The sequence below is a fragment of the Benincasa hispida genome, chromosome 3 (genome assembly GCF_027475165.1).
Source record: "Benincasa hispida cultivar pf3 chromosome 3, pf3_genome.v1.1, whole genome shotgun sequence".
Taxonomy (NCBI): Eukaryota; Viridiplantae; Streptophyta; class Magnoliopsida; order Cucurbitales; family Cucurbitaceae; genus Benincasa; species Benincasa hispida.
Window position 1 is genome coordinate 68,756,638 of NC_143480.1, and position 72,089 is coordinate 68,828,726.

The 72,089-nt window shown below is 34.7% G+C and overlaps 1 long non-coding RNA gene, 2 other non-coding genes and 3 pseudogenes across 3 annotated transcripts; 1 reads left to right on the plus strand and 5 right to left on the minus strand.

Moving 5' to 3' along the window:
• Window positions 1–11,964: 11,964 nt before the first annotated feature.
• On the minus strand, window positions 11,965–15,417 carry LOC150037494 (uncharacterized; annotated as a pseudogene).
• Window positions 15,418–15,513: 96 nt separating this feature from the next.
• LOC150037495 (uncharacterized) lies at window positions 15,514–18,727 on the plus strand (annotated as a pseudogene).
• A 4,756-nt stretch (window positions 18,728–23,483) lies between these two features.
• On the minus strand, window positions 23,484–34,195 carry LOC150037496 (uncharacterized; annotated as a pseudogene).
• Window positions 23,717–23,925, minus strand: LOC150037497 (small nucleolar RNA U3). Its single transcript, XR_016528862.1, has one exon. It is a non-coding gene; the product is annotated as a small nucleolar RNA U3 (small nucleolar RNA).
• Window positions 34,196–37,869: 3,674 nt separating the features above from the next.
• On the minus strand, window positions 37,870–39,325 carry LOC150037498 (uncharacterized). The gene is made up of 2 exons (XR_016528638.1): window positions 39,043–39,325; window positions 37,870–38,317 (listed from the first exon to the last, which is right to left on the minus strand). It is a non-coding gene; the product is annotated as an uncharacterized LOC150037498 (long non-coding RNA).
• On the minus strand, window positions 39,028–39,236 carry LOC120069907 (small nucleolar RNA U3). The gene has a single exon (XR_005479720.2). It is a non-coding gene; the product is annotated as a small nucleolar RNA U3 (small nucleolar RNA).
• Window positions 39,326–72,089: the final 32,764 nt, after the last annotated feature.

Genomic DNA, 72,089 nt, shown 5'->3' on the forward strand with positions numbered 1-72,089 from the left:
AGTGTCAAACATTTTATACCATTGTCTTGGAGATTGTTTAAGTCCATAAAGTGACTTTTTCAATCTACAAACCAAATTTTCTTTTCCTTTTTCAATGAAACAAAGTGGTTAAGACATATAGATTTCTTTTTCTAATTCTCCATGCAAAAATGCAGTTATCACATCTATTTGCTCCAACTCAAGATTGAAATGAGCAACTAAAGACAACAAAACACGAATTGAAGAATGTCTTACAACAAGAGATAAACCTCATTATAATCAACTCTATATTCTCGAGTAAAATCACTTGCAACCAACCTAGCTTTAAATCTAAGTTTACTTTCACCACTAATATTAGGTTTTACTTTATACAGTCATTTGCATCAACAAGTTTATGATCTGATGGTTTTTTTTTGTTAGTACCCAAGTCTCATTTTTCATCAATAAGGCTATTTCTTCATTTATAGAAACTAACCATTTATCACTGTCTTTAGACTGCATGGCTTCATCAAAATTAGAAGGTTCATGATTTAACGAGATTTCATCACAATTTAAGGCTTGAGCCAGTTCATTCTCATGTTCTATTGCACAACTTACTTCATCATATCTCACTAGTGTTCTAACAACCCTTCTCTATCTATCTCTGGCTAACTGGTAGTCAGACAAACTAGATTCCGATTAATCGCTTTCAGTACTCATAGACTCAGGTTGTTCAAAAGATAGTTCATCAGGCAATTGATCATCAATCCTTGTAACGTCATGATTGGAAATAGATTGCTCTCCTAAAGATCCAACAGTGTGTGTGTTTTCCAACTCAATCTCAAAATAGTTTCGACAGATTTCTTAAAAATTCACACTACCTGACAACTCCCAAGGCATATCCAATTCATCAAATTTTACATCTCTGCTTATAATACATCGTCCCTCACCTAATTCTAGAAGCCATAATCTCTAACCTTTTATATCAAATGGATAACCAAGGAAGATACATTTCCTTGCATGTGGCTCTAGCTTGTCTTATTTAATATGTGCATATGCTGCATAACCAAACACCTTCAAATGACTGAGATTTGGAGGCTTTCCTGATCAAACTTCTTGTGGAGTTCTCATATTCAAAGCAATTGAAGGACTCCTATTTATGAGATATGTTGTTGTCGAAACAGCTTCGTCTCAAAACATTTTAGGAAGCTTTGCATTTACAAACATACATCTCAACCTCTCAAGTAGAGTCCTATTGAAATGTTCTGCAAGACCGTTCTATTGTGATGTGTAAGGAACTGTGTGATGACGCTTAATGCCATACTATTTACATAAATTTATGAAACTGACATTCACATACTCCAGACCGTTATCTGTTCTCAAAACCTTAATTTTGTTCTCAAAACCTTAATTCTTCTTCTAATTTGATTTTCAATTAGGATTTTCCAATATCTAAAGGTTTCAAACGCATCACTCTTGTTCTTCAAAGTAAACACCTACAACTTCCTTGAGAAATCATCCACAATACTCATAAAGTATTTTTGCTCCTCTAATGGTAGTAACCTTTGCAGGTTCCCACAAGTCCGAATGAACATGATCTAGTATCCCTTCAGATAACTCTGTGCAAAGGTAATTCTGAAGGCTTGAATTTACCAAACAAACCTTTTTTGTGTAATTCACTCAAACCTCTTCGAGAGACATGGGCCAATCTCTTGTGCCAAATGACAGTTTCTTTATCACCTTGTCCTAAAACAACATTTTCACAATGAGCTTCAACTGAGGTTCCATTCAAAATATACAAGCCGTTTCTAAGTGTAACCTTCATTTCTAAAAGCGAACCTTTATAAATCTTAAGTATACCCCCCTTCAACTTGCCATTAATTCCTTCTTTATCAAGTTGTCCAAGAGAAATCAAATTTCTCTTTAAATCAGGAACATATCGAACATCAGACAGGAACTTCTCCATTCCATCAAAGAGTTTTAACCTGATGGATCTTGAAAATATTGATTATTGCCCCAACAAAACTTTCCCAACTTCAAGTTTCTCAAACATCCATAATCAAGTATCCACTCATCCCTAACTACATTCTCAGACCCAGTTAATACTCCTGCTAAATCATACCACTCATGCACATTTCTTCATTTTTCTCATCTTCCTTTTTTTTCTTTAATTTGAAGCAATTTTTCATCAAATGCCCTTCATTATGGCAATAGTAACATTTTTTTCTTCTCTTTACCCTTAGATTTAAATCTATGTTTAGTGCTTTTCACTTGTGATTTTCCATTAGACTCAGATCTTCCTCTAATCGCTAAAGCTTCAACATCTTTTTTTTTTTTTTTTTCATTTTTTATTTCAAAGTCTTTAAATCTCAAAGCATTTAAGACAATTTCTAAAGTCAATAAATCTCTGCTATACTTTATTGTAGCCTTAATTTATTTGTAGCTTTAAGGTAATGAATTTAGGAGAATAACAGCCTGATCTTCGTTATCTAGTTTTAGTCCTGTATTTGATAGATCCACACAAAGATTTACTTAAATAAAGTGATTCCAACTTAGTTAATAATTCTTTTGGATATTCAATATCATTAACTATTATCAGTTAAGTAAAGGATCATCGTGCTATAAGCTGTTTCTTCTATCTCAACTTGTTTTTATTTGGTTAGATCTGCAAGCCATGTTTCTGGTTTATCAAAAACTTTACTCAGTACTAAAAGAGCTTTTAAGCTTCTTTTTCCGAAGGCTAAAATCAGCCAATCAAAAATATTTTAGTCCATAGATAAAAAAAACTGAAAAACAGAGTCGAAGAATTGAAAAACAGAGCCGCTGAACACAAACTGAAACTCACAAATTCTGAGATGAAAACATTAGCAATAATTTATCAACCACAACTCTGATACCATTTGAAGTGAAAAATCTCACAAAACACACAGTTTATAGGTAAAACAGTAAACCAAGAACCAGTGTTATACACATATGTATATCATTTCATAAAATAAATCCGAGTAGAAGAGAATAGAGAGAAGAATACAAAAATTCATAGTGGTTCGATCGATAAGGTACATCAACTGTGCAAGATGAACAATCTTGTATTAGCTTCAATGTCTACATCTCCCACGAATTGATGTAATGGAGGCAGAAGAAAGAGGAGAGATATCTGATGTAGCCAACATAATCGTAACTCAATTGATATAGTGTTTGTACTATCGACCCCTGATTCTCCCACCCTACACTTTAATTACAATAAAAGAGAGATCTGATGTACAAATTTCAATAAATGGGCTTACAATACGGAGAGTTAAAGTTGTACAAATTTTTGGGTTTTTATCAATAATAGGATCAACACAAATTTTAGCTATGAAACCAATTCACAACTTCAACATTTAAATAATAAGATATGCTTTGAGTCAAATCATTGGTCAACAATATGTATTTATGGCATAAAATTGGAAAAATAAAATTGTGGAGCGAAATATAATTGAAAATGTTTATAATCTAATTTTATTAGAAGCATAAACTTGAATTAATTTAATTAAATCCAAACAATTTTTGGAAGAAATTATTAATCAACCCATCTCAATTTACACAACTTAAGGAGTATTAAAAAAAAAAAAAAACCACCTCCACTTAAATCCTAACCATAAAGATTGCTGTGGTTTATATGCAAAAATCAAGGGCTACAATCATGGTGGGTCATGTAGAGCCAGAGGGCAGGTGCCCCTCAATTTATCGTCTTTTATATATTTAATATAAATTATAAAGTAATATATATTAGTATATAAATAAGAGTCGTGTGACAAAAATGGTGTTGGCTTATGGGCATGTAATGTTGTTTGGTTAGCCATAGGAGTTCTTGGTGCTTGTAACATTTTATTTCATATTTTTATACGAATTCTGACCTGAATTTTTCATCTCTACATACTTTTGAATTATAGCAAAACACATGATATCACATGAGTCTTTTCGACATTTGTATTAATGAGACTGTAATTAATTGTTCAACTATATATCCCAATAAACTTTCAACGCCAACTAACATCATTATTTTCAAATTTAATAGTTAGTTTGAATATTTCAATCTTCTATAACCTTTTCAAATTTTGGCTTGAAATTTAAAAGATCATATTATTTTTTTAAAATTATTTTTATGATTATCTTATTTTGGATTTTTAAATCTTATACTATATTAGTTTTCGTAACTAACTTTTTATATTTATAGTAGATTTTCTATTAATCATAATTAAATCATATATTTTTTAAATTATTTTTATGATTATCTTTATTATAAATCTATTTTAAACATGGAATAAAAAAAAATCTCATTTTTATTAATTATTTTTTTAATCATATTATTGTTTGTTTTAAAAATTCCATTGGAAAGAATAGCAAAACAAAAATTTCATCAAATTTATAGCAAATATAGTCTCACATGTGTTCCCATTTTTCTTTAACCCTAAAATGCCTCCATTTGGATTTTCAGTTACACTGCAACTAATTCTGCCATTTGCAGAATTTTTAGCATAAATCTTGATTTTCTCCTACATTATCACTCTACATTTTTCGAAATTTAAAAATTAAATATAATTTTTTTCAATTATCATATTTGATTTTATCTTCAATTTCAAATTTTATTTTATCTAATTTTTCAATTTTTATCTTTTTCTTATTGATTTTATTTTTTGTTCTCAATCGACGATAAGTCTACTTTGGAGGCTCGACTTAATCGATCAAATCCACAGGTACAGGAAGAAAGGCTCGACTTAATCAACCACAACCAATATAGTTCAAGTCACAGAGTCTCTTCTTTCCAAAGTGATTTCTATCGAGCCATTGTGAAAAGGTAGGCCGAGCATATAGACAGTGTTGGTATTAACCTGTTTGCCTTGAGGATCTTATACCACCTTGGAAGGATGTATCATCGTCAAACATTGTTTCTTTCCTTTTTATTCATGAGATCTCCACAATTGATATAAACACCACATCATGATTGGTTAGTAATTTCAATTGATGGTTTTTAATTGGATTTCCATACTCTGGTTTTTAATTGGATTTCCATACTCCAATCTAAATCGGTCTCTTTCTTCATGAATGCAATTATTTAGATGAAGTTTTTATCAATCCAACCCTCACTTTCTAAACTAATATTTTGGTCTAGAACCAAGAAAAAATATTATTATAGAATTTTGGGTAAGTTCAAAAGCGATGTAGATGGTTTGCTTGAGTGATTTTCAATTGCAGTGTATTTGTTTTTAAGTTGATTGTATTTGTTGGATGTAGTTTGTAAACTAATTACACTGTATTTGTAGGTCACATAAATATCTCATTATAAGTATCGTAAAAAACTTTCAAAAGATCTTTGATGACTACAAAACTCTCATCATAATTACAGTGTAATTAATTTTACTTTAACCCTAAAATACCCCTCTAGATTTTCAGTTACGCTGCAATGGCAGAATTTTTAGCATAAACCCTGATTTTCTCATAAATTATCTCCCTACACTTTCGAATTTTAAAAATCGAATATAATTTTTTTTCCTCAAATATCATGTTTGATCTTATCTTCAATTTCAAAATTTATTTTATCTAATTTTTCAATTTTCATCTATTTCTTAATGATTTTTTTTTCGTCCTCAATAGACGACAAGTTTACTTTGGAGGGTTGACTTAGTCAAACAAATCCATTGGTGCATAGATGAAAAGCTCGACTTAATTGACCATCGACCAAGAGTTAAAGTCGCAAAATTTTTTATTTCCAAAGTGATTCATATCGAGCCATTATGAAAAGGTATGACAAGCATGAGCCATTATGAAAAGGTATGACAAGCATGAGCCATTATGAAAAGGTATGACAAGCATATGGAAGGTGTTGGCATTAACTTGTTTGTTTCGAAGGATTCTATTCATGACCGCACCATTGTTGGCGAAGGAGTCAATTTTGGAGATGAAAATGGCTACAACTTGGTTGGAAAAGTGGTCGGCAGAGTCTGGCCAATCGATTGTCTGTAGATGTTTGTTTGAATTACAATATAATTATGAATATTTCTTAATAAGTCATTTGCAATCTCATTTGTATAGCTGAGGGTAATTTAGACTTTTATAAATTTATTTATATTTTATTTTTAAATTTTTTTGCTATTTTTATGAATGAAATTATGATTTGCTATTTTTACAAATGAAAAGTTAAAATCTATTATTCTTCTCGTTAGCCCAAAGTTAATAAAGGAACGTAGGTCAAAGAATATGACATTTAGAATAGGGTTGATTAGATAAATAGCAAAATTTAAGTTTTCATTTGGATAAATAGCAAAAACTTTTTAAAATTGTAAAAATAGCAAATGGAATATAAAATTAAAAAATAATGATTAACAATTGTCAAAACTACTCCAATGGAATTCTAAAGGGTTGAGGGTTTCAACCGTTTGAAAACAACAAATACACTCTACTCACAACTATCACACACTACATAATGCATTATGACAAAGTGTTTAATCCACCATCACATCTCACACGGCAATCAATGAATTTAATCCAAAACCCTAACAAAAAATTTGTTCCCTAAAAATCGTTCCAACGCAAGAAGTAGGTGTGAGGGTTCTTGACAACTTCAAAAATCGTTCGACGAAAGAAAGACCTTCACTTCAAAAATCGTTCAAGAGAAGAAATACCTTCTCGACAGCTTCAAGTGCTTGACCTTCGACATTGAAGCTCCTTCTCGACAGCTTCAAGCGACAGCTTCAAGGGACTTTTGTGCGGTATCAAATATTTCTCCACAGGTATTGAATCTTAACACTTGCTTCAAGTCCTTTTAAGCCCCTCCTTTAGTGATTCCCACACTTTCGACATTGAAACCCCTTCTTTACTGATTCGATTGAGGGAGGAAGGTCAAGCCTGGAATCTGCTTAAATTTTCTAATTTCATACAGCATTGCGATTCCCAAACTTTCTTCTAATCCATGTATTGCAATCTGGTCTAACTCTTGTTTGCACGTTGAAGAGATGAAAAAAAATTTGAACGTAACTGTTTATATATAATATATAAATATTCCATTATTTTTTCAAAAATAAACAAAGATTTAATATTGGTTTTTTAGATATCAGAACTTGGTTTTATTGTTAAATATTTAGATTCAAATCTTTTGGGATATAAAATAGTGTCGTTTTTTTAGGACTTGTAAACAGAAACGATTAATGAAAATGATATAAAATCTCGTCCTTTGGTTATTTGTATAAAACTGATAAGCCTACGATTAATCAAACATTTCAAGTCATGAAAAAAGAGAAAGTCGAAGGAATAAGCAGAGCCAGCGAAAGATTAAGAGCAACTGGAATAATTAGTGGAAAAAACAAACAACCAAAGGGCCAATAGTTTTCAACAGTGACGACGAGGTATGTTCTTATTTTTATTTTCAAGTAGTTGTGAATATCAAATTTTGATCATGTATGTAAAACAGGGAAAAAGGGAGATAATGACAAGGGATCAGACATAAAACGTGCAACTCCAATAACTAGCAACAAACGAAAATGGAATGCTTCTACACTAGAGGTCAAAGTTCAAGCAAACAAACCAAGGATAAAGAGCAATGTCAGGATTATTTGATTTAACAAGAAATGTTAAGGGTTGAAGATCTTATAGATCTAAATTGCAATGTAGGCTATGAAAAAAAAAACGATAGAACCAAGCAAGAAAGGGAGAAAGGACGTAATAGAAGAAGAAGAGCAACATGAACTATATGAGGGAAAGGTATGATAATGTAGATTTTATGAAATCATCTATTAATTGCAGTGTATTTGTTAAAGTATTTACATAATATAATTAATAAATAATGAAACGGGATGAACAATATAGTAATGAGTTTGAAGAGGAAGAAGAGAACCTTGAAGGGACATATGAAAACATGCAAGATGAAAGCAAAGACAATAAAGAAGAGAAGCCACAAAGTTATGGGGAAACAACACTATTAGAAAAAAGATCATCTAGTGGACAGTCAGACAAGAGGATGGAAACAAAGAAATGAAAAAAGGTAATCATCTATGGAATGGATATATGTGAGGTATTTTTACTTAAGTATTTATTGATAGTTGTAAATATTAGGTAATAACTAGGTCAAATAAAGGCAAAGGTTGTAAATATTAGGTAATAACTAGGTCAGATAAAGGAAAAGGCAAAGTAACAACATGTCAAAAGGGAAAAACAATCGAAATGATAGATACACGTGAGATATTTTTACTTAAATATTCTGTAATTGTATTTACTATTAGCTTATGATTAAGCTTGTGTTTATGGTTTATTTCAAATGTGTTAGGATTGTTTGTATTTGATGGATAGTGCAAAGAGAAATGAACCACTGAAAATAAACTTGCAAACAAAGACTTTGTAATTGATAAACTCAAGGAGAATTTAAATAAGGAGTTACAACAGAGATTTAGAGAAACTATTTTTGGACATTTCCTTGATTTTTCCATTACAAATCAATCTTCCCAGCTGTTGTTACACCTAGTACAAAGATAGTGTAAACCAAAGTCATCATCCCAGTTTAATTTCTTCATAGGGGGTCGAGTACTGAAATTTGGTTTGAGAGAATTTGCATTGATAATTGGTATAAATTGTGGTGAATTGCCAATAATTGATAAAAGTGGGATAAAATGAGGAGGTAATATAAGAAAAATATACTTCGAGGATATGAAAGTTGTGACTAGGTATTTCCTTAACATAGCTTTTAAAGTTAGCAAGGCAGGATGTGAAAATGACAGGATAAAAATGGCGATGTTGTTTTTCTTGGAAAGTTTTCTTCTCACAAAATAAGATTCAGTGAATGTGAATATAGACCACATCCTAATGGTCGATGACGATGACCTCTTTGATAACTACCCATGGGGAAAGGTTACTTTTAATTTACTTGTTGATGTTATGCATAGAGCAATACACAGCAAAGGTAAATCAAGAAGATCAATGGGGGAATTTATATTCCCAATCGTAGCATGGGCATACGAGGTCATACCCACCTTGAGCTCGTCACAAAATTTATTTTCCAGGAAGATTTCTAATAATGTTCAAAGGATAGTAAATTGGGTTGCAGACAGCCAACCCAAATGGAAGGATCTCAAGAGAAGAGTATTTGATTCAAAAGAGGTATAAATATCTATACAAACAAAATAGACATACAGTCTTAAATTCTAAACTATAAACTAACATATTATTTCCTTGTTTACTGGACAACTTGAAATTTGTCCATTACTTGCAACCCCACGAGAAATGACTATGCTATATTTTGCTCCATTCATTGAGGAGGAAAAAAGGGTGCTGCAAGAGGTTGAAGAAGAAATGAGAAGATATAGGCCAAGAGAGAGAGTGGTTGAACTATCCTTGAATAGAAGACTTGGTTTATCATCTGACAAATTTGAAATGAAACAAAGATTTGAAGGAATAGAGACAATACAACAATTAATGAACACAAGAACAGATGAAAACTTTGATGCCATGAAGATTAGTCAGCAAATCTTGACGAAGAAGATAGATGACTTGGTGGAATCGTTAAACAAAATGATTGACTACATGAAGACTACACAGACTGTTCAATCACACGCATCAACAAGCAATCTATTTATGGTATGTAAACTAACTTCACTGTATTTATTGTATTTCATAGTACAAACCTACTATGAATTATATGGAAGTCGCTTGCATCCAAATTTGAAAAGGAACTAGATGGTATTGAGAAAGAACAAGAAGAAAAAGAAGAAGATAAGGGGTTGGTTGATGCTTTTGATACTCCTACAATAATTCGAAGAAAAGATGACGATGAGGACGAAGAAGGCCAAGGAAACAAGGATCATAAATTGAAAATACTATCAGCAGTACACAAAGAAGCATGCCATGGAGATTAAAACAAGGAGTCTGAAGAAAAAATAAGTAAAGAACCAAAGGTCAAGGTGAGTTGATATAAGCATGTTACAGATTATATCTTTTACAATACATGGAAATTGACTAGCAAAATTGATTGAGATAGGACAATCAAGATATTGATCAAGAAATCAACGAAGTGATTTGATCAATTGATGAACAAAATATTTATAAGAAGTTGGAGATGTCAAACAAGTGAAAGACAATAATATTGGTATGTTTCTTTAAAACTGTACAAAATTTAATTATTATTTTTTAACTCCATATTAAATAAATTATTTGGATTTTTTAATGTGTTAATAGAATCACACTCCTAAAACTTCAACAACTAAGATTCTTGAAAAGGTATGGCCATTGTGGTGCATAGGTCAACACCTATAACCAAAAAAGCAAGAGGTATAATACTACAACTAATGTGGATCTTGAACATATAATGTGTATTTATACATATCTATAACAAATGTTGTTTCTTGAATAACTAATAAAAGGTCAAAAGGAAGTTGGATATGATTGATAAGCTATACAACATTGATGAAAATAACCCTATTACAAGGAGTCCTAACAACAACTAATTGGTCACTAAATGTTGTTAGTTAAACGTAACTAAGCAAGAGTTGATCATGATGACTAACCAAAAGGAGGAAAGAAGATCAAGGCAAGGAGAACTAAAAAGAAAACTGCCAAAAGTTAATGATGTGAATCCACCAATGATAGACATATGGATAGATGCAACAAGATGGATAATACGAAAACTTCAAATCACGGATGAAAATACCCCCCAGATGGCCCATCATTTGACTTGCACTTAAGCCAAGCCTGAACTTGTGATGAATGAACCAAGTGATTTTGACTTTTTATGTCATTCTTGTTTTAGATTTTGAAAGTAGAATACATTTAGATTTTGTGTAGCTATTTGGGCAAATTTTATAATCTTGTTTTGGTATATGTTTTAAACTTTAGAACTTTTTAGTAGAATTGGTTCCTACATTCAATGAAGGGAATGACTTGGATATGTTGATATACTTTCTATTTTGGTATACAATATAACTATTTTGGATTTTGAAAATATAATAGATTTGGATTTGGAGCAGTTATTGTGTACGAGTTTTTCTGGCCAATCCGGTACTGAATAACCTCGATAAAATGGGCTTGTTAAAGTCTTAATCGTCCAAAGGACATATACATAAATTATTTGTAATTTTAGGTGAATTGAACTTTTCACATTGCACATACATAAAGTTTAATAACAACAAACACACTGTAATTATAAAGCATGCAACTCAATTTCCAATCCTCAATAACATAAATGAACAACGAATGTATCAAGTGATTTGGACTTGTTATATCTATAATGTTTTGGTATACAATTTAAATATTTTGGATTGATTTCACAAACACACTGTAATTCTAAAATGTTTAGCTTAATTTCCTATTATGAATAATACAAAGGGACAATTGCAAATATAGACATTAGACCCAAAGTATTAGCAAATATAACATAATGTAAAAAAAAATTGCAAATATGACCAAATTTAAATAGTCTATCAGTGATAGACCATATTATTGGTAGAAGTCTATTAGTGATAGACTATACCACTGGAAAGAGTCTATCAACGATAGAAGTCTATCGTTGATAGATTTGTCTATATTTGCAATTTTTTTTAAATGATATTATACACTTGGTTATTATTTCTAAAAATGCTACCAATTGCAATTACCCTAATACAAATGACTGAACAACCATAATTAATTAGTAATATTTAACTTTCAATTCCATGTACAATCATTGTTATATCATTACTATTTTGGTATACAATGTGAATATTTTGGATTTATTTCACAAACATACTATAATTCTAAAACGTTCAGCTTAATTATGCCCATTCTGGATAATACAAATGACTGAACTACCAACATAAATTAGGTTTAAGTTTTAAAAATGACTGAACTACCAACATAAAAGTAAGATAACAAATTGCAATATCAATATAAATAACAATTCCTTTCATAAATTCCATTAAGTTTGAATATTAAAGAGCTGTGTGAAAAGGGAAACAAACTGAAAAGTAAAGAAAAATAATACTACAAAATATAACACTATAAGTGCATTCAATGACGTATAGGATCCTTGCAAGACATACAGTTATGACCCCTCTTACCCAACGGACTACAACAGACTGTAGCTTTGTTTTCTAAACAAGACATGATTCTTTTTTTCTTAGGTCCCCTGTTGGGTTTTATATCCTAAAACTCGTGGTTTGTAAACAATAAACTTATTCTCTAAATCAATAAATTTGTTATTGAAATTTGATTCAATAAAGTTATATTTAATATATAAATTGCTTATTTCGTTTTAGAAATAAATCCAATAAACTAAAAGATCCTTGACTATTACATGAGTACTTGAACTTTATGTGGAGACATAAAAGTAAATCAAGTTTGAGTAAATAGTCAAAATGATCCATAGTATATGAAAAAGGTTGGGTGCCTTATTCTGGTAACACTATCAGATGCGGTTTATTCTGAAGTTGTTACAAAGAGTTGTAAAGTGCTACAGATGAAGTGATCCTAATTCATATATATGATGACATGAGGAGTGGGGGTGTCCTGTGCAATGAGTTTGCACAAGATTGGACCACGACATAAGTCACTCTTACTTTATAACTTGTTTACTGTTTAAGACTAACTATTTCACAGCGACGACCTAGGTAACTTGACCTTAATCTTGAGCTAACTATGAACTCTTGTTTATTCGAGATTATCCTTAGATTTTCATAGGTGGAGGTTAGCTCAACATGCCAACTTAATAAGGCTCCCATTGCAGGGGTAAGACCGGGTAGATAGCTGGGGACATATGGTGCAGGATGAAATTCATTACTACCCGCTTTCAGGGATAGTAGAGAGGTTATTCCCTTAAGTGCTGACTTAGGGTCTTGAACAAGGGGCCCTACCCTCTCATTGACCCGAGAGGGACTCGATTTGATGATCGAATCACAAACCAACTGTTCATTAGAGGATCAATGGGACTTAAGAAACAAGAGGTAATTTCGGGGGCAAAACAACCTTTTGACCCAGCCGTTATTACGAACAACCTGTGAAGGAATGACTTACTAATTATGGTTATTAAGTGGACAACAGTGAGAAGAGTTCAACTATGGGCTATAGTGGAGTGTCCCATTAGTTAACAAATGGGGGTTAATTCGGTGTAAAGAGTTTAGCCGATTAATCTCGGATCGTTGGAGCCCATGATCTGTAGGTCCACTAGGTCCCCCTACTAGCTCATAAATAGATTAGCCTTAGAGTAGCGTGATAAGTTGATTTGAAACGTTCAAATTAGAATTAAGAGAATTAGTAATTATATGTGATATAATTATATGTTTAATTTTGAAATTAAACGAAATTGGAGAATCAATTAATATTTAAATATGATTTAAATATTAAATTCATGAATAAGGATTCATGAGAGTGAAAAGGTGTTAAATTAATTTAATATTGGATATTAAATTAATTAGAATTAATTAAATTGTTTAGTTAATTATTAATTATTAATTTTATTAGAAAAATTAATAAAATTTCAATCTTAATTATTAGAATTAAAACTGAAAAGAATTTTGATTTTGAAAAGAAAAATTGAAATAAAAGGAATTGGAAATTTGGAAAATCCAAAAAGAGTTGGATTTTTCCACTCACTTCTTCAAGCACCTTACTCATACCTCAATACTTTCCACTCAAATTTCTTAAGCATGAGCTGTGATTCATGTAGGAAATTTAGTTGCATGAAAATCATGTAATATAATGCTAGAATTTTGAATGGAATGGGCATACAATTGTTGCTGAATTATGAGAAATTAAAGGTTGAAGAAAACTATTCTTCATAGTGAAACCAGAAAACCTTTCTCCTCCATTTTCCCTAATTCAAGCTTGTTTTGAGTCCCACAACTCAATCTAAGGCACTAAGAGAATAGTGGGGAAGACCTTGTGGTGGTTCACATCCAATAGAAGGGAGGATTGAAGTTGAAGTTCGTGATTTAAAGGTACTTAAAAGGTTAGTGTTGAAACTCTGTTTTTAGTTTATGAGCATGTGAGTTTAAAGCCAAATTAACGAATTAGAATGCTTAATGATCCTGTTTTGCTTCTGCTGCTTACTTCCTTAATCTAACAATCCCAACCAGACGTTTGACATTAGGAGGGAGAATTGGATCATTGCCAACTGCATGAATTGAAGTGAGTTGTTGAACATTAAAAATAGGTCGCGTTTTCTTTCTATATAACAAATGTAGATTGGAAACACGATAGAAATCATGTGTGTATGACTGCAGTTGAAGGTTCCTACGAGACAATGCAATGCATGCATGAGAGCACGAGATCATGTCTAGGTCCCAACGCCGACACGAGCAAGTACGATTCAGAATGTTAACAACAAATTAGTTTGAGCGATCATGCACTTCAAATTCATACTAGTCAATGGGGTATAACTACAAAAAAAAAAAGATTAATAAACTTATAATGTTTACTATTAACAATAGGTTTAATTGAATATAAATATTGTGTAAATAAAAGAACACTTGCATCCATTGACCTATTGTCACTTAAAGCTGATCGAATAGTGTTCTCTGCATACGATGACAATGCAGAATGCTGGAAACTTCAATGACTACAACGTTTATAAAACAATTTTTGAACCAAACTATGGATGGATTCAAGGAGACCAATAGGTAATTCGTGTGCTTCTTTTAAAGCTGAATTCATGCATTCAGATATATTGATTGTCATCAAGGAATATCTTTTCCTCCAACAAAATTCCCTATCCCATTTAGATTTTCCAACATCCTCTAATTCAAGCCTAATGGATGAAGCAACCTCATCCAACTTCCTTATGTAATACTCAAATTCACCAATTGTATATGCTCTTGCACATGTATGGAAATTGTCTTCAATTAAACGTGATTTATGGTTCTTATACAAATGAAATGCACACAACCGTTGTTCAGCAAATCATAAATAGAACTAACACCCTTGACTATACTTTTATGACCATCCGACACAATAACATGGTCGTAAGAATCCCCAAAAACAGCTTTAAGATTATGAAAAAACCAAGACCATGATGTATCATTCTCATAATCGACAATGGAAAATGCAAGACGTACAATCTACGAATTGCCATCAAATGTGTTAGCAAACAATAATATCCCAAAATTTTTTTCTTTAGACTAGAACCATCAACTAACATAATAGGAAAACAAAAATTTCATGCATCTATGGGAGCAGTAAGGGCCATAAAGTAATACTTAAACTTACTTTCATTATCAGATTCTTGTGCTGTATATGTTCCTGTAAGGAATAAACTAGGGTGCATATACAAAACAAAATAGGTTGTATATAATTGCTTAAACTAAATATAGACAAGAAAAATACCATGATTGTTTTCAACCAATGTAGCTAAAATGGTGACAAAATGGCATGTGAGGACTCAGGAGTCCCTCTGAGGGAATTAAGGGCAATCTCATGACCTCTCCAAGCTTTATCATAACGTATATTTACATCATGTTGTATTCTCATATAGCTTACAACATCACAAGGTCGGCATGGGACTTTGTCATTCATTTTAAAAAATGACTTTATACACTCAGCAGCAATCTAAGATGTTGTTTGTCGATGACCATCTTTAACAATGTCAATAGAACATTGATGGATATCGATGTATTTCCGAACCATCCACACACCACCCCCTCTATATACAGATTCACATAGATACCACCCACAAGACATATCCTTGCAACAAATTTCAAATGAAGTTTTTTTTACCTAGTAATAGTAAGTTCAAAACTGTTTTTAAGAGCAAACAAATAAATTGCTTTCTTCAATACAAACTTGCTGCTAAAAAGTAAACCTACTCTAACGGAAATACCAGATTGAAAGGAATCGAAGTCTTGAAAATCAATGATTTCAATGTTTCCCTCGGGAGGTTGGGAAGAATTATCAATGTTTGCTAATTCATTATTCAAATACAATGTATTTCAAGTGTTTGGGGCAACAGATGAGACATGGTCAACCACCACACATAAATAAATTTTGGGGGAGTCTGATAACACTAACATCAACCACAAAATATCTTTATCTTCGACAATACTAACAAAATTCGAATTGGCAAAACCAATCTGGTACATTGTCAAACAAGATATAGTTAACTCACTCGAGGAAAAAAGTTTACCATGGATATATTCCACAAATTGTTGGAACGATGAATTTGATGGAATATGTGCCTTAAAATTTTGAAAATTATGGTAGTGAGAATTCTCATCCCATCAACCATCAAAGAGGAGTCTAATCCTTTGTAATGCCATAGCAAAAACAGTAGCTTATTAAAGAAATCACAAGAAAACCTAAATCGATGAACACTTAGTGTGAGTAATAAAAGTTATAGCAATATACGGAGCAACAATCTAACTGATTCTTGTGCAACCAATGCATGACCTTTTTTTATGAAGTGATATTTCTTTTTCCCAAATCGTTAAAATAATAACAAAAATAGTATATACAACTAATTTATTAAGAATGTGAGAAACATACAACTAATTTATTAAGAATGTATATATAAAAATATGAGAAACAATATAAAGATCTGAATAAAATTGAATACGTATAAACCATTCAAAGATTTGAATAAAATATATGGATAAAATAAATTATAATAATATATGGATATTTCAAATATAAATTTAGTAGAAAAATCTGGATATTTAATTAAGGTGAGATAAATTCGAAAAGTGGTTAAACAGAATCTAAAATAATAATAAAATATAGAGATATGTTAATTACATGAGCAAAATTAGGAGGGCAGTTGTCCTTGACATATACCTCAACCCTGTTTTCTATTTAGTATTTAAAGTTTCATCAACAACATCACTTACGAACAAGGCAAGGACAAATCAGGGATTTAGAAATTTGTGGCCATTTGCATGTCACGTGAGTTGCCATAATTCTTATTTTTGGGCAGCTTTGTCATTTTTCAGAATGAAACCTTAAATTCTGCCATACGATCCAATTAAAATATAATAACTTACCATTTTTTAATAAATAATCAAACAAGATTATTTTTTATAAGTAACATGATTGGACAGTTTATACACTTTTTACATTCTTTTCAAAATTCACTTTTCAATCTCAAGAACATTCAATTAAAAAGATGTCGTTCATTTTCTGCACATAATTTTATATTCACATTACACCTTATATGTGAAACCCAGATTTTTATTTTTCCTACTTAAGCAGGAAATAAAAGGGATTAACTAAGTGAAAGTTAAATCCTATGTTGAAGTGAAGGAAATTTCTAAGTGTTTAAATAAGATTTTAGGAGAAGCCTTAACTAGTAGAAAATTGGCTAAATATAACCCATGAGTTGGAAGCTAGAAAATTGACTAAGTGTTGTTCCATGCATTAGCCTTGCTCATTTAGAGGTTATTTAGGCATTGAAGAAAGCCAAAGTGTGGCCAAGAGAAACACATACAGCAGCCAATGTCTTGAGAGGTTAGAAAAACGCATGTGGCAGCCTTAAGTTGCGCGGACAAGGGCGTTAGACGTAAGAGTTGCGCGTGCTAGTTGATCGTGTAGTAAAAGGAGTAGTGCTACGCGAGGGTATGCGGCAATGCTACACGATGGTATACGGCAACACCATGTGATGGTGCTATGCGGCGGCCTTGCTAAAGGATGAGCTAGGTGATGAAACAAGCTATGGTGGACACATGGTGAATTGTCTTTGCGTTGCTAAAGCTTGTGGTAATAAGGTTTATGAGGTTGGTTGCGTTGGTCTTAAAGTAGAGACTAAGGATGTTGACAAGCAACAAGGACATATATGCATTGGTCATAAGGGATGCGCTAGCAAGATCCTAGGCGATGGTAAGCTATACCATGAGGTGTTGAGTTGAGAACTAGGATGACCCAAAGGTTGTTATGCATTGGTGATGTGCTATGTGCCGAGGACATTCGAGGCATGTGGACAAGGGTTGAGCAAATAGTATGCGGTGGAAGAGGGTTGGTCATAATCCTAGTTGAGCGCATAGGGCAAAGGTAAGCCATGTGGTAGAAGGCATGTGGCCAAGGAGGAGCATTGTGAGCATCCAGCATATACGACAAAGTTGCGTCAATAGGATGCACAAGGTAAGGTTGCGTTAATTGGAAATGGCACAATTGAGGTTAGTAGGTCGCATACGGGGAAAGGTGCTAGGCGGCAATGGCTTGAAGGGTGTTATGTTGAGATTTAAAGACACCGTAAGGGCACAAGGTAAGGTTGGATGAACACATATGAAATTAGATGGACGCATATGAGAGATGAACACATATGAAGTTAGATGGACGCATTCAAGGTCGTCATCCGGACATGTAGCTTGTTGGGATGAAACCTTAGGCCTTAAGCAAACGAGGTGGATGCACAAGAAGACATGCAAATGTGAGGTCTATGTGTTGGCTAAAGGAAGAGGAAGACACCTTGGATTGTGATGGTGTAAGGTTGCATTAATAGTGTAAGGAAAGGACACTTGGACATGCGACCAAGTAGGAGGTGTCGGCCTTAGGAGATTTTGGATGCCTATAAATAGGGCCAAGGACTTCAGACCATAACTCAAATTCTCTTCAAAGGACACTAAGAAGAGTGAATGAAGGCTGATTCGGAGAAGACTATGCATTGATGGAAGAACGCATGCGTTTGTTGCAGAAACCATGCGTCGGTCATGAAGTTCCAAGAGGAGGAGATGTTGTCGGACAGGAAGGTCTGGAAGTAGCATCAACTTGGGATGAAGAGTTCTCCCAGAATACTTGTGCGTTTGGAGTGATTCCAAATCCAGAGAAGAAACTCCAAGGAATTGGGTTATAGAATGAGGACAAGACAGAAGGGTCGAGTTGTCGGGTAAGCCTGGGTCAGCCTTGATGTTTTGATGATTCTGGCCAAACCACGAAGAGTTATGAGCTAAGATTTTTAGTTAAGCTTTTTGAGACATTTTAGAGCATATTTGTAGAAGGAAGTAGCTCGAGATAAAGTCTAGAACTATGAGTAATCTGAGCTTTAAATTGAATCTGGAATTTAGGGTTCAAAAGACGAGCCCGGGAGGATCAAGGAACTTCTGAGAGAAAGATTCCTATCCTTACCAAGGTAAGTGGTACTTTCCTTTAAGTCTTAAAGTATATATTTTAGAGTAAATTGTGTATGCTTATGTTATGAATGAGTACCTAGCATGAGAATGAGATTATGTGATCGGGATGGTCAGGGGGTCAATAGACCTAGTTCCTGAGCCTGAAAGCAAAATCTCATGGGATGGTCAGGGGACCGAGAGGTCTAGTTCCTGAGCCTGTGGGTGGATCCTCGTATGGGCTGGTTAGAAGGCCGACGGGCCTAGCTTCTGAGCCCATGAGCAGGGAGCTATGTGCACATAGGAGACAAAGGAAATGAAAAGAGTAAGCATTGTATTTAATAACAGTTAACTATCTACCGTATGTGTAGGTAGAGATTAGACTCATTCTAAATAGTTATCAGTTTAGCTATCTATTGTGCGTGTAGATAGAGTTGAGAACAGACTCATTCAAAGTTGAGGTTTGAATGTAATCTTGTAGTTGTGATATGCTTGTTATTTATGAGTTGAGATAGACTTTAGAAGTTACTTACCACTCATTGAGCTTTGTGAAGCTCATTCTTTTCTTTCATGTTTTTCTTCCCAGGTAGCGAAAAGTGAGGAGTTCTAGGGTGCTGCTAAGGTCAAGGTCTGCCACATGCCACAATTGCACTTCCAGAGGGTTTTAAGAGTGGTTGTTGTAAAATTTGTAGTTAAGTCTTGGAGTTGTATAAACTTTACATTGTTGTATAAAATGGCCTACTTAATCAGTTGTTATTTATCTCCTCGACTTAAAGTTTACTGAGTGTAGTAAAGAGTTCAGATGGGCAGTAGATATCACAAAATGGTGGTATCTGCGGTCCCTCACGCCTCTCCTCGGGTTCAGGAGTGCGAGCTCGGGGCGGGGTGTGACATTATATATTTTTGTTTGTTTCCATATTATTTTTATATTCATATCTACTCATATAGGTTTTAAAAATTAATTTCAAAGTTCAAGCAAGAGGATTATTTGTTGTCACTCATATAGATACACAAACTTGACAAGTAAGTTTTAAAATCTTCTTAGATTTTAAGTTTTTAAGCCTTTAAATCTATATAATGGAATGTAATATTCTTATTATTAATACTTTTATAGAGTTAATTCAAAATTAATATGGAGAGATATTAAAAAAGAAAAGCAACAATAGAGATTGTAGAGGTACCATCTTCAAAGAATGGGAAATATTTTTTATTCTAATCGATAAAATCAATCTAGAAAAACTACTTGCATATCCTGGTCTAAGAACCAAAATTTATTATTATAATTATAATATTTGAGATCAAGTTCGTATAACATATTTACTAAAAGATCATTGTAAACCTCGAAATCATACTTTTCCACTTAAAAATTTTGGTAAAAAGTCAACACGATGTAATATAGCTTGGTTAAGTGAATATTCTAATTAGTTAGAATATAACAGTTTAGAGGATGTTTATGTTGCTATCTATTCAAACCAGAAATAAGTAAAGAGTTAGGATCGATTTCAAAACATGAAAACTCATAGAGGATAATTGTAATTTAATAAATTAATTAATATATGAAATATGAATACTTTTTTTTTTTTTTTTTACATTCATTTATAGATTTTGTTGTTAGAGAATGTTGACATCTTAATTATATGAAAATGCCAAAAACATGTCGATGTTGATAAATTTTCAAATAAGTTTAAATTCACAATCATTAATATTAGACTCATGTTATTAATATCAATATTACTGGTATAGGTATTTATAATTGGATATGGGTTGGATTGAATTAGGTCAAAAGAGAATTCTTTTAAGTTAAGTTTCAAATTTAATCCCTATAATTTGGAAAATGTTAGAATTTAGTCTACATTATTTAAAAGTAAAAATTTGGTATTTATAGTTTAATAAAACTTCATAAATAGTTTCTATGGTTTAATAAAATCATCATAATAGTCGCTAGAGTTTTAATTTTAAATATAATATAAATTATAAAGACTAAATTCTAAATTTTTTTCGTCAAATCGAGCATAGCTCAATTGGCATGTGAGTGTATCAAGTCCCCCACCCCAGTTGAACTCGAAAAAAAAAAAAAAAAAACTTCCAATTCAATAATATAGACCAAATTTGCAATTTAGGAAATCTAATTGAATTATTTGAGTCATAAATTAATTTAACTCTAAGGGGGCGTTTAGGGTGCTGAGTGGGTTGTAATAGTCAGTGTTTATTATAGTCTATGGGTAATAATAGTATGTGAGTTATAATAGTTTGAGGATTATAATGGTCTATGTTTGGGGTGCAGATTATTTTAGTCTGTGTTATAATATTCTGTATTTGGAGTGCAGGTTATTATAGTTTATGGTATAATAGTTTGTGTTTGGTGTGCAGGTTATTATAGTCTGTGTTTGTTGTACAGGTTATTATAGTCTGGGTTATAATAATCTGTGTTTGGGGTGCAAATACTCTAATTATTAGTACAATGATTAACTAATATATAATTGATGAAATATTTGAGTTTGGTCGCTGAAGATACTCTAATTATTAGTTTAAAATTAGTACAGAAAAGGTTATTTAAGCATCTTTGTACTAATTTCTAAACATGGATTGTGGATCAAATCCTAATTTATATGTTTATGAATAATTACACCCTAACAAGGTTTTATATGGTTGGCAAATCAAATTCTATTTTATGTTTTCAAATTCATTAAATTCAACAAATATATATTTAAAATAATCTCAATTCTATTTCAAAAAATTGTTTACAGATTCTGTAAATTAAATAGTATAAATTTCAAAAATAACATTTTTATATTTCTAATATAACTAGATTTTGAATTTTAAATTCTAAAATGCATAATTATATTTATTAATAATGTTATTATAAATTAAACATATATAATTTATAAGTGTAGTATCAAAATTAAAATAAGTATTGTGTGAAGAAATTTTTTACCGATAAAAAAAAAATGTCAAACTAGTTTTAGAAAGAACAAACACACACTAATAGATACAGATAAACTTCTTTTAGCATTGATTAGTGGTATATTTCTACTAGTTTCTATCACTAATAGACCCTGATAGATTTCTACTGTATCAAAGAAGATTAAAATTATGATATCTTGTGTGAATAGTTTCCGTTATTTTTCTATTTTTAAAAAAACTCCTATTGTGTAATGTATTATAAATTATATAATATTACAAAATAATAATAACATAATTTTTAAACATAAAACATTTTTATAAATTAATTTATAGTCAATTTAAAATTTAGTCCATGGCACAATTAGTTTTATGGTTTTTAAAATATAGTATCAAACTCATTTAAAACAACGAGTTAAACTAAAATTCAATTTTTGAATATGCTTCTAAACACATATCTAAAACAAAAAATACAACTTTATTTTCATTGAATCACTTGATACAACCTTGTTTTCATTGAATTCTTTGTTTTCAAATTTTTGTTTCTACTTTATCTATCAAGCAATATAGACCCTAAATGTTTTATTTTATTGAATAAAGATTTTAAAGAAATTAAGAAGTGAAAGGTAATTGAAATACGGTGGTGTTTATGCACCCATAGTGAACATTTGGTTCAATCATAATGGAAATCAACCATCATTCAATAAATCACAAAAAGAATGAGATTTCCTTCATAGGGTTTACTACAAACAAGCTGCAATTGTGATTAGAAACTCATTGGTGCTATTTTCTTTCCTATGGAATCATAATGAAATATTCAAATATAGATGATTATGGACAACTCATGAAGGATTTACTTGCACTAGACCAAACATAATCATAGATAACTCGTAAAAGATTAAATTGCATTTCGTGATTATATCCACGATACAACTTGTCCCTTATAATGCATAAGAGTCCAACACTGGATCTATAATGGAGTGATCTATAGTTAATTAATGAAAAAAATTAATTAACATATCATCCAGAAACCAACAATCGATTGAGATATCAATAAAAGTATGAAATGTATATAATTTATGGTGTTTCGAGTGTGAAAAACCTAAGCAATGGTATCATGGCTACTCTAGGTTGAGCTTTGGTGTAATTCTACATACCAACCCTCGTTGAAAACTACTGCCTTCTACATTATGGGTACTAGAAACACCATAAACGCATCACTTGACCAACATGGAATGTGATAACCACAACAAGCTTCTTCACATCATAGTGATAAAGGAACAGACAAGTGCAAAGATGAAATAACTCACAACTAATTAACAAAATCTACATAACCATAAAACAAACTCTGATATAAGTACAACCAAATTTAGATAAATGAAGTAACTGACTACATAACTCACAACACCAGACAAATGCAAAGACGACGGAAGAATGGAAAAGAAGAAAAAACATTTCAACAAACACCTTACGAGCATAAACCAAATATCCACCATCTAAGTAAACACCCTCCATCCTTCTTCTCTTCACACAACACCATATAGCAGTAGCAGAAAATCGAGCCCCCATTCAAGGAACACATAAAATTAGAACAGAAACACCTTATGAATTAGCCTCTGATATTGGAGACATTTCATCAAACACCTTACAAGCATAAACCAAATGTCCACCATCCAAGTAAAACTCCCCCATCTTTCTAATCTTTTCACACCAAACCACATAACAGTAGCATAAATTCAAATCCCCCATCCAAGCAACACAGAAAACGGAAGCAGCCAAATTTGTTTTAGAAAAAAAAAAGAAAAAAACTTATATGAGGAGCAAAAAAGTTATGAAGTCTGTCAGACAACCTTGCAACCATCCCAGCAGGTTGGAGCCTGCTGAGAACGATCCTCTACAGCCACCGGACTGAGGCCCATAGGTTATTAATCACGCTCTAGTCACAAGGGAGCAATTCATCCACCAGACTTTGGTTCTTGTCTCCTTAGAACTCAAGGACACAGTTGTACAACCTATAGAATAGATCCTGTTCAAGTAAGGTCGTACTCCATCAACTTCTTCTTTCTATTTAAATACTGTAGTTTTCTACCCTATGTTTTCCATGTGGGACTTGGCTGTCAACATGGCACAGGTGTTTAAGTGCGTGGATTGAATTAAGTTAAAAGAGAGTTCTTTTTATGAAATCTAATTTAATTATTGCCATTGTAAATTTATTTTCAACTCAAATAAAAAATGATAAAACTTATACTCTAAAAAAAAAATAGATAAAACTTAGGTTAAAATACTATTTATGAATTGATTTAGAGTGTGTTTGGAATGCTCTCTCAAGTGATTAATTTAAAAAAAGATTATTTCGAAAAAAAAGTTTAAGTGTTTGGCAATCATTCAAAATAGATTTTGAAAAAAAGATTATATCATTATCATTTTGGTATACAATGTGAATATTTTGGATTTATTTCATAAACATACTGTAATTCTAAAACGCCCAGCTCAATTGTGCTCATTCTAAATAATACAAATGACTAAACTACCAACATAAATTAGGTTTAAGATTTACAAATGACTGAACTGCCAACATAAAAGTAAGATAACAAACCTCAATATCAATGCAAATAATAATTTCTTTCATAAATGCCATTAAGTTTGAACATTAAAGAACTATTTGAAGAGGGAAACAAACTGTGAAGTAAAGAAAAACAATACTAAAAAATATAACACTATAAGTGCATTCAATGATGTATGGATCCTTGCAAGACCTACGATTAAGACCCCTCTTACCGCACGGACTACAGAGGACTGTAGCTTTATCTTCTAAACAAGACGTGATTCTTTTTTTCTTAGGCCTCCCAACTGGATGATTCACATTAGGAGGAAGAACTGGATCACTGCCAACTGCATGAATTGCAGTGTCACACCCCGCCCCGAGCTCGTACTTTTGAGCCCGAGGAGAGGTGTGAGGGACCGCAGATACCACCCCTTTAATGATATCGATTGTCCAATTGAATCTCTTTACAACACTTAGTAAACTTTAAGTCAAGGAGATAACAACAACTGAATAAGTAGGCCCATTTTATATTACAACAATGTGATGTTCATACAACTCCAAGACTTAATTACAAAGTTTACGACAACTATTCTTAAACCCTCTGGAAGTGCGACTGTGGCTTGTGGCAGACCTTGACCTTAGCAGCACCCTGGAACTCCTCACCTTTCGCTACTTGGGAAAAAAAACATGAAAAACAAAATGAGCTTCATAAAGCTCAGTGAGTGGTAAGCAACTTCTAGAGTCTATTTCAACTCATAAATAACAAGCATATCATCACATACGGTAGATAGTTAACTGTTACTAAACTTAAACACTTACTCTTTTGCGTTTCCCCTATGTCTCCTATGTGCACATAGCTCCCCGCGCATGGGCTCAGAAGCTAGGCCAGTCGGCCCTTTGAACATCCCATACGAGGATCCTCCCACAGGCTTAGGAACTAGACCTCTTGGTCCCCTGACCATCCCGTGAGGTTTTGCTTTCGGGCTCAGGAACTAGGTCTATCAACCCCCTGACCATCCCGATCACATAATCTCATTCTCATGCTAGGTACTCATTCATAATATAAGCATATACAATTTACTCTAAAAGATATGCTTTAAGACTTAAAGGAAAGTATCACTCACCTTGGTAAGGATAGGAATCTTTCTCTCAAGAAGTTCCTTGATTACCTCGGGCTCCCTTTTGAACCCTTAAAATCTTAGCTCATAACTCCTCATGGTTTGGCCGAAAACATCAAAACATGAAGACTGGCCCAGCTTACCTGACAGCTCGACCCCTCTGTCTTGTCCTCATTCTTCAGCCCGATTCCTTAGAGCTTCTTCTCCGGCAGCCCTACCCTAAAAACTAGACTCTTTTAGCTTTCAGATGGCTTTGGAATCACATCGAACACGCGAGTATTTTGGGAGAACTCCTCGTCCCAAGTTGATGCTATTACCAGACCTTGATGTCCGACAACATCTTCCCCCCTTGGAACCCTTTGACTAATGCATGGTCTTACTATCAATGCATAGTCTCCTCCCAATTAGTCTTCACACACTCTTCTTTATGTCCTTTGAAGAGAATTTGAGTTCTCATTTGAAGTCCTTGGCCCTATTTATTGGCGTCCAAGATTTCTCTAAGGCCGACACCTCCTACTTGGCCGCATGTCCAAGTGTTCTTTCCTCAAACTATTACTGCAACCTTTACATCACCGCAATCTGAGGAGTCTTCTTCTCCTTTCACCAACGCATGGCCCTCAAGTTTGCATGTCTTCTTATACATCCACCTCATTTTCTTAAGGCCTAAGATTCCTTCCCAATAAGCCATATGTCCGGATGACGTCCTAGAATGCGTCCATCCTTCATATACGTTCATCTAACCACAAATGCGCCCATCCAATTGCCACAACATTCCTATGTCTGGACACCACCAATTGGCGCATGCGTCCACATGCCTCGGATGTCCTTGGCTCATAGCACATAACCAATGCATAACAACCTTTGAGTCGACTTGGTTCTCAACTCAACACCTCAAGGCATAACTCACCATCACCTAGGTTCTTGCTAACGCATCCCTTATGACCAACGTAATCAACCTCATGAACCTTATTACTGCAAGCCTTAGCAACACAAGAATAATTCACCATGCGTCCACCTTAGCTCGCTCCATCGCCTAGCTCATACTTTATCAAGGCCGCGGCATCCATCGTGTAGCAAGGCTGCCACATCCATCGCGTAGCAAGGCCGCTGCATCCATCGTGTAGCAAGGCCACTGCGTAGCATCACTGCATGCCTTCACACCGCATGCCCTCGTGCCGCATCACCGTATGCCCTCGCACCGCATGCTCTCGCGTAGCATCACCGCATGACCTCGGCCCCATCACCGCATGCCCTCGGTCGCATCACCGAATGCCTTCACGTAGTATTGCCGCAACCATCGCATCTATCGTGCCGCATGCGTTGTTCTAACCAATCAAGACATTGGTTGCCGCATGCGTTTCTCTTGGCCACACTTTGGCTTCCTTCAACGCCCCAAATAACCTCTAAAAGCTTCATAGCTAACGCATGGCACCACACCAATACATTGTCAAATACTTAGTCATTTTTGCCTTGGCTTCCAATGCATAGTTCCTTTTTGGCATTATACTTAACCCATTTTTTACTACTTAAGGCTTATCTCAAACTACTCAAGGAAAATCTATTCAACACTTAGAAATTTCCTTCACTTCAACATAGAATTTAACTTCCACCTGCTTAAGTAGGAAAAATGGAAATTCAGGTTTCACATGCAGTGAGTTGTTGAGCATTGCCAATAGGCCGCATTTCCTTTCTATACAACAAACGTAGATTGGAAACACGATAGAAATCATGTGCGTATGACTGTAATTGAAGGTTCCTATGAGACAATGCAATGCAGGCATGAGAGCACGGGATCATGTCTAGGTCCCAATGCCGACATGAGCAAGTACGATTCAGAATATTATCAACAAATTGGTTAGAGCGATCATGTACTTCAAATTCATAATGGTTAATGGGGTATAACTACCAAAAAAAAAAAGATCGATAAACTTACAGTGTTTACTATTAACAATAGGCTCAATTGAATACAAATATTGTGTAAATAAAAGAACAATTACATCCATTGACCTACTATGACTTAAGGCTGATCAAATAATGTTCTCTATATACAATGACAATTCAGAATGCTGGAAACTCCAATGATTACGATGTTTGTAAAACCATTTTTGAACCAAACTACGGATAGATTCAATGAGACCAATAACGGGTATTTCGTGTACTTCCTTTAAAGCTGAATTCATGCATTCAGATATATTGGTTGTCATCAAGGAATATCTTTTCCTCCAACAAAATGCCCTAGCCCATTTGGATTTGCCAACATCCTCTAATTCAAGCCTAATGGATAGAGCAACCTCATTCAACTGTCTCATGTAATACTCAAATTCACCAATTGTATATGCTCTTGCACACATATGGAAAGTGTCTTCAATTGGACATGAAGGAACTCTTATTCAAGAGAACTAGTGAGCGGAAGCAAGATCTTTTCAAGCCTATTATGAAATAATAAATGCATTTACAAACATACAAGAACAGTTATGCATCTTAAACAAAATTACAACATACTTTCTTAAACAAATACAAAAGGAATGAGAGACATACCTTTGAAGAACTCTTCTTCTTTAAATCTCTCGCTCTCATGAACAACTAGAAAACAATCTCACTCTCGTGCGCAATTGAACAGCAACCTCTCGCTGTCGTCACAATCGTCTAGCCAATCTCTCGTTATCGTTCAAATCACTAACAGTCTGCTCCTCGAACAAGAACCCTTCGACACTATCACTCGGCAACCTTGGTATTCTCGGAATGAGAATCCAGAAGGTATGGACTCTGTGTGAATTTGGTAGAGGGAAGGAGGAATCGAACTACACGATCAAGTAAGTGGGAGAATGGTTCTGTCTATCGCATAAACTGAAAGTACTTGATCGTTTAGTAAATCTTGCTCTCGTGAGAATCGCCTAGCCAATTGTCTAGCAAATCTCGCTCGATCGTCTAGTCTCTCGCTCAATCGTTTAAACGATCGTTTAGTAAATCTCGCTAAATCGTTTACATGATCGTTTAGTCTCTCGCTTTACACGATCGTTTAGTAAATCTCGTTTGATTGTTTAGTCTCTCGTGAAGGCTATCATATCGTCTCTTGTGAGCAAAACGATTAGTGATTCACTAATTAAGCGATCTTTCATAAAATTAAAACTCTTTTCATCTTATCCTTCAGCTATTCAAAACTGAAATTAACCCCCCACTTGCACAATTAATGGAGAAAATAACCAACCAAAAACAATTATCTCATAATTGTTTTTATTATAAATAAATATAATAACTAACTTATCATATTATATTTATAATCTATAGTTTTAATATCACATCATATGTAATGGAAAATGCTTATTTTCCATTTTTTTTTGTTTTTTTCTTTCTTTTTCAATTTCTCAAAATTGATTTCATAAATCAATTTATTTTATAAAATTGAAAATATTATTAATTTTACAAAATTAATTTCATAAATTAATTTTCTTAATAAATTTTTTTAAAAAAATTTAAATAATTCTAATTAATTTAATATCAAATATTAAATTAATTTTACACAATTTCATCTTCAAATATTTAAATCATATTTAAATATTATTTCTCCAATTCCGTTTAATTCTAATTTGAACCATTTCAAATTAACTTATCATGTTATTCTAGAGCTAATCCATTTACGAGCTAGTAGGGGGACCTCGCGGACCTATAGATCATGGGCTCCAACGATCTAAGATTAATCGGCTAAACTCATTAGATCGAACTAACCCCCATTCATTAACTAATGGGTGATTCCACTGAATCCCATAGCTGAACTTCCTTCACTATAGATATATTATGTCCACTTGATATAACCATGATTAGTAAGTTATCCCTTCACAGGTTGTTCGTAATAACGACTGGGTCGAATCTCTGTTTTATCCTCAAAATTATCTCTTGTTCCTTAAGTCCTATTGATCCCCTAATGAACAATTGATTTGTGATCCAATCAACAAATTGAATCCCTCTTAGGCCAATGAGAGGGTGAGACCTCTCGTTCAAGACCCAGAACCAGCACTTGGAGGGAACAACCTCTTTACAAACCCTAATCAGGTAGGAGTGAATTTCGTCTTGTACCCTATGTCTCAAGCTATTCATCTGGTCTTATCCCCAAAATGGGAAGCTTATTGAGTAGAGACATTTGGTCTACTCTCACCGTTTGCAGATCAAAGGATAATCCCGAACAAACAGGAGTTCATAGTTAGCTCAGGATTACGGTCAAGTTACGTAGGTCATCGCTTTGAAATAGTTAATCTTAGACAATAAACAACGTTATAAAGTAAGAATAACTAGTTTCGTGGTCCGATCTTGTACAAAACCCATTTGCACAGGACGCCCCTACTCCTCATGTCCCTACATGAACGAATTAGGATCACTTCGTTTGTAGTACTTTACAACTCTTTGTAACAATTACAGGGTAGGCTGCATCCAATAGTGTTATCAGAATAAGAGACCTAACCTTATTCATATACTATAAATCATTTTGACTATTTACTCGAACTTGATCCACTTGTATGTCTCCACATAGTACTCATGTAATAGTCAAGGGACTTTAGGTTTATTGGATTTCTAAAAAACAATATATTCAATAACAACTTATTGAATTTTCAGAATAAATTCTATTGTTTACAAACCACGAGTTTTAGGACATAATATTCAACAGGCTTAAACTCTTGTGTCCTGTAGTTTATAAACACAATTTTGTACGAACGCTTGTGATGTATAATATATGATATTTTCTTCACTACTTGTCTTTGAATATTAGATGTTTTATTTGCTTTACCACAAACCAATAAACTAAAATCCCCAGTTGTCATTATGTAACTTAAACATGTATGTGGTGACATATAAGTGGATCATCTCTTAAGTGATAACCAAAATGGTTTGTAGTATATGGATATAGGAGGAAAACTTTATCTTGGTAACGCTACGGATGCGACCCGCTTTGTAGAATAGTTACAAGTGTTGTGACTTGCTACAGATGTTCTGATCCTGATCATTTATGTGGGGACATACGAGTGGGGGCATCCTGTATAAAGAGTTTGTATAAGACCTGATCACGAAGTGTTAACGATCACGTCTCGTTATATAACGTCGTTCGTGACAGAGACTTCACTTCACTAGGATGACCACAGGTAACATGACCTCAATCTTGAGTGAGTTGGGAACTTCTTCCTTTGAGAACGGTCATTTGATTTGCATGGGTGCGAGTGGCTAGGTCGTCGACTCAAACCTACTACTTTGAGGATTCGTCTGATTTGGGAGTTGGGAACTCAGCTACACAAGATGGAATTCACTCCTTCCCCGAAGCAGGGGTAAGTAGATAGATTGCTCCCTTAAGGGCTGATCCCGGGGCTTGAACGATGTGGCACCACACACCTTCTCATGGCTTGAGAGGTGTCCACACGTAGTAGGACTATGTTGTATTGTTCATTAGAGGGATCAGTAGTACTTAAGGAGTTAGATATAACTACAGGGGCAAAACGACAAATTGGCCCAACTATACTTACGAGCATTTGTTTAGGATTATCGTACTGTTGATTGGTTATATCCGATGGACACAGAAATATATCTGTGGTAAAGAGTTCAGCTGTTGGTCTTTAGTGGAATGCCTGGCAGTTAAGGGGATGGTGGATCTCGTAGCTAACGAGTTTAGTTAGTTATTCACGTACCGTTGGAGCTTCGAGCCATAGGTCCATAAGGTTCCCTTGGTAGCTCAATGGATTCAAGTTGAGGATCATTTTTTGGGTCAGTTTGAAATGTTCAAATTGACAAGAGGGAGTTCGATTATATATGATATGATTGAACTGGTTAATTATATTTGATATGATTGACTTTATGTATGAGATACATTAATTTGGAGGAAATTGGATATAAATATGATTTATATCTAGTGGAAGAGAAAACACTATAGTTTATGTGTGATATTAAACTATAGGTTAATGAATATAATATGATTGTATTTATTATTTTAAATTGACAATTATAGGATAATTGTGCACGCTATTTTCTCTGTAACCGTGTGTTAGTGGAAAGTTTCATTCAGTTTTCGTAACTGAAGAATAAAATGAAAAACGTTTTCATTTTGCAAGAGATCATGTAATTTGGTCACGAAGTGTATATTTCCATCGCTTAGCTAACCGAGAGACTATACGATAGCTCAAAGTTGCTTCACGATCGTATACACACACGCCATCTTCTAAACGATCGCATACGTTTTTCTAAACGAACGTCTAGCGCCCGAGTGATTACTAAACGATCGTCTAGATGATCGCTGCCTTTTTTCTATATGATCGTGTACTCCCTACTAAAAGATCAAGAATTTTGTCTATACAATAGACCTTTCCTTTCTCCCACTTGTTTGGTCATTGTATACGATCTTCATATCCTCCTCCCCTCTACCAAATCCCAATAGAGTCCACTCTTTGGATTCTCACACCGAGAATACGGAGGGTTCTAAATGGTGGTGTCGTCCCCATCTTTTTTGTTCGTGTGGAGGCGTTCGTGAGTAGACGACTGGTGTTTTGGAGAACGACTGCGTGAATGTTCCAGCGAGAGCGAGAGCACCAGTTTGCTTGGAGAGAGTGAAATTTTCTGTGGAGAAAAGTTCTTCAACTGGTATATATCTCCTCTGTGTTGTTTATTGTTCTAAAAAAGTAATTTGTAGTATAATGCATCTTGTCTGTTAGAATGTAAATGTGGTAATTTTGTCATAATGTATTTGAAACGATCCGCTTCCGCTCAGAGGTACTCTTGTATAAGAGTTCCTTCAGACACTCCACTAAAGATTGACAGCTGCACTTTTCTCACTACAGATATATTTCTGTGTCTAATAGATATAATCAATCAACAATATGATAACCCTTCATAGATCGCTCGTAAGTACAATTGGGCCAATTTTGCATTTTGCCCCTGTAGTTACTTCTAACTCCTTAAGTACCATCGATTCCTCTAATGAAAAATACATCAGAGTCCTACTATGAGAGTGAACACCTCCCGGGTCATGAGAAAGTGTGTAGTGCCACATCGTTCAAGCCCCAAAATCAACCCTTAAAGGAGCAATCTATCTATTTACCCCTGCTTTAGGGATGGAGTGAACTCCATCTTGTGTAGCTAAGTTTCCAGCTCCCTAATCAGATGAATCTCCAAAGTGGTAGGTTTAAGTCAACAATCTGGCCACTCGCACCCATGTAAATTAAAGGACCATCCTCATAGGCAGGAGTTCCCAACTCACTCAGGATTAAGGTCATGTTACCTATGGTCATCCTAGTGAAATGAAAGTCTCTGTCATAAACAGCATTATATAACGACACTAAACATTTCGTGGTTCGGTCTTATACAAACTCCTTTATATAGGATACCTCCACTCGCATATCTCCACATGAATGATCAGGATCTGACCATTTGTAGCATTTTACAACACTTGTAACATCTACAAAGCAGGTCATATCGTAGTGTCATCAGGATAAAGTTTCCCTTCTTTATCCATATATTACAGACCATTTAGGTTATCACTTCAGGCATGATTCACTTGTATGTCTCCATATACATGCTTAAGTTACAACGATAACTAGAGATCTTAGTTTATTGGTCTGTAGTTAATGCAACTAAAATAACCTATATTTCATAGACAACAGTGAAGAAAATATCTCATATTATTACATCACTAGTATCTAATCATATAGGCGTTTACAAACTACAAGACCCTACAAGATTTAGGGCATTAACCCCAATAGAACATGACTCATGGTTCTTAACAAGGTTCTTATACAAATGAAATGCACATAACCTGTGTTCAGCAAAATCATAGACAGAACTAACACCCTTGACTATACTTTTATGACCATCCGACACAATAACATGGTCGTTAGAATCCCCAAAAATAGTTTTAAGATTACGAAAAAACCAAGACCACGATGTATCATTATCATAATCAACAATGGAAAATGTAAGAGATACAATCTACGAATTGCCATCAAGTGTGCAAGCAGACAATAATGTCCCAAAAATTTGTTTTTTAGACTAGCACCATCAACTGACATAATAGGAGTACAAAATTTTCATGCATCTATGGAAGCAACAAGGGCCATAAAGTAATACTTAAACCTACCTTCATCATCAAATTCTTGTGTTGTATATGTTCCTGTAAGGAATAAACATTTAGATTGATTATACAAGACAAAATAAACTATATGTAATTGCTTAAACTAAATATAGACAAGAAAAATACCAGGATTGTTTTCACTCAATGCAGCTGAAAATGGTTACAAAACGGCATATGAGGACTCAAGAGTCCCCCCTGAGGGAATTAAGGGCAATCTCACGATCTCTCCAAGCTTGATCATAACTTGGCTTTTTTTTCATAGTTCTTAACCCCTAGGTCCGTTTTCGCGCTTTTTTGCTCCGGAAGGTTCCCGCATAAACATTGGGCCCCGAGGGCCATTTGGGGCACCAAACGAGCTCCGTTTGCAAAATCGTCTGGCACACGGCTTTTTTTCATCGTTCTTAACCCCTGAGTACGTTTTTGCGTTTTCGCCCGTCAGAAAGTTCGCGCATAAAAATTGGGTCCTGGGGTATCCCTGCTGGGCCCGATAGCCATTTAGGGCACCAAATGAGCCCCGTTCGCAAATATTTACACCATGTTGCCTTCTCATATAGCTTACAACATCACAAGGTCAGCACGGGACTTTGTCATTCATTTTAAAAAATGACTTTGTACACTCAGATGCAATCCAAGATGTTGCTTATCGATGACCATCTTTAACAATGTCAATAGAACATTGATGGATATCGATATATTTTCGAACCATTCACACACCACTCCCTCTATATACAGATGCACGTAGATACCTCCCATAAGACATATCCTTGCAACAAATTTCAAATGAAGCTTTGTTTGACTTAGTAGTAGTAAGTTCAAAACTATTTTTAAAAGCAAGCAAATAAACTGCTTTCTTCAATAAAGATTTGCTACTAAAAAGTAAGCCTACTCTAATGGGAATACTAGATTGAAAGGAATCGAAGTCTTGAAAATCAATGATTTCAATGTTGCCTTCAGAAGGTTGGGAAGAATGATCAATGTTGCTAATTCATTATTCAAATACAATGTATTTTGAGTGTTTGGGACAACATATGAGATATAATCAACCACTACACATAAATCAATTTTGGGAGAATTTGATAACACTGACATCAACCACAAAATACTTTTATCTTCAACAATGCTAACAAGATTCGAATTGGCAGAACCAATCTGGTACATTGTCAAACGAGATATAGTTAACTCACCGGAGGGAAAACGTTTACCTTGGATATATTCTACGAATTGTTGGAATGATGAATTTGATGGAATATGTGCCTCAAAATTTCGAAAATCATGGTAGTGAGAATTCTCATCCCATCGACCAAGAGGAGTCTAATCCATTGTAAACCCATAGCAAAAACAGTACCTTATTAAAGAAACCACAAGAAAACCTAAATCGATGAACACTTTGTGTGAGTAACAAAAGTTATGACAATGAACTAATTCTTGTGCAATCAACGCATGACCATTTTTTTAGGAAGTGATATTTCTTTTTCCCAAATCGTTAAAATAATAGCAAAAATAGTATATACAACTAATTTATTAAGAATGTGAGAACTATACAGCTCATTTATTAAGAATGTATATATAGAATTATGAGAAACAATATAAAGATCTGAATAAAATTGAATATGTATAAACCATTCAAAGATTTGAATAAAATATATAGATAAAATAAATTATAATAATATATGGATATTTCAAATATAAATTTGGTAGAAAAATCTGGATATTTAATTAAGGTGAGATAAATTCAAAAGTGGTTAAACAAAATCTAAAATAATAATAAAATATAAAGTTTTGTTAACTACATGAGAAAAATTAGGAGGTCAGTTGTCCTTGACAAATATCATCAAGACAAAGGCAAATCAGGGATTTAGAAATTTGTGGCCATGTGTTGTCACATGAGTTGCCATATTTTTTAGAATGAAATCTTAAATTCTGCCATACGCTCCAATTCCCCTTTAGAATATACTAACGTACCATTTTTTAATAAATAATCAAACAATATTTTTTTTATAAGCAACAAGATTGGACAGTTTATACACTTTTTACATTCTTTTCAAAATTCACTTTTCAATCTCAAGAACATTCTATTAAAAATATATCATTCATTTTCTGCACATAATTTTTATATTCACATTACACTTTATATATTTTTGTTTGTTTCTATGTTATTTTTACATTCACATCTACTCGAATAGGTTTTTAAAATTAATTTTAGAATTCAAGCAAGAGGATTATTTGCTGTCACTCATATAGATATACAAACTTGACAAGTAAGTTTTAAAATCTTTTTAGATTTTAAATTTTTATACCTTTAAATCTATATAATGGAATGTAATATTCTGATTATTAATATTTTATAGAGTTAATTCAAAATTAATATGGAGAGATGAAAAACAACCATAGAGACTGTAGAGATATCATCTTCAAAGAAGGAAAATGTTTTTTTTTATTCTGATCGATCTTATACATAAATCAATCTAGAAAATTACTTACATGTCCTGATCTAAGAACCAAAATTTATTATTATAATTATAATATTCGAGATCAATTTCGTATAGAAAAGGTCATTGTGAACCTCGAAATCATACTTTTCACTTAAAAATTTTGGTTAAAAGTTAAGACGATTTAATAATGCTTGGTTAAGTGTAGAATATAGCATTTTAAAGGATATTTATGTTGCTATATATTCAAACCAGAAATAAGTGAAGAGTTAGAATCGATTTCAAAACATGAAATCTCGTAGAGGGTAATTATAATGTAATAAATTAATTAATATATGAAATATGAATACTTTTTTTTTTTTTTACATTCATTTATAGATTTTTTATAGTTAGACTTGTACATATAATGTTCCCTATATAAAATTTCTTATTCCACCACAGGCTACAATCAAAGCTTTCAATTACAATGTGAAAGAATGTTGACAGCTTAATTATATGAAAATACGGAAAAAAATATCGATGTTGATAAATTTTCAAATAGGTTTAAATTCACAATCATTAATATTAGATTCATGTTATTAATATATTAATATTACTGGTATAGGTATTTATAATTGGATATGGGTTGGATTGAATTAGGTCAAAAGAGAATTCTTTTAAGTTAAATTTCAAATTTAATCCCTATAATTTGGAAAATGTTAGAATTTAGTCCACATTATTTAAAAGTTAGAATTTGGGATATACGGTTTAATTTGGTATTTATGGTTTGATAAAAATTCATAAATAGTTTTTATGGTCTAATAAAATCATCATAATAGTCGCTAGAGATTAAATTTTAAATATAATATAAATTATAAGGACTAAATTCTAATATATTTTCGCCAAAACGAACATAGCTTAATTGACATATGAGTGTATTCAAGTCCCCCACCCCAGTTGAACTCAGGAAAAAAAAATCCATTTCAATAAATTATATAAACCAAAATTGCAATTTAACTCTAATACTTTTAGTACAACGATCAACTAATATATAACTTATGAAATATTTGAGATTGGTGGTTGAAGATACTCTAATTATTAGTTTGAAATTAGTACCCAGAGAAAAGGTTATTTAAGCATCTTTGTACTCATTTCTAAACATGGATTGTGGATCAAATCCTAATTTATATGTTTATGAATAATTACATCCAAACAAGGGTTTGTATGGTTTTCGCAAATCAAATTCTATTTTATGTTTTCAGATTCATCAAATTGAACAAATATATATTTAAAATAATCTCAATTCTATTTCAGAAAATTGTTTACAGATTCTGTAACTCAAATAGTGTAAATTCCAAAAACAACATTTTTATATTTCTAATATAGCTAGATTTTGAATTTTAAATTTTAAAATGTATAATTATATTTATTAATAATGTTATTATAAATTAAACATATATAATTTATAAGTATAGTATCAAAATTAAAATAAGTATTGTGTGAGGAAATTTTTTACCGATAAAAAAAAATGTCAAACTAGTTATAGAAATAACAAAAAAACACTAATAGATATAGATAAACTTCTATCAACATTGATCAGTGGTATGTTTCTATTAGTTTCTATCACTATTAGAAATATCACTGATCAATGTTGATAGAATTCTATCTGTGTTTATCAGTGTTTTACTTGCACTTGACCTAACATAATTATGGACAACTCGTGAAAGATTAAGTTGCATTTCGTGATTATACAACTTGTCCCTTATAATGCATAAGAGTCCAACTCTGGATCTATAGTTAATTTACATACCATCCAGAAACCAACAATCAATTTGAGATATCAATAAAAGTATAAAATGTATCAATCATAGATAATTTATGGTGTTTCGAGTGCGAAAAACCTAAGAAATGGTGTCATGGCTACTCTAGGGCTGAGCATTGGTGTAATTCTACATACCAACCCTCGTTGAAAACGACTGCCTTCTACATTATGGGTACTAGAAACACCACATGGAATGTGATAACCACAACAAGCTTCTTCACATCATTGTGATAAAGGAACAGACAAGTGCAAAGATGAAATAACTCAACTAATTAACAAAATCTACATAACCATAAAACCAACCAAATTTGGATAAATGAAGTAACTGACTGCATAACTCCCAACACCAGACAAATGCAAAGATTGACTGCTTTTTCCAGCCCTGACCAGAAATTCAAAGTCCAATACTAACTTGAAAATCAAACAGACCCTTGTCCAGAACCTGTAATTAATCAAAGCAATATAAAATGAAACAACTCAAACATATTGGTGTTGTGTCAGATCTGCAGTTAAGCCTTTAGAACATTAAGATTGGTGTACTTTTGTTCTGTAATATGTTGGTTTGACTTTAAGACTTTAAATGGGGTTGAAAAGAACTTTAAGTACATATTTCAAATATAAAAAAATACATGTACGTTAATAACATCATATTCGATAACATGTGTGATGGAAGTTCACTACTTTAGAACAATATCATGCAAAGTTCTACACACTAAAACTCAAAACTCCAATCTTAGACTTGGAGGAATAATGGAAAAGAAGAAAAAACGTTTCAACAAACACCTTACAAGCATACACCAAATATCCACCATCTAAGTAAAAAACCCCCATCTTTCTTCACTTCACACAACACCATATAGCAGTATCAGAAAATCAAGCCCCCATTCAAGGAACACATAAAATTAGAACAAAAACACCTTATGAATTAGCCTCTGATATTGGAGACATTTCATCAAACACCTTACAAGCATAAACCAAATGCCCACCATCCAAGTAAAACTCCCGCATCTTTCTAATCTTTTCACACCAAACCACATAACAGTAGCATAAATTCAAATCCCCCATCCAAGCAACACAGAAAACGGAAGCAGCCAAATTTGTTATAGAAAAAAAAAAAGAAAAAAACTTATATGAGGAGCAAAAAAGTTTTGAAGTCTGTCAGACCACCTTGCAACCATCCCAGCAGGTTGGAGCCTGCTGAGAACGATCCTCTACAGCCACCGGACCGAGGCCCATTGGTTATTAATCACGCTCTAGTCACAAGGTAGCAATTCATCCACCAGACATTGATTCTTGTCTCCTTAGAACTCAAGGACACAGGATCACAACCTATAGAACAGATCGTGTTCAAGTAAGATCATGACCATCACCTTCCTCTTTCAATTTAAATACTGGGTTTTCAATGTGGGACTTGGCTGTCAACATGGCATAGGAGTTTAAGTGCGTGGATTGAATTAAGTCAAAAGAGAGTTCTTTTTATGAAATCTAATTTAATTATTCGCATTGTAAATTTATTTTCAACTCAAATAAAAAATGATAAAACTTATACTCTAAACAAAATATATATAAAACTTTGGTGTTTAAGTGAGTGTGTTTGGAACGCTCTCTCGAGTGATTAATTTAAAAAAAGATTATTTCGAAAAATAGTTTAAGTGTTTGGCAACCATTCAAAATAGATTTTGAAAGAAAGATTATATCAATACCATTTTGGTATATAATGTGAATATTTTGGATTTATTTCAGAAACATACTATAATTCTAACACGTTCAGCTCAATTATGCCCATTCTGAATAATGCAAATGATTGAACTACCAACAAAAATTAGGTTTAAGTATTACAAATGACTGAACTACCAATATAACAGTAAGATAACAAAGTGCAATATTAATGCAAATAACAATTCCTTTCATAAATGCCATAAATTTGAACATTAAAAAACTGTTTAAAGAGGGAAACAAACTGCAATGTAAAGAAAAACAATACTAAAAAATATAACACTATAAGTGCATTCAATGACGTATGAGATCCTTGCAAGACCTACAATTATGACCCCTCTTACCACATAGACTACAGTGGACTGTAGCTTTGTTTTGTAAACAAAACATGATTCTTTTTTTCTTAGGCCTTCCAACTGAATGTTTGACATTAGGAGGAAGAACTGGATCATTGCCAACTGCATGAATTGCAGTGAGTTGTTGAATATTGCCAATAGGCTGCGTTTCCTTTCTGTAAAACAAACGTAGATTGGAAACACGATAGAAATCATGTGTGGATGACTGCAGTTGAAGGTTCCTACGAGACAATGCAATGCATACATTAGAGCACGGGATCATGTCTAGGTCCCAATGCCGACATGAGCAAGTACGATTCAGAATGTTAATAACAAATTGGTTGGAGCGATCATGCACTTCAAATTCATACTTGTTAAGAGGGTATAACTGCAAAAAAGAAAAAAAAAAGGATTGATAAACTTACAATGTTTACTATTAACAATAGACTCAATTGAATACAAATATTGTGTAAATAAAAGAATAGTTACATCCATTGACCTACTTTCACTTAAGGCTTTTCCCTATGCGCACATAAATCCCCGCATATGTGCTCAGAAGCTAGGCTTGTAAGCCCTCTGACCATCTCATACGAGTTTCTTCTCACAGGCTCAGGAACTAGACCTCTCGATCCCCTGACCATCCCGTGAGGTTCTACTCCGGGTTCAGGAACTAAGTCTATTGACCCCTTGACCATCCCGATCACATAATCTCATTCTCATTCTAATTACTCATTAACAACATAAGCATATATATTTACTCTAAAATATATGCTTAAGACTTAAAGGAAATACCACTCACCTTGGTCGGGTTGGAACCTTTCTCTCTAGAAGTTCCTTAACTTCTATAACTTGATCCTATTTATGTCACCACATAAAGATAAAGTATTCATACTATAGCCGTGGATTTGTTTATTGGATTTTCATTATAAAATGCAATATCAATAGCTTTATTGAATAAAATACTTAATAATATATTATTGATAAACAGAATGTTTAATACAAAAAATTTACGAACTGCAACTTCTAGGACATTCCCAACAATCTCCCACTTGGACTAAAACTTCAGTGAGAACAAATATATACAATACAATGTTGAGAAACATAGAGAAAAATACAATAAACTAGGGCATGTCTAATACCATAGACATTTTCCCACTTGCCCTAGATTATGTTGCTCGGAGTTCTAGTCCAACCAAGTGGCCTTCGAACACTTTAGCTGAGAGGGCCTTCGTAAATGAATCAACAAGGTTGTCTTAAGAGGCTATCTTCGTGACTATCATGTCTTCTCAGTGTACTATCTCTCTTATGAGATGGTACATTCTCTCAATATGTTTTCCACGTTTGTGAATCCTTGGTTCTTTCGAGTTGGCAACAACACTATTATTGTCACAATACAGTGTGATGGGTAGTTGCATATCTGAAACTACTTGCAAGTCAGCCAAGAATTTGAGTAGCCATACTGCTTCTTTAGCGGCTTCACATGCAGCTACATATTCTGCTTCCATTGTGAAGTCAGCGATACAACTCTGTTTAATGCTTTTCAAAACTATAGCTCCTCCATTGAGAGTAAAAATTGATTCTGAAATAGATTTCCTTGAATCTACATCAGTCTGGAAATCAGAATCAGTGTATCCAGTAAGGATCAAATCCTTAGGACCATACATAAGCATATAGTCCCTCGTTCTCCTTAGATACTTGAGGATGTTTTTTGCAGCAGTCCAATGACTGTATCCTGGTTTGGATTGGAACCTGCTAACGATTCCAACTGTGAAGCATATGTCAGAACGTGTACATAACATTGCATTCATCAAACTCCCAACTACAGATATATGGAATTCTTTTCATTTCCTCAACGTCTTGAGGCGTCTTAGGACACTATTCCTTTGACAAACGAATTCCATGACTAAAAGGAAACATACCTTTTTTGGAATTTTGCATATTATATCTTGACAACATCTTGTCAATATAAGATACTTGAGATAGTGCTAGGGTTCTATTCTTCGATTTCAAAAAATTTGTATCCCTAGAACATATTGAATATCACCCAAATATTTCATTTGGAATCGTGTTGCTAACCATCTCTTTACGTCAGCAAGGAAGCTTGTCGCATTCCCAATGAGCAAGATATCATCAACATAAAATACTAAGAATGTTACAGTCTTGTTGATTATTTTCTTGTAAACATAAGGTTTGTCAACATTCTATTCAAAGTCATAAGATTTGATCGCAATAAAAAATCTTATATTTCAGGATCTTGAAGCTTGCTTTAACCCATAAATGGATTGTTTAAGCTTACAGACTTTCTATTCTTATCCTTATTCGATGAACCCTTCTGGTTGAGATATAAAAATACTTTCATCAAGATGGCCATTCGGAAAAGCTTTCTTGACATCTATTTTCTATATTTCATAGTCATAATATGTGGCAATGGATAGAAGTATTCTTATATATTTTATCATGGCAATAGGAGAAAAAGTTTCTTCATAATCAACCCCTTCTCTTTGGCTAAAACCTTTTGCCACGAATCTGGCTTTGTAGGTTTGCACCTTGTTAGTTTGGTCTTGTTTTCTTTATAGATCCATTTTCAACCTATAGGTTTGATCCCATGTGGTTGATCTACAAGTTCTCAGAAAAAATTGAAGTACATCGACTCCATTTCAACGTCCATGGCTTTTTTCCACGGTTCCCTATCAACATCTTCCATTCCCTTTTTAAAGGTTAATGGATCTTCTAAACCATCATCTTGTATGATGTTTTGAGTTTCACTTAAACCCATATAACGTTCAGGTTGCTGAATAACCCTCCCATTACATTGAGGCACACTCAACTCTTGAGAAGGACATGACGTGGCAACAACAGTTGTTGATAGACCAGGTTGATCAACAACTCTTGTTGATTTGTCTATAGCATCTTTGGTCATTCCTTGTAATATTAGTTTACTGCGAGGTTGATGATTTTTAACCTGATATTCTTCCAAGAATGTAGCATTTATCGAGACAAATGCTTTTCTTCTTGGGGATCATAGAATAGTTCTCCTTTTGTTTCTTTAGGGTATCCTACAAAGAGGCATAAACAAAATTTAAGAGTTTATTATATTTAAATATTGATTAAATATTAAATTACATATATAGGATTCATGTATTAAAATTAGGCATGTGATTAATTTTCTATTTTATATTAAATTATTTAATTAATTAAAAATCAAATTAATTTCCATTTTAGATTCAATTTAAGAAATTGGATATTGTGATTTAGATTTGATTAATTGAGAATTAATTAAATCAAATTTTAATTAATTATAGAATTAATTAAAACAAAGAAATTGGAAACTTAGAAATTGAAAATTTAGTGAGTATTTCCCACTTTTCTCAAGCTTGAGGCGTTTCACAAGAAAATTGACACAAATCCCACTTGGATTCTTCAACTAGCTACTGGCATTCATGGCTGATGAAGCGCTTGCATATTGATGGTAATTAAAACCTCCTGAATGGTGAAAAAGAAATAGGTTCTAAAGCTGAAGAAAAGGGTTTTCTGAAGTTTATCTTCTTCCTCACAAAAACCACATTTTCTAACTTCACAAATTCACTCAAATTCAAGGGTGAGAATAGTAGAGAAGATTTCTTGGTGGTTCACTAACAATTTGTCACTTAATTTACTTGAAGAGCAGCTTGGATTCAAGAGAACTCATCAAAGTTATATAATCAGAAACCTTCTTATGTTTTTCTTGCAAAAACATGCTTTTTGAACTCAAATTAAATGTAATTAGAGTGCTTTTTGATTCTGTTTGCTTCCGTTGCATGGTTGTGTATCCCATCAATTGGTACTTGAGAGTGATTTAAGCACTCAATTAACGTTAATTTGAGTTTTGGTGGGTGAATTTCCGAAATTGCATGTTTATGGACTGATATAGATGTTTTTCAGCTTTGGCATTAGATTTCTCTTTGATTTACAGTTAAATTTATAATTGGCTCTTCTTTGATGAGCTTAAATGTTTGCTCTAGAGTCTGTAGTTTATTTGAAGTCATTAGAGTCCAAATTAGGTTGTAATTTGTTGTTTGAAGGAAGCGAGGTCGTGGAGCAGATTCTTGAGAATAGCTTTCTGTCCAGGTAGTGTTGCATAGCTGCTCATATTGCTAAATGAGTTTGAGCCAATCGGACGATCGAGTAAGCGAGCTTTTCAACCAAGCGTCGAGCATCGAGCGTCGTGCAATGAGTTAGATCGACCAAGCAGTAAGGATCGATGATTGAATCGGTTTGCTAAGCGAGGACGAATGAGGAAGGCTGGTTTGACCGGTTTTCTTCAGTTTCGGTCTGTTTCAGCCCCAATCCGGTTCGATTCAACCATCTTTGGACTTGTTCCACCCATTTTGATGCCTTGGAGGTCCGGTATGGGTCGGTTCAAGTAGTTATACACCAATTTGAAGCTGTTTTTGGACCAGTTTCTAATAATTTAGTTATTATGCTTGCTTAGGATGCCAAACTTGAACCTTATCAGTATTATTTAAATAATTATGCATGTGATATATGTTGTATTTAAATTTAAACATATTTGTGCATATCGTATGCTATTTAGGTTTAAAATCCCACCATAGGAAGCATGTTACATGCATTATATATATGTTAAAAATTGTTATAATGTATAGAATGCATGTTTAAGGTTTCAGTTATTTGATATAACTGTTATATTAAATTGGAATGCCTTGATGTATGTTTTGGATATAATAGTATGTCTAATTTTTATAAGTTGTTATAAAATCTAATTAGACATTAAAATCCATAACAAAGATAAGCTGCATGCTCACGTAAGTTAATCACCCATTTTAATAAGTTTAAATAGGTTAACATCTTGTAAAACGTGGTTACAAACTCAACCGGTATGTAATCTTGTCTAAGGCTAAAGGTACTTAAGTTGACGGTCTACGAAATGCCTCCTACCTGGGGATTATTGCCATATAATTAAGCATTGTTAACCGGTTTTATAAGCGTACGTGAGCGATGTGAGGTAATACAGACATCGTAAGTTTAAATCCATTTATAAGTTTTATACTTGGATAAACCACATACACTTAGGGTTGTTTAATTAGCCAAAATGAACCTTGGTATAAATATTCCTAATTTGATAGTAGAACATTTCAGTGGGAGTTTAATAACTTATAAGATAACATTATTAGAACACTTTAGTGGGAGATTAATAATATATACGATACGTTATTTCTAGCTCTCGCTTCCCTAAGAGTTCACAATCAAGATTTAAGCGGTACTTCGTGTCACCTAGGGAATGACTTTCATTTAGAGAGTATTTGCATAAATCAAGATTTAGGTGAATAAGGGAAAGTTGTTCAAACAAAAATAAAGTATATGATACATTGATTTCAACATTCACGTCCTCACAAAGTTCACACCGTGAGATTCATATGACACTTTGTGTCACACTGGGAGTGACCTCCATTCGGGAAGTGTTTGTATGAGTCAAGATCAAGTTGAATGTGGGAAGTAGTTCATAGTAAGTGGGTGAGGGATATGTGTTAACATGTCCTACAGTCTCTTCTGTTAGTTTGGATCATGAGATTCCTATGTTGCACCTGCTGGTTTGTTTTAGGTGGCCTTTGCTAGTCATTTAACAATGGTGATCCCCTCGAAGGGTTGTAACATAGGATTCAGAACAAATCAAACTCCAGAAATGGATAGGATTTCTTAGGTCCATTCCCAACATCGACTCTTCATTTCGGTAGCATTGTTGGGGTCGACATCTGAGGTCTACAAATAGAGGGTTACACTTACAGAATTACTAAAGAGTTAGTAATTTATGACCGAAAATGATAACTAAACAACTATAGTAATAAGAGTTATTCTGGAGATAGTGTTTGGTCAAAATTGTTTTGCTTTAGTGAAGAAGTATTTGAATGCTCCTAGGTAGTACTTATTCTAACTCACTATAGTATCGTTGCAAATAAATAATGGTTATGGGTACATTATTGCTTGTTTTTCTAAAACTTGATTTTGGATTTAGATGCAAGTTTACTAAATTAGAATTTGTTTAAAATTTCAGCATGTCGAATTCTTGTAGAATACTCGCTTCCGATTTAGTTAACAGTTAAATCGAATCAACGTACAAATTACTAGCAGTTGATGGTTCTAAAAGAGTTTTAACAAAGGATTGTCCTCTATCACCCGATTCATCTAAAGTTTTGAACAGTGTAGATGAGAATGTAAAATTATTAGTTTTCTTTCGAAAATGATGATGTGTTCATTACTTCAAAGAACATCACAATTTGTTCTGCAAAATTAGAAAATAACTTGTATTTGTTAAAATTGTTTGAGGTAAAGGCTGTTTTGAACATTGAGAGGTTTAAAATAGTTGAAATTCGTAATAAGGAGAGGAAAGACTCTCCAAATACCCATCTTTGGCACTTTAGACTAGGTCACATAAATCATAACAGGATTGAGAGATTGGTTAGGAATGGTCATCTAAATAAGTTAGAAGACAGTTCATTACCACCATGTGAATCCTATCTTGAGGGTAAAAGTACTAAAAGATCTTTTTTCTGGAAAAGGTTTTAGAGCCAAAGGACTCTTAGAGCTGGGACATTCAGACGTTTGTGGTCCAATTAATGTTAGAGCTAGAGTAGGGTAAGAATATTTCACCAGCTCTATTGAGGACTATTCAAGGTATGAGCATATTTACCTAATTCGTCAAAAGTCTGAAACATTTGAAAAGTTCAAAGAATATAACGCTAAGGTTGAGAATCAATTAGGTAAAAAGCATAAAATACTTTTATCAGATCGAGGTGGTGAGTATATGGACGTGGAATTGTAGAACTATTTGATAGTGAAAGGAAACTCAACATGAGGAATTCCTTGAGTAGAAGCGAATCATCCAAATTTCATTTTCGATTGAAGTATAAATTTATAGTACAACAAACAGATTATGCAATCGAAGTAAATTACAACATGCTATTTAAATAAAATACATAGTTCAAGGGAAATTACCTTTGAAGAACACTTCTTCTCGTATCCCTCGAACAGTCACAAACTCTTTGATAAAAAAGCAACAAGAACTTGAAGACCTTCTTCAAGTGAATCACAAACCGAATGGAAGAGAACACTGCCACTCGGATTCCTCAGTATGTTCAGGGTGAGAACCCAGGAGTGGTGGGCTCTCACTATTTTGGTTAAGAGGATATTTGTGAGTTTGGAGGAAGACAATCAAAGAAGAAGCACTATCGCATAGCAAGCTTCTCGATCGTTTAGGCTATCGCATAGACAGATAGAGCCTATCGTATATGCTCTGAGTTTGTCGTGTAGACTATCGTATAGTCTCTCTTTCCATTCTTGTTGTAATTTGTTTTCTTGGAAATCTTAGTCTTAGAAGTAAAAAATGAAAAAACTCTTTTTCATTTTATTCCAATTGCCATAAAATTTCCATAACCACCCACTAAGGTAGTTTTTGAGAAAAAGGGATTATTGTTCAAAATAATAAATAATATAAATAAATATGATAACCAACTTATCATATTATATTTATAACCTATAGTTTTAATATTGCATCACATGCGATATAAACTATAGTTCTTTTTCTCTATTTTATGGCATTTTATATAAATCATATTTATATTAAATTAACAACTATTTGAATCTCATTCAAATATTTATTCCTCCAATTAATGTATTAAATACATTATATAATATATTATTGAATTAATTTAATTATATCATATATAATTAAATTCCCTCGTGAACAATTCAAATTAACCCAAAAACTGATTCTCAACATAATCCTTTTGAGATACCAAGGGGACCTTATGAACCTGTAGCTTGAAGCTCTAACGGTACGTGAAGAATTAATTAAACTCCTTAATTATATTATCCAATATCTGTTAACTGTCGAGCATTCCACTAAAGACCGACAGTTTCACTATTCACACTACAGATATATTTCTGTGTCCATTGGATAAAACCAATCAACAGTGCGATTACCCTTCATAAATTTATCGTAAGTACAGCTGGGCTAAATTCATTTTTCCCCTGTAGTTACATCTAACTTCTTAAGTACCACTGATTCCTCTAATGAATAATAAGTCATAGTCACATTATGACTGAGTCCTCTCTGGCCAAGAGAGAGTGTGGCCACTATGTTCAAGACCCGGAATCAACCCATAACGAAGAAATTTATCTAATTACCCCTGTATTAGGGAAGGAGTGAATTTCATCTTGTGTAGCTGAGTTCTTAACTCCCCAATCATACGAATCCCCAAAATGGTAGGCTTGTTGAGATGGCCATCTGGCCACTCTCACCCATATAAATCAAAGGACTGCCTTCATGAGCAGGAGTTCACAACTCACTCAGGATTCAGGTCATGTCATCTATGGTCATCCTACTAAAATGTAAGTCTCGGTGGCGTTATATAAAGAGACTAATCATTTCGTGGTCCGGTTTTATACGAACTATTTGTATAGGATACCTCCACTCGCATGTCTCCAAATGAATGATAAGGATCAAATTATTTGTAGCACTTTATAGCATTTGTAACACCTACAAAGCAGGCCGTCTCCATAGTGTCATCAGGATAAGGTACCCACCCTTATCCATCTACTACAGACCATTTAGTTTATCATTTAAACAAGATCCACCTATATGTCTCTACATACTTGTTTAAATTTACATAAAATAACCTCGGTTCTTAGTTTATTGGATTGAGTATATGCTTATAAAATAACACTTATTTTATTATTAACAACATGTTTACACAGAGTTTACAAACTACGAGATTACAAGGAGATTTAGGACACCAAACCCTACAGATAGAACATGGAATCCAGTCTCAACTCACAGCCCCTGACACACCTCAACAAAATGGTGTGGCAGAAAGGAGAAACAGAACTTTGTTGAACATGGTTCGTTCCATGATGAGTTATGCTCAGTTACCAAGTTCTTTATGGGGACATGCAATTGAAACTGGAATGTACATTTTGAACATGGTTCCCTCGAAAAGTGTTTCTAAAACACCTTACGAGCTCTGGAGAGGACGTAAAGGAAGTTCACATCACTTTAGAATCTGAGGTTGCCCAGCAGATGTGTTGGTGCAAAATCCTAAAAAGTTGGAACGTTGTTCAAAAGTATGCCTATTTGTATGCTACCCTAAAGAAACAAAAGGTGGTAACTTTTACTATCCTCAAATGCAACTTTCGACTAATACAACTTTCTTGGAGGAGGACTCCATAAAGAATCATCAACCTCGCAGTAAGCTAGTAATCGAAGAAATTTTCAGAGAAACGACAAATGCATCGACAAAAGTTGTTGAAAGAGCAGGTCCATCAACAAGAATTGTCCATTGCTGCATTTTATGATTATAAAATATGGCAAATGGATGTCAAGACAACCTTTCTGAATGGTGATCTTGAAGGGAGTATCTACATGCCTTAACAAGAAAGGTTCATCGAACAAGCATCTAGATCCTGGAATATGAGATTTGATAGTATGATCAAAACTTACGGCATTGAACAAAATGTTGAGGAACCTTTTGTTTCCAATAAAATTGTTAACAAAACTATCGCTTTTCTGGTGTTGTATATTGATGATATTCTACTCATTGAAAATGAAGTAGAATTTTTAGCTGACATTAAGAGATGGCTGGCTACGCAATTCCAAATGAAAGATTTAGGAGAAGCAAAGTATGTTCTTTGGATCCAAATAGTTCGGAACCGCAAGAATATAACTTTAGCATTTTCTCAATCATCTTATATTGACAAGATGTCTAGATATAAAATGCAAAATTCTAAGAAAGGAACATTGCTTTTTAGACATGGAATTCATCTGTCTAAGGAACAAAGTCCTAAGATGCCTCAGATGTTGAGATAATGAAAATAATTCCATATGCATTAGGAGTAGGGAGTTTAATGTATGCCATGTTGTGTACTCGTCCTAGCATATATTATGCAGTTGGAATAGTTAGGAGGTTTCAGTCCAATCCTGGATATGATCATTGGACTATTGTTAAAAACATTCTCAAGTATCTCTGGAGAACGAGAAATTATATGCTCGTGTATGGTGCTAAGGATCTAATCCTTACTGAATACATTGATTCTGACTTCTAGATCGATATAGATTTGAGGAAATCAACTTCGAGGTCAGTATTCACTCTGTATGGAGGAGTAGTAGCGTGGAGAAGTGTCAAGCAAAGTTGTATTGCTGACTCCACAATGGAAGCTGAGTATGTAGCTGCAAGTGAAGCAGTATGGCTCAGAAAGTTCCTGACTGATATGGAAATGGTTCCAAATATGCACCTGCCCATCACCCTCTCAGCAAAGCGTTCGAGGGTCACCTAGTAGGTCTAGGTCTATGACATATTTGTGAATAGGGAAAGTGGAAAATTTTATGGGTATCTGATGCCTTAGTTCATTGTATTTTTTTTTTATTCTCTCATTGTAACTCAACATTGTATATATTTGTATATATATTGATCCACTGAAGTTTCAGTTCAAGTGAGAGTATTGTTGGGTTTTGTGTCCTAAAACTCGTAGTTTGTAAAGTTAAACACATTATATTATCAATAAAGATTTTATTAACTATTTCTTCAATAATGTTGTTATTGAATCTTTAAATTGCTTTTATATAGTCTAAATCCAATAAACTAAGATCCATGGCTATTACATGAATACTTGAACTTTATATAGATATATAAAAATGGATCAAGTTCGTGTAAATAGCCAAAATGGTCTCTAGTATACGAATAAGGTTTGGTGCCTTATTCTGGTAACACTATTGGATGCGGCCTACTCTGTAGCGGTTACAAGTTGTTGTAGAGCTGCTACAAAAAAAGTGATCCTAAATCGTTCATGTATTGACATGAGGAGTGGGGGCCTATGCAATTAGTTTGTATAATATCAGACCAAGAAATAAGTCACTGTTACTTTATAAACACTGTTTACTGTTTAAGACTGACTATTTCGCTAAGATGACCACTGACTATTTCGCTTAGATGACCTAGGTAACTCGGTCTTGCTAAGTATAAACTCCCGTTTATTTGGGATTATCCATAGATTTGCATAGGTGAGGGTTGGCTCATTAGCATCAGCTCAATAAGCCTCCCATTTCAGGGGTAAGAACAAGTAGATAGTTGGAGACATAGGGAGCAAGATGGAATTCACGCCTACCCGATTTAGGGATAGAAGAAAGATTGTTCTCTAAAGTATTGAATCTAGGTCTTGAACAAGGGGCCACACCCTCTCACTGGCTTCAGAGGGATCCAATTTAGTGATTAGATCATAAACCAATTGTTCATTAGAGGATCAGTAGAAACTTAAGGAACAAGAAGTAATATCGGGGGTAAAACAATATACTGACCCAACCGTCATTACGAACATTATTGGTTATGGTTATAACATGTGGACACAAATATATCTGCAGTGAGGAGAGTGCAATTATCGAGCTATAGTTGTATGATTTTATAGTTAACAAATACTGATTAATTTGGACTAAAGAGTTTTAGCCAATTAATCTTAAATCGTTGGAGCTCGTGATCTATAGGTCCATAAGGTTTTTCTACTGGCTCGTAAAATATGAACTCCTTGAATTAATAAATTGTGTGAATTTGGAATGATATCAATTTGAATTGTTCAAATGGAATTTCAATTTGAAAATGTTCAAATTGAAATTAGGGTTTGAATTTAAATAAGTTCAAATTCAAAATAGGGTTTGTATAATTATATTTGATATAGTTAATTAAACGTTTAATTTTTCAAAATTAAACAAAATTGGAGAGTTTATTATATTTAAACAAAGGGTAATTTGGTCGAAATTCTCTTCCAACTTTCCATCAACACGAATCCAAATTGAACACGAAATTAAGGGGTAAAATCCAAAATTACAAGAAGATATGTGAATCCAAAGGGTTTTGAAACCTTAATACTTACCAAAAGCATACCAACATTCTTGAACTTATTGGACAGTATGCCAACGGCCTCCAAAAACGTGAATCAAGGGTTTTAAACATTATGGGTCAATTAAATTTAGTCTACAAAATCCTTACTCATAATAAAAAATCGATAACGACAACAATTAAATGTTATTATACATAGTAAAAGTTAGTTAGAATTTTATTCTACTGCTTATTTTCACGGATGCTATGATGTAATTATGGTTAACAATTTCCTCCCTGAAAATCGTTGTAAAAATCTCCGACTCCCAAGCCAAACATATGTTCATTCTTGTTCAGATAAATCGAAACCTATCAACTCCACTTTTTATAAAAACGTAAAGTAATAAAAAAGTTTCATAAATAAAAAATACAAGGTTTTTTACTCAATTTACAAACCTTACACTTATGGTATGGATTGAAACAAAAAACCTCGTGGTTACTAAGATACTCGTATGTTAATTGAGTCATGTTCAGTTTTGCCGATATGTTTTAATATAGACAACAGGAAGTGGACAAATTGATAAAAGTGGACGAAATTAATCCATGCAATAATGTTATTGACCAACCAATACATATAATCTTAAGTATCGATGTGTTGAATTCATGTGTCTGCTAATTATCTAACAAAGCCTATAAATAACTTTTTAAATGAAACAACTTATATTTTTAAGCCTATAAATAACTTTTTAAATGAAACAACTTATATTTTTAATCAACCCAAAAACCTAAGACTAAATTCTGAAGGATCCTTTTTGCTACAATTCTAAATGATTGGAGAGCATAATTAGGCACATTCCTCACCAATCATCGTAGAACTTTCATCCATTTATTTAGACCAATTTTGTAAGCCAACAAGACTTCTCCAACATCTGAACATCAATGTTATAGGCATGGGATGAGTAAAATTTAATAGGATATCATTTGACACATAAATAAAATCTAATGTAATATTGACATGGAAACATTCATTTTAAAACCATACAAATTAAAAGTGTGCAAAAAAATAATGGACAAAGATTATGTAAAATGTCTCGTATTATTTTAGAAGTTTGTGAGGAACATTACACAAAATTAGGAATGCCACAAAATCAGTTTTTGGTACCACAATCATAGAAACAATAACAAGCATATATGGTTTGCGCAGGGTTAGTAGGAATGCATTGATGTGAAATACTATGATGCTTCTCCCAACACTTCTTTCCGCAGTCATCAAGAGTGCATCCACTGTTATACAATATATCTTGACATCTTTGGGCAGCTGAGACTCCTTCAGGCACCAAGATCAATACAACTATGTAATAACAAAAAGATAAATAAATAAACAAACAAATTAGCAATATCTTGTCATGACGAAATATTTCACTATCTATGTCAAATAAAAATGTCAAGATTTCAATGTGATGAAAAGGTTCAGATATTAGTCTGAAGGCTCGTGAAAGTCATAAAATCATTAACGCGAAATTTCATAATATGCCTAATGAATATTTAATTTTGTTATTCATGACAATATAGTATCTGTGGAATAAAAAAGAGAACCTGCAAATATAAGAGCAATGAAGATGATAGGAGAAGAAGAGATTAGTTTTGTCATATTCTCAAGAAGCAAATGTCGCAAATATGGTTTTATTAATTTGGGCTGTAAAATTTGTACGATTGAGAAGGTTTAAATACTAAAAATTACATTAAATTCCATCCATAAATTTATTTCATTTTTATAAATATAGTAAAGTTCAATAAATTCAACGACTCCATGCATGAATCTGTTTGCATTTATGTAAAAATAGTAAAGATTTTTTATTTGTGATATACGGTTGGTGAATTAAATTTGGATTTACGTTAAACTTTTGTTAAATTTTCGTTGCATACTTTTACTATTCTATAATATAGGATAGTTATTGAAAATTAATTTTGCTTCTATCTATATTTTGTATAAAATAATTTTAAAATTGTAACCTTACTCCTTCATGATGTTTCGGAAAATTCTCCATCAACAAAGCCATATATCCTATCTTCTTCCATGTCATTAATTATTTGAAACTTTTTCAACCTAAAATAATTGAACATGGACACATTGGTGTAAGTCACAGGACAATCATGAAAGTATAATTCCGCATAGTCTAGCTTCTTTTTATTAGAGAGGTAACTTAGAAAACAAACTACCACATATTTTATACTTTATAAAAAAATTTAAATGTGCAATTTATATCTTTATTTTATGTTAATTTCAATATTCTAATGCAGTTAATCATTTATTTTGTTGAGACCAAGCAATTCAGAGTTGTTTAGATTATTTTGGACAGATGAAAATCATGAAGGCACTAATTGGAGCTAAATTGAGCAACTGAGTCATAAAAGATGAAGTCTAAACCAAAAGACTCAATATAACAACCCAACTTACCAAAATTTCTAACTACGGTTATAATGACATTCATAGAATTTTAAAAAGAAAACTGGTTGATCATTTTAATATAAAAAAAAAACATATTTTAAAAAAAAACAAAACACCACTAATATAATTTAAGGAATGCTAAAAAAATTAATTTGGGATCACTTAAAATGTAATGAGAAAAAAACATATAAATTTAAAACTTCTAGCTTGAAGGTACAAAATAAAACCATCCAAAAGAATCTTCAAAACATGAAACTATGTCGAAGGAATTCTTCCAATTAACATAAATTTCATCAAGTGTCTAGTACACTCTTTCTCTCACCTTAAAAACAGTATAAGAAAACACAAGATAAGACTATTACGATAAGGTTAGTCACATGCAAATGAATGTCCATACCTAGACAATTCTAAACTTGTGTACTCAAGTTCAACATGTATGGCCATTTGAGTGAACAAGTAAACCTATCCTACCGTTGGTAATACATTCATACAACTTGGTGATTATGAAGACACACAAACTAGTGGATCCGTGGCCACACAAAACTGGTGGACGCAAAGGCATACAAACTGGTGAACCCAAACGCAATCTAGGGTGTATATATCTACTGATGGAAAGATAATTATCATTAAATTGATCTAGCATGCAATATGCAATAAAAGAAGTCCCACAATATAGAGTTGTATCGTAATAACTCATGAAATTCATAGTTTTCTCACGAAATCTCTTCAGTCGTAAGAAAGATAATATGTGAACTTTTCCAATGTTGCTTAGCCAAGTCGATATATAATTTCATGGCATAAGGATATTTCAGTCGCAGGGTGATTTACGATGAAATGAAGCCCAAATAATATCAAAATATAACAACTTATTTACATCAATAAAATTTGCATCAAATCCTAAAACATAAACCAAATTTCACGTTTAACATTTAAGTCTTAATTCCCAAATACTGATTCTCTGAAACTGTATGTAAACAATGTACCAAAGGGTAATTTGGTCGAAATTCACTTCCAACTTTCCAATTCAACACGAATCCAAATTGAACACGAAATTAAGGGGTAAAATCCAAAATTACAAGAAGATAAGTGAATCCAAAGGGTTTTGAAACCTTAATACTTACCAAAAGCATACCAACGTTCTTGAACTTATTGGATAGTATGTGAACGACCTCCAAAAATGTGAATCAAGGATTTGAAACATTATGGGTCAATTAAATTTAGTCTAAAAAATTGTAAAACCCACACCTTACTTTTCCTTTTTAATTATATTTATTGTTTTATTTAAGAAAAGTAATTTGGTTAAATATTTAAGCTAGATTTGAATTGTGGGTTTTGATGTAAGAATAAGTTTGAAGAAGGAAAAATGTCTAAGTTGGGGAACTTAGCTCTCGGATACTTATTAATCTAGCCTTGGAAAAATAATTTTTGGCTATGTTTTGGCTAGGAAGAGTGGTGGCCGAGCATCTAGTAAGCCTAAGGCAGGCACAAAGTAAATGTCGTCGAGTGTCGAGTATAAACAATCAAGGAAGGGTCGAGCATCAAGTGTATGCGATTGAGGAAGGGTCGAACGTCGAGTGTGAGCGATCGAGGAAGGATTGAGCATCGAGTATGATCAATCAAGGAAGGGTCACGCCTTGAGTACAAGGGATCGAGTAAGGAACGTGCATCGGGAAATCCATTCAGCATCGAGCATCCCATCGAGTATTCAGTAGAGAGCCATTGAAATTTTCATCAAGTAATAACCTTCTCCATCGAGTTTTTCACAGCGAGGATCGAGTTTGCTCGAAACACTCAATTTTAAAATTTTATTTTAGTTATCTGGAAAGATGGCTTAATCTAGGCCCTTAATCTCCACTAGTAGGAGAGGTGGCTTAGAAGATTTCATGCAAAATTGTTGGTCGTTAGTATAATAAGGGAAGAGAAATTCAAGAACTTGTTTTGGACGATTCCTTCGAGCAAATCGGACGATCTTGGTACCGTTGGAAAGATCTATGAGTCTAGTTTCTTTAATCAAACATTTGGAAAGGAGTTCTCACCAGAAAGAGGGTCAGAGGGGGAAGGAAGCGATGAAGGTTTGTTTTCAGGCGTTTCCGGGCACTCGATGAAGAATCGTAGATCTAGGTTGAACAACTTGAATTTTGAAGCTAAAATTTTAAGGTATTATTGTTAACACCATTTTAAGCGAGTTTGTAGAAGGAACTTTTGTAGGATAAGGTCGGGGGTTCGAGTTACATATTTTGGATATTAAACCTGGAATCTTTATTCAAGCAGGAAGTTGCGGTTCAGGTCCATCGAGAGAGATTTAAAGTCCTAGGTTAAACCATAAGGAGTTTTACGCTGAAACTCTGATGTAACATTTTTAACAAAATTCTGAACATGTTTTGAAAAAGGAACTTTCTTAAGATGATTTATGGTTTTCAAGTTACTGACGTTAGAAATTGAATCTGGAAACTATGGGTGAACAGGTAACTTCTTGCTAAGTATGAGCTTGGTTAAAAAGAGTAGTCTCAAAAGGGAGACCAAAGTAGTAACTAAAATTATTATTTTTATGTGTAGGAGTGACTTCTATTGGAGAGGCCTACCAAGCCTAGGAAAAATTCAAGCCTAAAATCCCATGAGTGACTAAATGTTTTTTAAAAAATATATATATAAAGAACATGTGTTCCAAATGAATTTTATGCTAACATTTCATGGGTTTTCCAAGTAACTAAAATTTATACTTATGTTTTAAAAGGATTCATGGGGCATATCTTAAGCATGCTATTTTAAGTTATTTAAATGAGTTTTACTAATCCTAGCACATGTTAAGATTGAATGGAAAGGTAATGCAAAATAGATGTTTATAATTCGTGAAGCATGCATGTTGAATCGTGATAATGCTCTTATGGCAAAAGCTAGGTAAGTGTTATTCCTAAGCTTATGGTACTCAAATATTCTATGAATTTACGATTCTAATAAACCAGATACCTAAGGTATAGAACGTATTCGATGAAGTACCTACAATGTTGACAGTACTTAATATACTCCACGTGCACGTAGGTAGTTCTATATGAGAGGCTGAAGTATGAGTCTTCTTGCCATAGTCATTATAATGGGACCGAAGTATGGGTCTCACGGCCATGAATGGACGTTGGGAGCTTGTGCAACAAGCGCTCGTTCTCAACTAAGGTTTGATAGTATGATTGATTATGACGCATGATAATATGTAAGTTGTTTGAGATTATTTCTAGCCTGTTTATATGTTTAAATTAATGTGTATGAAAGGCTTGAGACAAATTGTATTTCTATGAGTCACTCACTGGGCAAGTAGCTCACCGTTTTTAGATCTTTTCCTTTTTCCATGTAGCAGTTAGTTTCCTCGTGGTTGAACTCACTACTGCTTGCCACTCAAAGCTGGGTTATGAAGGAAGATGTCACACCCTGCCCTGAGCCTACCTCTTGAGCTCGAGGCGAGGTGCGATGGACCGTAGATACAACCCTTTTGTGATAACTACTGCTCATCTAAAACTCTTTACTCTCATAAAATTTTAAGCCAAGGATAGAAGAACTGTTTGACTCAACTCATTTTATTACAAACAATATGACGTTTATACAACTTTCAGACTTAACTCTAAAGTTTACAACAACAACTCTAGAACCCGAAGTGTGACTGTGGCGTGGTGGACCTTGATCTTAGCAGCACCCTGGAACTCCTTACCTTTTGCTACTTGGGAAGAAAAACATGAAAGAAAAGAATGAGCTTCATGAAGCTCAGTGAGTGGTTGGTAACTTCTAGAGTCTATTTCAACTCATAAAAAAAAACAAGCATATCACAACTACGATGTTACATTCAAACCTTAGCCTTGAGTGAGTCTGTTCTCAACTCTATCTAGACGCACCATAGATAGTTAAACTGGTACTACTCATAATGTGTCTGTTCTTAAACTCTACCTACACATACGGTAGATAGTTAAACTGATACTAGTCATAAACATTTACTCTCCTGCGTTCCCTATGCGTACATAGATCCCCGCTTATGTGCTCAGAAGCTAGGCCTATCAACCCTCTGACCATCTCATATGAGGTTCTTCTCATAGCCTCAGGAGCTAGACCTCTCGGTCCCCTGACTGTACCGTGAGGTTCTGCTTCGCGCTCAGGAACTAGGTCTTTCGACCCCCTGATCACCCCGATCACATAATCTCATTCTCATTCTAATTACTCATTAATAACATAAGCATATATATTTACTATAAAAGATATGCTTATGACTTAAAGGAAATACCACTCACCTTGGTAGGGGTAGGAACCTTTCTCTCTAGAAGTTCCTTTATTTCCTCGGGCTCCCTTTTGAACCCTAAATTCTAGATTCAACTTTAATATCATATTACTCATCATTCCATGCCTTAATTCGAGATACTTCCTTCTATAAACATGTTCTAAAATGTTTCAGAAAGCTTACTTTAAAATCTTAGCTTAGAACTCCTCGTGTTTTGGCTAGAATTTTCAAATCATCAAGACTAGCCCAAGCTTACCCGAGAGCTCGACCCTTCTATATTTTCCTCACTCTCCAACATGATTCCTTTGAGCTCCTTCTCCAGCAGCCCTAAATTAAAAACTAGACTCTCTGATCTTTCAAGTTGTTTTAGAATCACTCAAAATGGACGAATAGTCTAGGATAACTCCTCGTCCCAAGTTGATGCTACTTTCAGACCTCACTATTCGATAGCATCTCCTTCTCTTGGAACCTCTTGATCGATGCATGGTCTTGCTACTAATGCATGCCCTTCATGATCAACGCATAACTTTCTCCAAATCTACCCTCTAACACACTTCCTAATATTTTTCAAGAGGATTTTGGGTTATGAATTGAAGAGACACTTTGCGGTGATATTTATAGGCTTTAGGAATTGATCCTCATAATCTCACAAAGTCTGCAAAGCATGACACCTCATTCTTTAGCAACTTTTGGAGTGTCTGCACCAAGCTTTGCTACCACCTACTTTCTTTCCATTCACCTACTTCCATGCCACTCACCTACTTTCATGAAGTTTTAGTTGTCTTCCTCATGCATAAATCTCCCTTGCATGAAACTCTATTTGTGAACCTCCTACTAACTCAAGCTCAACCCCTTCTTGGTTTAGCCATTTGTCAGGGTGAATCCATCAGCCTTGTGTACCGCAAGCCTCAGTTACACATAGACACTTGGCTCATCGTCTAGTTCATCGTGTAGCTCTTACACTCATCGAATAGCTTATCGCCTAGTAAATCTCTCGTTGTCGCTCATCGTCTAGCGCCCGTGCCCATTGCATAGCACTTAGGCCCCATCACATAGCTCCATTGTCCAGTGATCTCTCGCTGTCGCTTATCACCTAACGGTCTCGCTGTCGCTCATCATGTATCTCTCGCTGTCACTCATCATGTAAACCTTGAATCCTACATTCTTTGCATAAGTATGTTTAGCCATGAGGATATTATGTTAAATAAGTAATAAGGGAAATTTATGGTTTAATACAGAGAAGTAAGAAAGAAGAAGAGAAGAAGGAAGAAAAGAAGAAAAAAGGAATGAAGAAGTTAGGTTAGAAAAAAAATTAATTAATTATACTTAAATTAAATTTTCTCGGCCGACAGCACTAAACTCATTAGTGGGCAAGGTGGCAGTCGATGGTTTCATGCATGAGATTGTAGCCGCTTGAATAAAAAGGAAGAAGAAGTTCAAAGACTTAGTTTAGACAATTGACTTGTGCGATCCAAGTGAAATTGGTTCCATTTGAAAGCTGGAAGAGTCTAGTTCTCGGATTAATCGGGGCCAGTAGTAAATATTGAAAGCTTCAGGACATACCATGACGAATTTAGTGCTAAAATTTTAAGGTAAGATAGTTAACTCAATTTTGAAAAAGTTTGTAGAAGAAAGTTTCTTGAAATGATTTCTGAATTTCGAGTTATAAATTTTTGAATTTGAAATAGGAATTTGTTGCATAAGCAGGCAGCTGGTTGGGTAGATCAAGCAAGTAGCTCACCCAAGGGAGCGAGAGTGAGATAAGGATTGTGTAAATCTCGCTGGTCACTCAAATCTCGTTAATTTCGGCCTAGTCTCGCTAAAATTTATGCTAAGTCTTGCTAATAATGGTAAGTCTCGCGAAGAATGAAAAATCTTGCTAGTTTTATGCCTAGTCTCGCTGATTTTCATGCTAAGTCTCGCTCTTAAGATGATCTTGCTAGTGATGATCTTGTTGGTGAAGATCTCGCTAGTGATGATCTCACTAGTGACGATCTCGCTAGTGTTGGTCTCGCTAGTGATGATCCCGCTAGTAAAGGTCTTGCTAATAAGCAAACTATTTGAAGCATCTTGATGAAAATTCTAAGGAATCTAACAAGGAATTATATTGTTTCAGGCCAAGAGGAGCTAGGAGAAGCCTACAAACCATTAAGAGCCCAGACGATTAGTGAGTGACTAAAATAAACTTAATGTTTTCCATGTTTTGTGCATAAAAAACCATGAGATTTCAATGATATTTGATGATAAGTTTATATGTTTTCAAGCAACCAAGTTTTATGAATTGCATAGCATTTTTTCTCCAGCACGTGTATGTTTTATCGCATGCCAAGGTTATATGTTAATTCATTATAAAATCTAAGTATCTATGAAGAAGCATGCGTTTTTAAGATAAAAGCTATGTTTCTACAAATGCTATGCTAAGGGCTATGATTGAATGATTCTTAATCTATATGTTTTTTTTCTTAAGCATGATATGTTTACTAAGTCGGATACTGAAGGTATAGAAGGTATCCAAAAAGTACCTAAGTTGTTGACGGTACTTAGAAACTCCACATGCACGTAGGTAGTTCTAAATGAGAGGCTGAAGTATGGATCTCCTAGGCCATATACCAGCAACCCGAGGCCGAAGTATGGATTTCTTTGCTAGATACAGACATTTGGAGTGATGCGTTATTTTATGCGATGAAATAATGGTAGGAATTGCGTTGAGCATGCAAGTTTTCTCAATAAGATCCAAGTATAAATCCTACTGAGTTGCCTAGTAAGCCCAGGGTCGAACTTAGGGACTAAGAAAAACAATATGTGATGGTAATTTTTAGATTACTTTGCGGTAACAATTAAATCAATGGTTTGGTTGGTTTGTTGTTTAAGGTATAAAAAGTAATTATGCGACAGATACACTGAGTATGCGGAGGAATGGGTTGAGAAAGTCTTTAGCTATCGTTTTCCGAGAATGCATGCAAACTATGCGATCATGCTACACTCATGCGACCGCAACTCATTTTCCAATGCAAATGCGATTACTCCTAATTTTAGGACGCATGCGATGAATGCGATAATGTATATAGAGCTTATTCCTAAGTCTCTACTTCTTGCCTATGCGATGATGCGAAATGCACACAAGGACAAGGTGACTGCATACAATCATAACCTATCTCTAGGGTGCATGCGATGTGTTAATAGCCAACATAACTTATTCCTAAGTTTCTATCTCTTGATTATGCGTTTCTAATCTGACTCTCTTGAGCCTAGATTCTAATCTTACTTTTCCAAGCCTAGATCCTATCCTTAGACTACCCTTCTAAGTATCTCTAATGGACGAATGACACATACATAATACAAGATAATAGCATACAATAAAGATCTCAGGTGAGCTAACTAAGTACTTCTCATCCTGTTCAATAGATTTTGCTACTCATGCGTAATGTACAAAGAGTGAACATATATAAAGATGCAGTTTCCATTTCTATAAATAAGTTCATAGTACAAAATGACAATAGAAATAAGGGTAGAGAGCCTGGTAGCATTCCTTGCTTCCCAAGGCTTTTACACTTTGTTATCTCTATTCCGCCCAAAAGATGTTCTTGCTTCCGCAAGAGTCGGCCCTGTCTCTTGTTCGACGATTCCCAACACTCTTCCAAGTTCACCGGAACGATCTCTCGGTATAATCTCCCTCACTCGCTTCCGCCTTCTAAGTAAAAGAAAATTATGAACAAGACTACTTTTATCTATAGGGAAAATTCTCTAAACTGAACGAACTCCTTCACTGAAGGTGCCTTTTGGTATTTATAGACTCCAGGGTGAGAAACTTTTTCTCTCTTGTGATTGCACTGATGGGATGACATTAATTCTTTCTCTGATGTGCCGAATATTTGTCACCGAAAAGTTGAGTGTACTTGCTACAATGGTCGTTAACGGCTTGTCAACTTAATTTGGAATCGACCGTCATTAGCTTTCTGTCCCATTGATAACTTGTAGAAATACAAGTTATTTATACTGTTTTATTTAGATATTGCGGCAAAAAGAGAAAAAAGTTGCATCGATAGTATAAGAATTGGCTAAAAAATATGAAAATTATGAAATGTCATAAACACACCAACTAACACCATTGCGATGGCGAAATAGGATGTTTCAGTCTCTGTTTTGCAGGAAATAGGTCACCACATGCGTTAATTGCTCGAAGACAAAATGTACAATACATCTACTTCACATGCGCCCATCAATCAAGAACGAAGAGATGATCAACGCAATGACGGCGCATGCGACAATCGATCAAGAGCTTTAGTGATCAACACATTTCAACCGCATGCGGTAATAAAAAACAACACCGCATGCGGCAATAGATCGAAGATGTGAAGAACAAAAAATTTGCGGACGATTCTGATGTGTACAGCTTTTAGTTGTGCAATTCTTACGGATTGATCATGTAACAGAAAGGAATTTTCCATTCCGCCATTTCAGGAACTACCATAATTAGACAGTGGGGACCACAAATTCAAAGAGCCAAGGTCTCGCCTATAAATAGCTTCCTCAAATTCGCTGAAATACATACATACATAGTTACAAAGATATACTAATACTGTGAGAGAGAGGCTAGTCTGAAGCGATGTCAAAGAGTAAATCAAGGAGAACTATGAGACAAGGCTGAGAAGTGAGTCTCTGAGCAAGGAATTCTTCCATTCCCGAGGTTGAACCTCTGTGCAAAGGGTCAATTGTACTGGGAAAGCAAGCCTGAGAGAGAAGCTTTCCTCTCCACCACATCCACACACCGACAAGCATAAATCTCCGATCGAGATCTGTGTCAAGACATTGGCACTCCTTCCATATTTGTTTCTATTCTCTATTTCATCTTCTGTATTCATCTTCTTTAATGCTTCATCCACAAACATGTATCAAACGCTTAATTTTAGAATTAAATGTTATCATCGTCACCATTATCATCTCTCTGTCTCTTTCCATACTTTTATCATCAATTTTCTCCATGATGTATTTTTAATCCCCGGGGTAAAAAGCAAGAATTAACCAAGTGAGTCACATCTGTGTTAAGGAATCAATTACGTTTAGCTAAAGCATGCTCGACGGCATCTTAACCTGTGAGAGCAGAAGTGTAGATTCTATTCCGCCTATCGAGAGAACGTTGGAAGAATGCGTTAACTAAAGGGAGAAGTATTTCCAGAGATGGAAATAACCTTGCATTCATCACGTTCATCTCTATTTCACCATAGACATATGGGAATGCGGGCGATCACTGAGAGGTGTACACCAAGGGAAAGTAGAACCTTAGTTGCGTCCTTAATGTGATTGATAAACTTGCGATGTTTTTACTTTTTACTCTTTCTCTTTCTGCCTTATTCATAAGATTTGCCAACGCATTCATCGATACTTTTGTACAACTTTACAGCCAGTCCTCGACCCCTGTATCATGTATCATGTATCATAGTAGCTTAGGAATTTACTTTATCAACGCATTTTTACTTTCAACGCAATTTATATTTCTGTACAAACCAAAATTCTTTATTCATTATTAAAACCGGTCGCATGTATCACATAAGTATCGCATTTAACGACAACAATCCCCGTGTTCGACCTCGGATCATTCTGAGAAACTTGCATTGGAATTATACTTGGTTTATGTGAAAGGAAACTTGTGACACGCACTACTTTATCGCATACTGCGAGCATATCGCTATCAACGCATATACTTAGAACGTAGTATCGCACAAAATTATCTTTATCACAAAGCACTTGATCGTATTTAGGAGAATCATTCATTCATTCATCAGCGTAGTAGATAGATAACATTCCATTCGTATCCTCACAAGTTTATGGCAACATGAGTTTGTAGCATAAGATCTATCATCACAGTGCATGCATAATAATCAATAGATAGAGAATTAATTCAAATTCTTAGTCAACATGTTTATGGCGCCGTTGCTGGGGATTGGTAATGGTTATTGTTGAATACTTTGTGGTATTTTGTAGGACAGATCTCTGTTGTACTGTCTGTTTATCGCGAAGAGCAGGCTAACGGTTTATGAGTACTGGAACTGATCCAGAATTCGAAGCTAACCCAGAGATCGAGCGTATTTTTCGCACGAGGGAACGCCAGAACAGATTTAGGCGAAGAAGTGCAAACATGGCAAACAACAATGAGAGGCTCGAAGGAGATTAAGGGGTAAATCGACCAGCGTAAGATCTTGTCTTTCTTGCTGCTGACCGCAATATCCCCATGAGAAACTATGCGGCGCCAAATCTTTATGACTTCTTTCCTGGAATTTCATGACCAATGGTTCAGGAGAATGCGCACCTTGAAATAAAGCCGATCATGGCGTCACCCCTGAAGGAATTAGACTATACCTCTTCCCATACACACTGAGGGATGAGGAAAATGAAATCACGTCATGGGACAAGTTGGTAGATCGGTTCATGAAGAAATTATTCCCTTCAGCAGTCAATGCAAGGAGACGAAAGGATGTGCTGAATTTCGAGCAAATGGATAATGGGATTCTAAGCACCGCTTGGGTGCATTTCAGAAGGTTGGTGAAAAATTTTCCGTATATCGGGATTCCCAATTGCATTCTGATGGAGACTTTTTTATAACGACCTTAATCAATCAATGCAAACCGTTGCTGATGCCTCCGCAGTGGGAGGATTCATGGATAAGACCTACACGGAAGCCAAGGTCATCCTTGATCGCATTTCGCGAAACACGGATGACTGGGTGGATGACGGGTATGAGGGAAGCGGCCCCGAGAGTAGAAGAAATGATAATGCCATTGTACCAACGGATACAATGACAACCTTGGCCGCACAAATGGTTGCGGTGACCTCTCTCCTTCAAACGATGGCAATTAATCAAGGTGCCCTCTCTCAAAGTTCAGCACAACCCAATGCGCCAGTGCAAGTGGCCGCAATAAGTTGGCGTCCAATGCGGAGGGGGCCATGTAGTAGAGATGTGCCCATCGAACCGCAACAAGTGTTTGCTATCCAGAACAACCCTTACAGTAACATTTACAATCCAGGTTGGCAGAATCACCCTAACTTCGGTTGGGGAGGGAATCACAACCAAAAGGGCCAGAGTAACCATCAGAACAACAATTCTGGGAGTCGAGGAAATCCTCCGCCTTTTCACCAGGATCAGAATCAGAGTCATCAAAGCAATCGCATAACCAACCATCCTCATCGAACACCTCTGTGAATTTGTCATCATTGGAGTCCCTGCTGAAACAGTATATTGAGAAAAATGACGTAGTCATGTAGTTGCATGCGTCTTCAATAAGGAACTTGGAGATCCAAGTCAGGCAATTGGTAGACGAGCTTTGCAACAGAACACCGGGAATGCTACCAAGTAACTCAGAAGCCCCGGGATCTCATGAGAAGAAACAATGTCCTTGATGACATTGCGCAGGTAAGCTTGACCGCCTACAGGGGTGTGGATTGCGGTAATCCTGAGAAAATTTTCTTTCAATCCGCATCTCTAAAATCTATGTTTAATTGCATTCTTTATTGCTTTCCTTTAATTGTTTTCTGCAGTGCATTATTTATTGCTTTCTTAAAATAGCTTTTACTGTTTTATGAATTTCCTTCAAAATTAATTCAATTGCGTTATTTCCATGCTTTGTTCAATTTCCTTACTTTTCTGCATTAGTTGCGTTGTTCTTGAAATTGATGTGAATGACTAAATAAAAAGAAAATGATCACCACAAAGTCTTATCAACTTGCATTGTTGATGAATTGAAAATAATAATAAACATCTGGTATGCATTGCGATGATGGGTGCATCTTGTGTTAACAAGATACACTTTGTGTCCATCTCACACAAACGCATTGCGCTGAGGGGTGTGTTGCGCGCGTATGTGTTTTGTGCCCGTCCTTAGTGAAAAGGCACTATGTCGAGGTACTGTTGCACCAGTAGAAATACCGTGCACCCATCTTCCAGAAATTTGTTGAGTTGAGGGGTGTGTTGCACTAATACATGCATTGTTGCCCATCCTCTGCAAATATGCATTTGCGTTAATGGAGGCATTGTGTTAATCTTTAACCTTGCGCCCATCCAAATAAAACAAAAAGATAAATTCTTTTTGGAAAGAGAATAGTCCAATCGTTTAGGCTTCGAAGGAAATGATGACTTAGCAGATGAAAGGACGTCCTAGTTCATAAATGTGAGAAGCGCGGCGGTAGGCTTTTTGAGTACCTCGAAGCGTGCCACACAGAATTTGCGTTCGGCCCATCAAGGCCCAACCTATAAATTCCTTCCTCCTACATCTTAGGATGTCTATTTGAATCTTTTGCAAAAATGAAAAACCCTAGCGAATCCTTTGCATACCCAGACCTTTGAACTTTCTTCCTAAGTCCTGAGAACTTTCCAAAATCTTTCACTCACCACAGCCATGGCCGATCAATCTTCCCATTCATCTTCCTTACCTTCATCACCTTCCCTAGCCCAAGTCACTGCAAGAGAGGCCGCATTTCTCGCAACAAGCCGCTGCTTCATCGCCCAGCTAAAACCCATCCCAAGATTCGTCGGAAAACCTCAGCAAAAGCTTGTTGTAGCCAGACCACTCAAAATCCGGGAAGGGCAGAGCACGGAGAGTGCCCTACTCCCAACACTGTCATCCGAAAGTGAGAAGAAGAAAAGAGATGACAGAGAAGTGTTTAGGAGCATCCTAAGCAATATGGAGAAGGAAGGAGGGCTACCCGAAGCTGGAGTTGTTAATCAGCCCTTGCCTTTGAAGGAAAAGATGGAAGAAGCTTCGAGAAGAAGCGCCCTGGCCGTTTCGGATCCTAAGGAAACTGTTCATACAGAATCCTATGAGGGACACACCAGGGTTGCTTTGGAGGAAGTGGAAGCAGAGAAGCAGCCTAAAATGGCTGAAGAGAAGAAGAAAAAGAAAAACAAGGAGAAGAGGGTAGAAGGAGATGAAGAAGCCAAGCAAAGGAAGGAAAAGAAAGAAAGGAAATCGAGTGAGAAGAGGGAACGCAGGCGAGAAGAGAAGTGCCTGAAGAAGAAGGAAGAAAAGAGGAAGAGGGTTGAGAGCCCGAATGTCGATGGAGAATCCACCACTGCAAGGGTAGATGAGGAGGTGCCAACGCAACAAAGAGAATCAACGCAACCTCAAGAGGTATCGACGCAAAAAAGAACGGTTGCAACTAACGACCGAGAGGATCCAGACATCAACCCTCTTATGCGGCGTTGCAAGGAGAATGCGCCGCAAGGGTTAACAAGCGACCCACAATTTTTCCAAAGTGTAGTAGAAGAGAAGGAAAGAAGAAAGAGAGAGGAAGAAGAAAAACAAGAAAAGATGTTACGAGCACAACAAATCATCACAGAAGGCAATCTGGGAAGAAAACTACACGATGAAGAAATACGCTGTAACAATGCAATTTGGGCAGAAGAAGAGAGAATAAGGCTCGAGGAGGAACAACACATATTGCTGGCCTCGGAGCAATTTGAAAGAGAAATGAGAGAAGAAAAAGAGGAAGAAAAAGAAGAAGAAGGAAGAGAAGGAGAAGAGGTGCAAGGCAAATGTGCAGCGCATTAGAGAGAAGAAAAGTAAAGAAATTGCAGAGTGGAAAAAGGAAGAACAGCGCAAGGAACGAGAACGGAGACAAAGACAAAGATCTCACCTTGCGTTGACAAAAGATAAGGGCAAAGTGAAAGTTGAAAGCAGTGAGCCTGCGTTGACCAAATGACGCCCATAAAAAAAGAAGAAGAATGACGACATGATGATGGAAATGAGGTTCTTTCTTGTGCCAACGCCACTAGCGGATTTAATTAAAAGTGTTGTGTTAAAGCATGGGTGGGAAACATTTTGCCAGTGCCCATCCATCGTAATCCGAACGGTAGTGAGAGCTTTCTATAATGGATGACTTCATGGCACCAAAGATGTAGTGATCATGAAAGGGGAGACAGTGCCCTTCAGCACAAGGGACATCAACGAGTTATATCAGATGAAGGAAATCCCAAATGCGCCGAGTAACAAAATTATTAATGATCCCTCAGAAGAACAAATGGAGGATGCGCTGAAAATATTAACGCAATCGGACACTTAGTGGTCGGTATCTTTAAAAGGTCTGAGCAGATGCGATCAAGCGGATGCGGTCATCATTAGGAAAATGCGTTCATCATAAAAAAAAAATCATACAAACTCCAATGTCAGCACAAGGGAAAATCCCAAACTGATAAGAGTTAAGTCGTGAAAGGAACCTACTCGTAGTTGGATGATCGCATGACACCCATGGGAGCAAGACAAAACGAAGGTGGGTTTCCATGATCGACTCAATATGAAAAGAAAAAAAAAAGAGAAAGAGAAAATAAGAATATAAGAGACAACTCCTCTGACAAGCAAAAGTAAAGCTTAGCTGAAAATCAAGAGTTGAAGTTGAGATTGGCACACAATCCTAGTTGGATGTTCGCATGACACCCGTGGGAACAAACCAAAATGAAGGGTGTAACCATGATCAACAGTCTCTAATAAAATGATGCAAACCAGACCACCACATACAGATGCACCTAGTTGTTTTTGCATGAAGAGGTAAACATTCTTCTCAAAACAAGAAGGGAATTTTTGGGTAGAGGTTTGTTGTATAAAAGAATAAAGTAGAGCATGTTGATGAATTATTAAAGGATAGAAGGAAATTGTGTTGTTAAGTAATGTTGCATAGGTCGAGCATTTGGAGAAACCAATCGACGCAAAGTTAGGATAGGAATTGAGCAAAAATTGCCTTAGTTGAAGATATGCTTGAGGACAAGCATATATCTAAATTTGGGGGTGTGATAACTTGTAGAAATACAAGTTATTTATACTGTTTTATTTAGATATTGCGGCAAAAAGAGAGGAAAGTTACGTTGATAGTATAAGAATTGGCTAAGAAATACGAAAATTATGAACTGTCGTAACACCATTGTGATAGCGAAATAGGATGTTTCAGTCTCTGTTTTGCAGGAAATAGGTTACCGCATGCGTTAATGGCTCGAAGAAAAAATGTACAACGCATTTATGTCACATGCGCCCACCAATCAAGAACAAAAAGATCATCAATGAAATGACGGTGCATGCGACAATCGATCAAGAGATTTAGCGATCAATGCATTTCAACCGCATGCGGTAATCAAAAACAACACCGCATGCAGTGATAGGTCGAAAATGTGAAGAGCAACGCATTTGCGGATGATTCTGACAAGTGTACAGCTTTTAGTTTTGCAATTCTGACGGACTAATCGTGTAACACAAAGGAATTTTCCATTCCGCCATTTTAGGAACTACCATATTTAGACTTTGGGGACCACCAATTCAAAGAGTCAAGGTCTCGCCTATAAATAGCTTCTTCAAATTCGCTAAAATACATACATACATAGTTACAGAGATATACTGATACTGGGAGAGAGAGGCTGGTCTAAAGCGACGTCACAGGGTAAATCCGGGAGAACTATGAGACAAGTCTGAAAAGTGAGTCTCTGAGCAAGGAATTCTTTCGATTCCCGAAGTTGAAGCTCTGTGCAAAGGGTCAATTCTACCAGGAAAGCAAGCCTGAGAGGGAAGCTTTCCTCTCTATCACATCCAGATGCCAGCAAGCACAAATCTTCGATCGGAATCTGTGTCAAGACGTTGGCACTCCTTCCGTATTTGTTTTTATTCTCTATTTCATCTTTTGTATTCATCTTCTTTAATCGTTCATTCACAAACATGTATCAACCGCTTAATTTTAGAATTAAATGTTATCATCGTCACCATTATCATTTATCTGTCTCTTTTCATACTTTTATCATCCATTTTCTCCATGATGTGTTTTTAATCCCCATTGTAAAAAGCAAGAATTAAGCAAGTGAGTCAAATTTGTGTTAAGGAATCAATTACATTTAGCTAAAGTATGCTCAACGGCATCTTAACTGTGAGAGCAGAAGTGAAGATTCTATTCCGCCTATCGAGAGAACGTTGAAAGAATGCGTTAACTAAAGGGAGAAGTATTTCCAGAGATGGAAATAACCTTGCGTTCATCACGTTCATCTCTATTTCACCATAGACATATGGGAACGCGACCGATCACTGAGAGGTGTACACCAAGGGAAAGCGAAACCTTAGTTGCGTCCTTAATGTGATTGACAAACTTGCGATGTTTTTACTTTTTACTCTTTTTCTTTTTGCCTCATGCATAAGACTTGTGATCGCATTCATCGATACTTTTCTACAACTTCACAGCCAGTCCTCGACCCCTGTATCATGTATCATGTATCATAGTAGCTTAGGAATTTACTTTATCAATGCATTTTTACTTTCAGTGCAATTTATATTTCTGTACAAACCAAAATTCTTTATTCATTATTAAAACCGGTCACATGTATCACATAAATATCGCATTTAACAACAACAATCCCCGTGTTCGACCTCAGATCATTCTGAGAAACTTGCTTTGGAATTATACTTGGTTTCTGTGCAAGGAAACTTGTGACACGCACTACTTCATCACATACTACGAGCATATCACTATCAACGCATATACTTAGAACGTAGTATCGCATAAAATTATCTTTATCGTAAAGAACTTGAGCCCATTTAGGAGCATCATTCATTCATTCATCAGCATAATAGATAGATAACATTCCATTCGTATCCTCACAAGTTTATGGTAACATGAGTTTGTACCATAAGATCTATCATCACAGTGCATGCATAATAATCAATAGATAAAGAATTAATTCAAATTCTTAGTCAACAAGTTTAAGGCGCCATTTCCAGGGATTGGTAATGGTTAGTGTTGAATACTTTGTGGTATTTTGCTAGACAGATCTCTGTTGTATTGTCTGTTTATCGCGAAAAGCAGGCTGACGGTTTATGAGTATTGGAACTGATCCAGAATTCGAAGCTGACTCGGAGATCAAGCATACTTTTCGCACGAGGGCATGCCAGAACAGAGTTAGGCGAAGAAGAGCAAACATGGCAAACAACAACGAGAGGCCCGAAGAAAATCAAGGGGCGAATCGGCCAGCGCAAGATCCTGTCTTTCTTGCTGCTGACCGCAATATCCCAATGAGAAACTATGCGGCGCCGAATCTTTACGACTTCTCGCCTGGAATTTCATGACCAATGGTTGAGGAGAATGCACACTTTTAAATAAAGCCATTCATGCTCCATATGATACAAAACACAGGGCAATTTGGAGGTCTACAAGGTGATGCGATCATTTATTTATGCATTGATCACGATTCCTACCTTCATTTTGGCTTGCCCCCACGTGTGTCATTCGAACATCCAACTACGAGTAGGATCTGATCGCAATGTTATGATTTTTTTTGTAAGGCTAAAAATAGCAATGTCGAAAAATGAATACCGCACCCCCAAATTGAAAATGCGGCAATGTCCTCATTGCTAAAAGATTGAAAAAAGTCATGTGATGCTCTTAAGAAGTTTCGTAAAGGGTCACTTTGAAAGAAAGCTGGCAGACCACTAACTTCTAGAAATATTTTATTAGTTGACTATCCTAAAATTAAGTTGACTCTAGTGTATACGAAAAAATAGAAGCATGTGTTTCATTATTGAAATCATAATTGGCAAAGAGAAATAATGCTGTAACTTACTAAATTAATCAACGTTAAATGATTG